Source organism: Mobula hypostoma, chromosome 3, assembly GCF_963921235.1.
Source record: "Mobula hypostoma chromosome 3, sMobHyp1.1, whole genome shotgun sequence".
In the NCBI taxonomy this organism is placed as follows: Eukaryota; Metazoa; Chordata; class Chondrichthyes; order Myliobatiformes; family Myliobatidae; genus Mobula; species Mobula hypostoma.
The window spans coordinates 75283050-75355138 of record NC_086099.1 but is presented as its reverse complement, the minus strand read 5'-3'; positions in this window follow the sequence as shown (position 1 = coordinate 75355138).

Genomic DNA, 72089 nt, shown 5'->3' with positions numbered 1-72089 from the left:
GCTAAAGGAGAAATTATTGAGAGTGAGGACAAATGCTAGACAGAGTAGAGTAGTGCTGGAAAGAAAGAAACAGAGAGCTTTGATGCCTTCCTGGTGGGGAATGGAGGTGTATAAGGACTGGACATCCATTGTGAAAATAAGATGTTTGGGGCTACCAACCTCATAATTCCCTCAACCTGCCCCTCCCGTGTCTACCTCCTACCCAAGATCTGCAAACTTGCCTGCCACAAACCTACTGCTAGATTTGGGAACAGCTTCTTTTCATCTGTGATAGGACTGCTGAACGGATCCTGACCCGGATCTGAGCCGTACCCTCTAAATATCCAGACCTGCCTCTCGCTTTTTTTTTTGCACTACCTTACTTTCCATTTTTCTATTTTCTATTTATGATTTATAATTTAATATTTACTATCAATTTGTAATCCAGAGAGCGGGAAGTGCAGAATAAAATATTGCTGATTGTATGTTCTAGTACCAATTGTATGGCGACAATAAAGTATAAAGTATAAAGTCCAGGTAGACCCATTGTTTCAATTGTTCCTGCCCCACTGAACTCATATCTGCATACTGTGATCTAGTTTTATCCCCCCAGTTCAGTCCTTCCTATCTACATCCATTACAATTCACACACTCTTGGTCTTTTCAATGATTTCGAATTCCCTGGCCAGAAATGTCTCTGCTACCCTGTTAAATCTAACTCTGAGTCTCTTCATGCAGGATTCCTGCCCCAGGTTCTCTGATTAACAGACTGGAGGCCTTCATAAATCTGAAGTTTGAGACAAGGTCGAGGCTGTGGAGGTTCGAGAGAGATCATAGTTAGACGTCTTTGGTTTATAGTGAGGGTACAGGTTAACATCTCAATTATGGGGTGAGTCTGGATTGCTAGTGCAGACTCAGTTGCTGAAGATGTTTTCTCTGGATTACAGTGTGCTGAAGTGTGAGTGGTGGGACTGGTAGACTAGCAATGAATTTTTTGTGGGAATGAGTCTGATTACATGAGTGAGGGCTTCCAATTACAGAGTCAGGATGGTGTGCCGGGGATCTAGTTCCAATTTGACTGGATAGGTCCCTAAAGTCTTTGAAGGAACCACGCTTCATTTTCCAAAACCACAATTAGTATTGCAAAAGCAACCAGTATTCAATGACCCTTGCCAGATTTCCTGAATTTACAGAGACTTGGATAACAAAGTGGTCTGTGGTGAAACAAAATGGCATAAATTTTAAAAACAATTAGTACAAGCCGTAATAATACTTATATGAAGTACAGCTATGACTGCCCTTTTGCTTAATCCATGTCAAATAGGGAATAGGATGATTTAAAGCCACTTTGGTTTCTGTTCTGGAGCTTTTGTATTTCAGTTTCTGATGCAAACTCACAGACACCGCGAGCCACAGCTATAGACACAGCCATATACAAAATGGCTGAATCCGACTGAGATTGAATGGTTGAGGAGACTTGCTGTTATGTCCTCTGCCAATGTACCACAGTTCTCCCATTTTCTCACACTGTGCCATGTTCAGGCATGGTGAGCTGTATAATCCAATAAAACACCTGGGTTTCAGGTAGATTGAGCCTGGATGCTTGGATATTTGGGCTGATTTGCTTCATGCTATCATATCCACTGTCTGTTCACGATCAGTAGAGGCGTGTGCGCAGGATTGCAGGTCCTTTCTTCCCCTCCCCCATATTTCTGTAAGTACCTCTGGGTCAGATCAAGTTGGTGTGGATAATACAAGGTTAGAAGTAGGAAGGCTGGAGTAAGTTCAGTTTGATTTGGCTCTGATTGGATTCAGGATGAACAGAATTCTAATTGCAGGAAATTGCAGGACTTTATCAATGGTAAAATCAGAATCAGGTTTATTATCGCTGTCTAATGTAACGTGAAATTTGTTGTTTTGTGGCAGTAGTATGGTGCAAAGACATAAATTTACTAATAGTTTCAAAATAAGTTATTAGTGCAAAAAAGGAATAAGTGGGTAGTGTTCATGGGCTCAGGGTCTGTTCAGAAAACTGATCTGCAAAAATGTTAACAGTACACAGTATACTTAAACAACGATTGAAGGTATCTTTAAAACAATTTTATATTTCATTAAAAACTCGAACCAAATGTTAACTCTGTGACATATATCATCTTCATAAAACTTTCTGCCTTTTGCTTTAAAGGCACCAATCACTGATTATATTTGTGATAGAAGTTTCTTCCTCTGGACACATAATAAATTAGAACAAGAGAGAATATTGAATTTCCATCTTATTTTAATGCAGTCATTTTTATGAGTTACTTGAGATTATGATGCAATGTGCTCAGTCAGGTATTCAGTTATTAATTTTCTGCATGGTCCATGGAGCAAGGCCTATATGAATACGTTGTACATTACATTCCAATGCTGTGAAACATCCTTATCCTTGTGGCAAGATTTACAATGTTCCCTTAATTGATGTAAATGTTCTAACCTGGTGTACCTTTTCATAAACTGAACTTCTCTGGGATTTACAGTTAAATCCTAATACAATAGGTAAAAAGTACATGTATCAATATCTGACCAGTAGTAATTCGCTTCTTAGTTAAAATTTAAGGTGGGAAGATAGTGCAAGTACATTTTAAGTTACAATGCTTTATTTCAGCCATTTGTTGTAGCCTGCAGAATAGTCATCCTGCTAAGCATATAGAACGTGCTGCGGTTCAACTGTGAGCCTCAGTAGCACAGGAAGTATTACACTGGGCTTGCAATAAATGTAGAAGAGACTGAACATCTTTGTTGTGGTTTTGTATGTATATAGTTAATAAGCTTATCATCGTACAAAAGTATTTCATCCACTGCTATGTATAAGGGGCACAGCTTTTGTAAGTGGTATTGTGGGTCAATAATCTTCCAATTTGTGCTTATGTTCATTAGGTTCTGTCCAAGTTACATTTCGATGATTTATTCATTCTGATGAAACTGAAGACTGAAGTCACCATGAGATATGATAGAATGTCATCTAGCAGATGAAGAGAATAGTATCATTATGAAAGCCACATGAATGAGATTAAATATGTGTCAAGGCATGTGGACTGTCTGCATTTTATGAGTGTAAAACATATGTTATAAAACCCATTGTTGGGAAGCTACATAAAGAACCTCAATTAAGATCAGATGATTCTTTATAAGCTACTTTAGGCTGTAAGTGAGAAGATTCATCGATGCTGTAGATACCTTCAAGACTCAGTGTCTGAAGGAAAGGACCACTGGGATGATCTCTACGCTGCACCGTGTAGGATAGGTTTGGCTTAAGGTTAATGCATCACTGAAAAGAGAAATTATACTAAATATTAAAAAATCAAGAGACAAGCAGGATTTCACCTGGACTAACCAAAGACAGCCTCTGATTACGATGATTACCCTTCTCTCCCTACCCTGGACATACACCTTAACCTCCTGATATGGCAGAGAAGCTCAAATTGATTATTACAGAATGGTGATCTGTCTGCTGTGACAAAGGGGTCTCAGAGTAATTAGTTTAGGCACAGGGTCCAACTTCCAACTGGTCTCAATAGTGAATTCCTGATTTTCTGAAGGGGTTATCCCAATCTCCTGCTAGAAACATCAGATAAAAATAAATTATTCCTTATGTTTTAGTGTCATTGGAGTGTACTGAATGTCTGCAGCAGTGCTGCAGATTTTCAAATAGATAGATACTTTATTGATCCCAAAGGAAATACAGTGTCACCGTAGCATTACAAGTGAGCAGATTTGCAAATATTAGAAGAGAAGTAAGAAAGAATAAAAAAAAGTTACCTCAAACAGACTGAGAGCAGAAGGTCATCACTTTCCTGGCTATAGGTTGGCTCATTATAGAGCATAATGGCCAAGAGTAAGAATTACCTCATACAGCGCTCTTTGGAGCAGTGAAGTTGTCTTAGTCTAGTACTAAAAATGCTCCTCTGTTTAGTCAAGGTGTCATGCAGAGGTGAGAAACGTTGTCCAAAATTCCCAGGATTTTTCATAGAGTCCATTGTTCTACCACAACCTCAAATGTGTCTAGTTTGATCCCTATAACAGACCCAGCCTTTCTAATCAGTTTATTGAGCCAGTGCTGATGCCATTGCCCCAGCACACCACTGCATAGAAGATTGCACTGACAACAACAGACTGGTAGAACATGTGAAGGGGAGGCCTAACTACTCCAAAGGACATCAATCCTCTCAGGAAGTCAAGGCAACTCTGGTTCTTCTTGTTCACAGCCTCTGTGTTGGTGCTTCACTCAAGTCTGTCATCCAGGTGCACCCCCAGGTACTTGTAGGTCCTCATTATCAATCGTATCAGGGAGCAGTGCAGGCTTAGTCTTCCTAAAGTCCATCACCATCTCCTTTGTCGTACTGATGTTGAGCTGCAGATGATTCAGCTTCTGTCATTTGACAAAGTCCTGCACCAGGGCATTGTATTCATGCTCCCATCCTCCCTTTATACACCCCACTATTGCTAATTCATCAGAGAATACCTGCAGATGACTTGACTCAGTGTTGTATCTACAGTCTGAGGCATACAAAGTAAACAGGAAGAGAGCTGATACAGTCCACTGTGGGGCCCCAGTGCTGCTTATAGCCATGTCTGACACACAGCTCTGAAGCCACACAAGATTTGGTCTGCCACTCAGGTAGACTGTGGGAAGTATTGTATTTAAACCCAATACTTTCCTGAACTAAGAAATCCTTGCATGAAAGTTAATATATATGAATTTATATGAACCATATGCATGTCTAACAGCAGTGTTCTGCAAAATCCAATTTTACAGGACCCAATCTTAATAATATTTGATCTTTTTTCTTGTACATTTCTGCTGGGAATTAATTTGTAGATGCTAGTGACTTTGGTCATGTAATACCATTTCCTATTCTCTCTGATTGGGAAAAAGTAGCAAAGCAAGACCAAGGTCACCCTAATGGAAGCAGAGTCAGCTTAATGGAATAGTTATCTTCTGGGAAAAGATTGTTAACACTGTTAAAATGGGACCTGGAGCCACTGGCCTTTCACCTCTGGGGGGTTGGTCTGAATATGAACCAAACTGAGAGAATGAAAGCCTGCTGTCTACAGTTACGTGAGCTGAATTTGAGCAGCTTGATACTGGTTCTTAATTGGAAACAGATCCATCAAATGTGACTATGAAAGTTTCCCAAAGTTTATCTAAAGGGGTCATTTTGAAAGTTTATTTTGCTGATGGGAAACCTTATTCAGTGAGGGTTGCAAATCAGAAATTTGGAACCTTACTCTATGGAGCTTTCTGATGAATATGAATGGAAAAATAAGTGAAGTATGCCACAGAATTTGTAATTATGTGATCTTGACAGAAACACAAAGTTGCAAAGTGGACCTATAAATTCAAACTAAGTTTTATTTCTTGATTAAAGGAATTGGCTTATTAGTGACTGAAACAAAATCATAGGCAGGGTTTGATAGAAGAATAACAGTTCATAAAAATGCTCATCATTATTAGCATGTACCACATCTAACAAATTAGTGACCGGAAAGCGATCCACTGTGAGAAATGAGTTGTGGAAAATTACTTGAATACCTGCCATTAGCATCATAAAAGCAAAATCATATGACAAATCTCTTTATATTATCCAGGAATGTTCATTGTTTGTTCCATTATATGAATTCAGCTCACTGACAACATGCTTACTGGAATTTCAGTCTGCAAGTTCTTTTTTAGGGTAGCTTATTCAGACCCAAAGGAGCAACTGAAACTGTGGAATCTTCTGCTTGCAAGATCCAAATTGTCCGAGGAAAGATTGTTATCTATTTTGCCATTCTGCTTTACTTCTTCTTCATTCAATCCATCTTCTATATCATGAGTCCTCTCTGAATTTGAATCAACAATCATTCACCATTTCTTCCTTTGCGAATCATCCTCATTCCTCCTCAAACTTTAACCCTTCTATCGGCAGCAGATATAAGGCTTACTGCACTCGTTTACCAGTCGGATCACCAGTTCAGATTTTTTTGCTTCAGCACACAGATTAAGCTTGCAGGAAGACTAATGTACAAAACATTAAATGTGTTTCCTGAGCTTGCAGTATTTTCAGCGTTGCTAGTTGCAATCCCCTCCTCAAATTCAGTTCTATTGCCTTCACATTGTTTTCATACCTGTACTTATCATCGCTTCCAAATTTTCTACTTAGCATTTCATCCTGATAAAATATTGTAAATTATTGCAGGTTAACTGTTTGATTTAAGTTAATTGAAAACTAATGGGTGTTAGAGGCCAGTAGTTTCTGGCCCTTTCACACCTGCTGCGCTCCACTGGGAACAAACCCATTGACTGGAAACATTTCCCTGATGAATAGTTTATAGCAGTAATTAAACAGGGTTTGCAAATGTGGTTCATGACTTGCATAGCAGGAACGTGTATGGGGAATTCAGGTTCACATTTCCACAACTTTCCACTAATTACTGTATGGGAAATTGTGGACATCAAGTGTCTGAATATGTTATACACATTACCATCCCGGATGAAAACTAATGAATTGAAACCTTTCATGTCCTCTTCTTATACCCTGGATAACATCATAAAATTTAACTGCAAAGCATCTAGTTTTGATTGTGCAACGCTTAGCACAGGAAGTACTGCTGGCATTATTAAAAGAAAATAATGTGTTTGTTCGTTAATCTTCCTGTCAGCTTAATCCTTACATTAAAGTGAAAATTTCAGATATGTTGATTCCACTGGTAAACCTCCAGTGCTGTATAATTTAGCACGCCATAATTTTGGTATATAATGTTCATGGTCTGCTCTTTATCAAATTATGGGACTGGTTTGCACTGTTGTAACTATGTGTTATAATTATGTGGTTTTGTCAGTTTTAGTCTTGGTTTGTCCTGTGTTTTCTTGTGATATCATTCTGGAATAACGTTGTATCATTTTTTAATGCATGCATTTCTAAATGACAGTAAATGAAAACTGAACTGAACTGAACTGACTTTCCAATGTTTTAAATGCATTGTTGAAATATTGACTCAGATCATGAGCTCAGTAATTGAGAAGCCTCCAAGTCTATCTTAAGACAAAGTATTTCTATAATGCTGATTAAAGAATGTTAAATCACACAAATTACCTATTTTATAGCTTTATCTAAAACTATAATTAAAATATTTCCTTTTTTTTATATAAAATGTTAACTTATGATGATAAAACAATTTATTTTATTTATGTTACAATTACAGGGGTAATAAGAATTGCAAGTTTATTACCAAGGTGCTTCCTTGTTAAGCAGACAGAGAATGTTTATTTTCTCAGTAGATATTTTAGTTCCAGATATAAAGAGGAACAGATGATTTGGAGTGTGTTGTAAAGTAATAGTACAATCTAATGAAATAAACTGTGAGAGTAAATCTCAAATCATTGACTATACGTGGTTAACACATCCCTAAAGTGTGATAACAGGCTACAGAGTGCATTTCCTGATAGATATACCTGTAATAAGTAAATTCATGGCACGTTGCCAGGAGTTCTGCATCTCTTCTGTCAAAGTTATAGCTGAAAACTTAGTGGAAACACAGCTTCCTAAAGTGTGGAGTCTTGAAGTAAAGCTTATGCTTTGGGTAAAAGTGAGAAACCGGGCACGGCTTAATTAACACAGATGAAAATGGGTAATTAAAAAACAACATCCTTGATGAGTGTGACTAAATTTTTCACTTGGAGTAAACTGAATCTTAAATTACTTACAGAATAACAATTCAGCTCGAGGAGTTTCTGCCTTACAGCTCCTGCACTCTGGGCTCAATACTAATCTCTGGTACTGTCTGTGTGGAGTTTGCATGTGCTCCATGTGGGTATCCCTCTGGTGTTTACATTTCATCTGACATCCCAACAACATGTGGACTTGTTGGTTAAGTAGCTACTGTATATTACCCTTAGTACGTAGGTGAGTGGAAAAATCTGAAGGAGTTGATGAGAATGTAGAAATAATAGAAACATAGAAACATAGAAAATAGGTGCAGGAGTAGGCCATTCAGCCCTTCGAGCCTGCACCGCCATTTATTATGATCATGGCTGATCATCCAACTCAGAACCCCGCCCCAGCCTTCCCTCCATACCCCCTGACCCCCGTAGCCACAAGGGCCATATCTAACTCCCTCTTAAATATAGCCAATGAACTGGCCTCAACTGTTTCCTGTGGCAGAGAATTCCACAGATTCACCAGTCTCTGTGTGAAGAAATTTTTCCTAATCTCAGTCCTAAAAGGCTTCCCCTCTACCCTCAAACTGTGGCCCCTCATTCCGGACTTCCCCAACATCGGGAACAATCTTCCTGCATCTAGCCTGTCCAATCCCTTTAGGATCTTATACGTTTCAATCAGATCCCCCCTCAATCTTCTGAATTCCAACGAGTACAAGCCCAGTTCATCCAGTCTTTCTTCATATGAAAGTCCTGCCATCCCAGGAATCAATCTGGTGAACCTTCTTTGTACTCCCTCTATGGCAAAGATGTCTTTCCTCAGATTACGGGACCAAAACTGCACACAATACTCCAGGTGTGGTCTCACCAAGGCCTTGTACAACTGCAGTAGTACCTCCCTGCTCCTGTACTCGAATCCTCTCGCTATAAATGCCAGCATACCATTCGCCTTTTTCACCGCCTGCTGTACCTGCATGCCCACTTTCAATGACTGGTGTATAATGACACCCAGGTCTCGTTGCACCTCCCCTTTTCCTAATCGGCCACCTTTCAGATAATAATCTGTTTTCCTATTTTTGCCACCAAAGTGGATAACCTCACATTTATCCACATTAAATTGCATCTGCCATGAATTTGCCCACTCACCCAACCTATCCAAGTCACCCTGCATCCTCTTAGCATCCTCCTCACAGCTAACACTAACGCCCAGCTTCGTGTCATCCGCAAACTTGGAGATGCTGCATTTAATTCCCTCATCCAAGTCATTAATATATATTGTAAACAACTGGGGTCCCAGCACTGAGCCTTGCGGTACCCACTAGTCACCGCCTGCCATTCTGAAAGAAAAAGAAAATAAAAGAAAAAGTTTGTGAAAATGGGTGAATGATGGCTGGGGCAAATCCAATGGTCTAAAGGGCAGATTTCTGTGCTGTATAAATCTATATATTGTTGTCAAAAATCAAATGTACTGAACCATATTTTACTTTGATTAACTTCTTTACTGAATTAAACATTTTTTTTTGATGGATGTGTTTCTTATGGCTAGAGTTCCAACTAACCAACCAACTCACATTCCTTTGGAATATGGGAGGATACCAGAGAACCCCAAGGGAAAGAATAACATACAATCACAGGGAAAACATGTAAGCTTCACAGAGACAACATCTGAGGTGAGGATTGAACCCAGGTTCCTGGTGCTATAAGGGAGCTACTCTACTAACTGTGCCATTGTGACAACCAAGCATGATGTGATGGATATTCACTGTCCAGGGCTGGTGGGGGGGAGTGGACTTTTTGCCAAGCTCAGCTTTGTAGTATAGCAGCTGACGCATAGAGATCAAAGAATGTTTTCTAAGTAAGTTAAACTTCCAAGCAATATTCTTTGTTGAGCTTCTAGTCATAAAGGTGAGCCAGTCTTCAGTTCTTAATGTAAATTCCAAGCAATGATCAATCTGAAGTTAAAAAGAACAGCTTTGCAGACAAACAGCATTGTCTGTGGATCACAGACTACTGGTCCACAGCACAGGTCTGCCTGCTCATGAGTGGAACGTGTTAGACAATGGGATTGTTTTAATTGTATATCCTTCAAACCAGACGACACTGGCAAGGTATTTAGTTCAAGGAAGTTTGCAGATCAGATTGATACTATCACTTAGCACATCAAATAGCTTATCTTTTAAAGGTTGGAAGACTTGTGTACACCTAAAGTCAGCCTTCACAGCATTAATTTTGAGTGTCTGGGACCTTTGACCCCAGAGGTTTTTAGACCATCTGTGTGAAAAGGTATCTGGAAAAAAATATCACATGCATGTAAAGTCACTAAGTCAAAAAAAAAGTATCAATGTTAGTGAGCTGTCAGGCTTGTTTGGAATTAAGGAACAGCAAGAAGAATGAAAGAAATGACTAGAATCCATTCCTCTGCCTTTGATTCCTGCAATGGATGACTCAGTTTTTTCAGCAACTTGCTGGTTTGTCTCTTCAGCTTATAGGAATTGTACCTGAAATTTAGAATTCCTTTGTGCTTCAGAAAGGGTGAGTAATTTGGAAATATTTTATAAGGTAGAAAACCCCTGTGAGTTTTAAGTGTATATTAAGAATTTTTGCATGGATTTAAGGGTATATCACAAAAAATAAATGAACTCTTGAAGCACTTTGCTAGCTGGAACCATCTCTTCCTTGGCAGGGAGGAGAAACCCACCACTCAAATAGTAGGTATTGGCAGCTAAACCCACCATAGAAACAGGGAAATGAACTAGCCTTTGAAGAAGTAAGCTATGGTATAACCTACCTTCAGTGAGGGTATCCATTGTTGTCTATATTGGATAGGGTTTAAGATCTTCATTTGAGTTCAGAAGTTTGTACATAGCAAACCCATTACCATCACAAAGTATCAACTTAAGTACAACAATGCCCATATATTTCAGCTGTTTGTCCAAGTTCGTCCAAATCTATGAAGAAAGTCAACACAAGCTGGTGGAACTCTCCTCAAATGACATTATTTTTATGGTACAACTACAAATTAAGATGTTTTCACTTTTCTATAATGCTGTAAGTTAATTTGTAATGGGCTAAATAATTAACTTATCATTTAGCTATCCTGCACAGTGGGGCTAACTGACCTCTTCAGGCACCAGCTGGTATGCTTCCTCTTTTCTCTTATTACAGGCATCGATCACTCTCCTTAGCCAAATGCAAAGCAACATTGTTAGCTCAGAGATTCTATTAATTAGTTCAACAGTGCTTAAAATCTCCATGAAACTTCCAATATTCTGAAATAGATTAGCGTGGTAGATGCTGAGATGCTATTTCCTCTGGCTGGAGATGTGAGAGCTAAGAGGTATAATCGAAAGATAAGGCTTTGTCCGTAAATTTTTCAAAAGGTTTAGCCACTTTAAAATTCTTTTTCTCAGAAACTTATGGTAACTCACATGTTGGCAGCTTATGTAAAGAAGCATTAAATACCTTCATTTGGTAACCATCAGGTTCAGCCAGCGGTTTTAGTCTAGGGAAGACAGTCTCTGGGCCCGCCAAATGCACAAAATCTAAGGTGCAAAACCTCTGGTTTGTCTGAATGCTGCGTGATCTGTTCCACTGTTACAGATCAGTACCACGAAATAACATCAGTACACCATATGCAATTAAACGATTTAATTTTATAATTTTTATTTTGACAAAAGGGTTAGTAAAGGCCTGGGATCCAAGGGGACATTGCTTTGTGGATCCAGAAATGGCTTGCCCACAGAAGAGAAAGAGTGGTTGTAGACGGATCATATTCTACATGGAGGCCGGTGACCCCTGGTGTGCCTCAGGGATCTGATCTGGGACCCCTACTCTTGGTGATTTTTAAAAGTGAAGTGGAGGGATGTGTAAGCAAATTTGCTGATGACACAAAGGTTGGGGGTGTTGTAGATAGTGTGGAGGGCTGTCAGAGGTTACAGCGGGACACTGATAGGATGCAAAACTGGGCTGAGAAGTGTAAGATGGAGTTCAACCCAGATAAGTGTGAGGGGGTTCATTTTGGTAGGTCAAATACAATGGCAGAATATAGCATTAATGGTGAAACTCTTGGCAGTGTGGAGGATCAGAGAGATCTTGGGGTCCGAGTCCAAAGGACACTCAAAGCTGCCACGCAGGTTGACTCTGTGGTTAAGAAGGCATACGGTGCATTGGCCCTCATTGATCATGGGATTAAGCTTAAGAGCCGAGAGGTAATGTTGCAGCTATATAGGACCCTGGTCAGACCCCACTTGGAGTACTGTGCTCAATTCTGGTCGCGTCACTACAGGAAGGACATGGAAACCATAGAAAGGGTGCAGAGGAGACTTACAAGGATGTTGCCTGGATTGGGGAGCATGCCTTATGAGAATAGGTTGAGTGAACTCGGCCTTTTCTCCTTGGAGCAACGAAGGATGAGAGGTGACCTGATAGAGGCGTATAAGATAATGAAAGGCATTGATCGTGTAGATAGTCAGAGGCTTTTCCTCAGGGCTGAAATGGCTAGCACGAGAGGGCATAGTTTTAAGGTGCTTAGAAGTAAGTACAGAGGAGATGTTGGGGTAAGTTTTTTACGCAGGGAGTGGTAAGTGCGTAGAATGGGCTGCCGGCGGCAGTGGTGGAGGCTGATATGGTAGGGTCTTTTAAGAGACTCTGGATGGCTACATGGAGCTTAGAAAAATAGAGAGCTATGGGTAAAGCCTAGGTAGTTCTAAGGTAGGGACATGTTCGGCACAGCTTTGTGGGCCAAACGGCCTCTATTGTGCTGTAGGTTTTCTATGTTCTATGTTCTAAAGAAAAACAAAAAGAAAAGGGCCCATTTTAATGAAACAGTCTAATGAGCACTAGTTGGAGCTCACATTTTCCCTTCCGCTGGTCCTCCATCGATTTCCCCGGGCTTCATCGACTCCCAGCCCCACTCCAAATCCACTCCGTCCTGGTCTCTACGACCTCTCCTTTCTGACAGCATCTCTCTCCATCTTCCACTGAACAAAAGACCCAGATCACCTCGGTCTCAAGCACACAACAAGAAGAAACACTCTCTTCATTGGACGGCCAAATTCCAGAGCCCCGTTATCTCTAGACATAACCCAAACACTACTGCTATGGAAAAACCATTGCATGAGCAGTGAAACCTTTCCCAGGGTGTTTTAAGGTAAACGTATGAGTTATGTAATATGTTTGATATATTCATCTTTAATCTACATTAAGCAGATACTTCAACTGATTTAGGGTGTTTTTCTGTTCCTAGATTAACCAGAGGGGTTAAGTACAGGACAGATTTTAATAATGAGTTTAAATGGTTGGAAAATCATGAAAAATATTGCCCTCTGAAGTCTGAGACCTACAGATTTCAAATCATTGTGGGATTTAGCTAACAGAGATTGGGTGGAATATAGTTTTGATATGTAGGAAAAGTCATGGACTGGTTGATCATTGGATTGGGATTTATGGAGTATGTCAAATACTCTGGCTTCTGCTTTATGTGACCTTATAAAATGTAAAAAATTAAAAAGATTTTTTTATTTTATTTCTTTTCCTATAGGGACTTTTCCTTAGTGTGTGCAGCTCATTGTTGTTTCTCATAAACAGTCTATAGTACCATTATGTGACAAGATGTTGCCATGTATTATGGATGTTCCTCAGGACTAGAGCGATAACAATAGCTTGCATCATATACCTCTCCATCATAGATATGCAGGATATGCCCAAAGGAGCTGAATGTCAGGTGAAATAAGTTATCAGGCCACAGATCTGTATAAAAACAAAGCAGCTTTGACTTTCTAATACAAAAGCCATGATTTTTTATGGTTGAGTTTGTTTATATGGAACTGTTCACTAAGTTGTGTATAATGTTAGGAAGGCTATTTGAACTATAACTTTATGTGTGAAGAGAAAGTAGCACTTGAAAATAGTGGAATTTACTTACTCAAGAATTGAATATTTACGTTTATTTGATTGTTTACTAATTTTATGAAATCCTTCCAACTTACCATTGCATACTGATTAATATTTTGTTTTTAATGAATGTGAATACTTTTAAAAAATGGTGGTTATTTTGACAAATAAGTAATTATGCTAAAATGCTTGTACATAATTTTTAGCTGTGATGTCCTTTCTCACACCAAATCCCTATGTGCTGGTTGCAAGGGTCTTAATTTTATACAATTGCTGCAAGAATAATTCAGCCTTATTTAGTGCCTTCAATATACACTATTGCACTGTCTCAACAATGTTTGAATCTGGAATCAAACATTAAATAATAATTGGGAGAAGACTGGAAGTCAAGTGACAAATGAAAACTGTTGGAATGAAATGACAGGTGGAATTGAACAGAAATAGGTTGACATGCCTGGTGTCTCTGACACCAAGGTGAAACAATTGGAGATGGGATACACAGGTTAACTGAAGAAGAAGAACTAAGGATGCAGAGCGACAGAAAAGATAAAGAGAACTACAAAGGTGCAGTGATTTTATTTTAGTAGCTATATTGATGAAGCTGGAACCAAACTGCAGTAAACTCTATTTTATTGCACTTCATGCATGTGCACAAATATAAGACCATAAGACCATAAGATATATGAGCAGAAATAGGCCATTCAGCCCATTGAGTCTGCTCCGCCATTCAATCATGGGGTGATCTAATTCTTCCAATCATCCCCACTCCCCTGCTTTCACCCCATACCCTTTGATGCACTGGCTAGTCAAGAACCTATCTACCTCTGCCTTAAATACACCCAATGACTTGGCCTCCACAGCCACTCATGGCAACAAATTCCACAGATTTACCACCCTCTGACTAAAGTAATTTCTCCGCATCTCAATTTTAAAAGGACGTCCTACAATCCTGAAGTCGTGCCCTATTGTCGTAGAATTCCCTACTATGGGAAATAACTTTGCCATGTCTAATCTGTTCAGGCCTTTTAACATTCTGAATGTTTCTTTGAGATCCCATAGTCCAAATCATTGATATACATCGTAAAAAGCAGTGGTTCCAAAACCGACCCCTGTGGAACGCCACTGGTAGCAAGCAGCCAGCCAGAAGAGAATCCCTTTATTCTCTCTCTCTCTGTTTTCTGCCAACCAGCCAATGCTCCATCCACGCTAGTAACTTCCCTGTAATTCCACGGCTCCTTATCTTGCTAAGCAGCCTCATGTGCAACACCTTGTCAAAGGCCATCTGAAAATCCAAGTACACCATGTCTACTGCATTTCCTTTGTCTCCTCTACTTGTAATTTCCTCAAAAAATTGCAGTAGTTTGTCAGGCAGGATTTTCCTTTCAGGAAACCATGCTGGCTTTGGCCTATTTTGACATGTGCCTTCAGGTACTTCATATTCTCATCCCTAACAATCAATTGTAACAACTTCCCAACCACTAATGTCAGGCTAAAAGGTCTATAGTTTCCTTTTTGCTGCCTCCCACCCATCTTAAATAGTGGAGTAACATATACAATTTTCCAGTCATCTGGTACAATGCCAGAATCTGTCAATTCTTGAAAGATCATTGTCAATGCCTCTGCAATCTCTTCAGCCACTTACTTCAGAACCCAAGGGTGCATTCCATCAGGTCCAGGAGATTTATCCGCCCTGAGACCAATAAGCTTCCTGAGCACCTTCTCAGTTGTAATTTTCACTGCACAATCTTCACTTCCCTGACACTCCTGAATGTCCAGTGTACTTCAGACATCTTCCATTGTGAAGACTGATGCAAAATACACATTCAGTTCCTTTGCCATCTCTGCATCTCTCATTACAAAATCTCCAGTGTCATTTTGTGTTGGTCCTATATCTACCCTCGATTCTCTTTTACCCTTTATATACTTAAAAAAGCTTTTAGTATTTTCTTTGATATTAGTCACCAGCTTCCTCTCATAATTCATCTTTTCCTTCCAAATGAACTTCTTAGTTTCCTTCCACAAGATTTTAAATGCTCCCCAATCCTCTATCCTCCCACCAGCTCTGGCTTCCTTGTATGTCCTCCATTTTGCTTTTACTTTGGCTCTGACTTCACTTCTCAGCCATGGTAGTGTCCATCTTCCATAATTAATGTATGGCTGTGGACGTTATATTTCAATACTCATTCATACAGTATACAGATGTATGTACATTTTATTACATTTTAACTTTATTGTGTCTTTCTAAATTAAATAGAAAAACAAAAGCATGTGTTCTATTTGCTTAACTTTCTTGATTACATCATTGTTTCCTTAGTTAATGGCATTTATCAGGAGGTGGTGGCTAGTCTTCTTTACCATGGGAGCATTAACCATGTTAAACCAAACTTTTCTAGGTGTGCCAGTTTTTAATCAATTCCACGGATGTAAGTCTGTAACTTATTGAATAGCTGACGGTATCTGTCAAGATGTAGTAGAGCCCTGACTTAATGGAGTTTTACAGGATAGTTAAACCCCATTCATTTCATCTTAGATTCTTGGCTGTGAGTTTAAGAAATGTAAGTGATAGTTTTTGGTTATTTGACTTTGTTTTAATGTTTTAATTATTTTTAAGTGTTCAGTGGTATTTCAAAACTGTTTTCCTTCATAGTGCTTTTGTGTATCAGTTTTGCTCAGTTGTTTTATAATAATAGGCATCTGTTAGTCTCATGAGACCATGGATTTGTGCCTTGGAAGGTTTCCAGGGCGCAGGCCTGGGCAACGTTGTATGGAAGATGAGCAGTTGCCCATGCTGCAAGTCTCTCCTCTCCACGCCACTGAAGTTGTCCAAGGAAAGGGCATTAGGACCCATACAGCTTGGCACTGGTGTCGTTGCAGAGCAATGTGTGGTTAAGTGCCTTGCTCAAGAACACACACGCTGCCTCAGCCAAGGCTCGAACTAGCGACCTTCAAATCACTAGACGAACGCCTTAACCACTTGGCCATGTGCCAACTGTTTTATAAATAACTATTAGTAAGGAGACATTTAGATACTATTGGGCTGGCTGAGTACTTCACAAGAGGGGATTTTTTCTTTCCTTCCCTTAGCCTTTCTTGTTTACTGGAACTCACTGTGAATCTCTTTGGTCCCCAGTACAGAGGATCAAAGAGATCCATGTCCACCCAAGGTGCATGCAGACATACAGGAACTGCCAATGGCATATCTGAATGGTAAACTGGGTACAGGAAGATTGAGTCTATTAATTAGAGAACGGAGCTACCATCAAGACGTAGTTGACTGATTATAATCACTATGATCATCAGTGCCTTTTGAAGCAACTCCACCAGAGTAGATCATGCCAAAAAGTAACCAGTAAACACTTATTACTTAATAAAGTGCAAGACAATTCCTCCATGTGCTATTACAGAAAATAGTAATAAAAGACTGAATTAATTTGCAAATGAACAAGGCTGTGTCAAGAACACGAGAAAAAAATCATCTTTTTTTTCTGAGTAGATTATTTAGAAAGCTGCCATTCCAATTGCTCCCTGGTAAAGGAGGATCAACGTCAGAATAACATTGAATGAGCTTATCACAATGAGGGCAGTGTTGGTCCAGCATTAAGGATGAAGGTAAATTGTTCCAGATTTCAGCATCTGTGGACCCTTGTGCTTCCACATTCAGAATCAGAATCAGGTTTATCATTACTGTACTAACAGATGCTGTGAAATGTATTGTTTCAGCGCAATGCAAGTCATAAGAATACCACGTACAAAAATAGATTAATTGTGTAAAAGGCAAATAATGAGGAAGTTCTCATTGGTTCATAGACTATCAAGCAATCTGATAACAGAAGGGAAGAAGCTGTTTCTAAAATGTCGCATAACTTCAAGATCCGTTCCTCCACGCCCATCTCTTTCTCTGGTTATCCATCCCATAGGATGATGATGGTTCCTTTCAGTTAGTTAGTGGGTTTGACCCCGCTCCTCAGATAGGAACAGCATGTGCATGAGTGGATTTTAGGTGAGTAGGAGGTTGCACAGGTCCAGACCCACCCTCTCGACATCCCCTCCCAGATCCAGCGGCATGGTGGGGTCCAAGATAGCTGGGGGAAGTTCCGTTGTAGTGGATGGCCAGACCAAGCTTCGATGCAAGGGATGCCCTTTCTGCGTTTCATGGCACCTGTTTGCTAGATGGCTGTTGACCCTACAAGAGGGATCATCCGCCCTTTGACAGGTCTTGTTTCTCGTCCTGCAGGGTGCCTAGCCACCCTTCTCACCAGGCAGGTTTAGTCGCTGACCGCCCAACCATGCGACAGGCAGCACTGGGTTACCTGGTACCAGTAGCACTCAGCTGAGTGACTTGACCTAATAATAATGATGTGAAGGGGGCTTGACCCCGAATGGTGAAAGATTTTATTGATGCATGCCACCTTCTTGAGGTATGATTTCTCGAGAGGTCCTCAGTGGCAGGGAGTGCAATGTCAGTGATGGAACTAGTTGAGTCTACAGCCTTATGCATCCTCTTGTGATCCTGTGCATTGTTGCCACCATATCGTGCTGTAATGCAATGAGCCAGTCTGCATTCACCAATGCATCCTCAAAATTTTACAACAGTCTTCAGTGACAAACTAAATCTTCTCAAACTCCTAATGAACTAAAACCATTGTTCTGCTTTCTTCAGGACTGCATCAATGTATTGATCTATAAAAACAATTTTCCTTTCGTGCACAAAATCAGGTAATATTCCAATGATAACTGAAAAAAACCTATTGATTATATTCATTTAAAATTTGACAGAACATTTCCAACATATTTTTTAGGAATGAATATAACATTTCTTCGATGAAATCATCTCTCACTCAGTTGCATGAAGCTCCATGAATGCTCTCACCTTTAGCAGTTTGTAATTGCTTGCACCTGGTGTGACAAGGAAATGCTTTCTGACAGGGAGCAAAAGTGGGGAAGATTGTGGTGACAGCTATGGACATTTTATTGAAGAGCAATGAACCAAAAATTGAAAAGGGAATCTGTGTTATGTTTGAAAACTGGGCTTGTGAAAGACACAGAACATAGGACATTGATAGTCACTCATGGGAACAGGCCTTTCAGCCACCAAGTCTGTGCCAACCATGTTGCTAAATGTAGTCTGTATCTTTCTATTCCTGGTCTGTTGACGTGAGTATGAGTGTGTATGATAGTGTGCCATTCAGATGTAAGTACATCACAGAGTTTTCTGGTTTAACGTGGCATTGGTGAAACGTAGTGACTACTTGCTGGCAGCAAACAGAATTACTAACTTTTCTACTAACTACTTTCGGAAATCATACTTTTTCTGGAAAGAACATCTCTGCAATCAATAGCCTATAACTTCCCTTTCAGTGTTAAGGTTTTGCACTGCCTGTATGATCTGGTATTTTCCTGATGCAAGCTGAAGACTTGAAGGTGCAGTACAGTTGCGGCATGGCCTGATGGGCCGAATCAAGGCTGCAGGGCCTGATGGGCCGAATCAAGGCTGCAGGGCCTGGCATCAAGAATGAGGAGAGAGCCAATATGTGGCCATGGCTGGAGAGGACTTGGAGCTGATCTGAATTGGCAGAGTCAAGGTGGCAGGTCCTGGGCCTGAGCTTGAGGAACAAGCCAATGTTTGACTGATTTAAGTGCCAAACCAGATTGGAAAGGTCAGATATGGGCTGAGTTGAGGTGGCAGTGCCTGGAACCAAAAGCATATTGAAGCATCAGGACCTGGGTCTGAGAGTGAGAAGCGAGCTGAGGTTAGTCGATTTAAGCACCGGGACAAATTGGAAAAGTGGAGTACAGGCTGAATCAAGGCAGTTGGGCCCCGGTCAGAGAGTGAAGAGGTTTGGCCTATCTACGTGCCTAGCCAAATTGAAAAGGTCAGGATGTCTGGGCTGGAGGTGGGGGCAGGCCTTTGTTCAGTTCACTGGTCTGCAAGGTTTATTCATCTCTGCGCTAAACTGAGTGTGGCCTGCAACTAACGGGCTCCTGATTGTTTGTGGTGATGACTGGCTTCGTAGCTGTGAACACACTTGTGTGAACCTTAGTTTTGAATGCTTTTTGTTAACTTCTTACTGTTTGTACAATTTGTTGGGCATTTTTTGGCATATTGAGTGTTTAGTGGTCTTTTCTGAATGGGTTCTATTCGGTGTCTTTGTTTTGTGGCTGCCTCTAAGGAGACGAATCTCAAGGCCGTATATAGTATACATACCTTGATTATAAATGCACTTTGAACTTTGCTGGTGAGTGTGTAATTAACATGTGATTACATAATTCAGGTATGGTACTGTGTCCTTAAGAGAGCATGTGTGTAAGTGAATGAGTCCATGTAAGTGAGATTGTGTAAACTGCATATGTGAGTGTGTAAGTATGTTAGTGTTAGTACAGTCAAGTGTAAGAAAGGCTAGTATGCACATGACGTGTGAGTACATAATTCTGATGAACAAGTGTGTGTTTATGTGTGTGCGTATATGAACATGTGTATCAATGAGTGTGTGTGAATGATTGAGAGAGACTGAATGTGATAGAGCGATTATGCTAGTGACTGACTGATTGATCATGGGTGAATGATCATGAATGCAGGCAGGTTGCTGATTATGAGGAGCCCCTGGATGTGAGAGGAGACGACTGAGTTCCAGGGCAGAAGGTCAGGTGGCTATGGACCAGAAAACATAGGCAGTAAAGGAGCTAGCAGCAGGAAGTTTCTTCACACTCCCACTGCACCAAGCTGATATTTCCTGTTTTCACCCTCCAATCATCATAACTTTCCTGGGATTCTCCAATCCCTGACTACCGATGCCACCCATCTTATTAGGCAGCTTCTCCTAGTTTGCTGGCTCTGTCAGCCAGTCTTCAATTGCTGCTGAAGTACGGTCTTACATTTCTTACTTGCACAATAAACCTGCAACATTCATGGTGTACATAATTTCTGATGCACTGAAGGCTTTAACACTGAAGAAACATAAGCTAAGTGCCAGCAACATGGCTGAATCGTCTGAGGTCAACAAGGACAACATGGACTACATGGTCTTGGTTTGTAGTGATAGTACATCCTCTGTATCTGGTTGAAATTCTGACCTTTTACATTGTTGAATAGGCCTCTGAGTGAGATTGGAGGTGGTCAGCAAACACTCCTATTAAGTGTGAAGTACACAATGGAATCTACATGTTTTGATTATGGTTGGACACTAGTATTGATACTTTAATTCTTATGAAAAGGGTTCTGAAACAGTAATCATTTTGCCTTCCACTAATGCAACCTGGCCAGTTGAGTGTTTGGCTCATTTTCTGTTTTAACCAGAGTTAGGGTTGTCATGGTGGGAGATATTAATTTCCCAAATATCGATTGGCAAGTCCATAGAGCCAGGGGCTTAGATGGAGTTAGTTAGGTGTGTTTCTTGACACAATATGTAAATAAGCCTACAAGAGGAGAGGCTCTACTTGATCTGGTATTGGGAAAGGAACCTGGTCAGGTGTCAGATCTCTCAGTGGGAGAGCATTTTGGAGATAATGATCACAATTCTGTCCCCTTTGCCATAGCATTTGGAGAGGGATAAGTTAGGAAAACGTTTAATTGGAGTAAGGGGGAATATGAGGCTATCAGGCAGGAACTTGGAACAATAAATTAGGAACAGATGTTCTCAGGGAAATGTACAGCAGAAAACATTCAGGAGATACTTGCGTGGAGTTCTTGCATAGGTATATTCTAATGAGACAGGGAAAGGATGGTAGGGTACAGGAACCGTGGAGTACAAAGGATGTTGTAAATATAGTCAGGAAGAAAAGAAGAGCTCACAAAAGGTTCAAAAACAAGGTAATGACAGAGATCTCGAAGATTATAAGGCGAGCAGGAAGGAGCTTAAGAAAGAAATTAGGAGAGCCAGAAGGGGCCATGAGAAGGCCTTAGAGGACGGGATTAAGGAAAACCCCAAGACATTCTACTGGTATGTGAAGAGCAAGAGAATAAGACGTGAGAGAATAGGATTAATCACGTGTGACAGTGGAATTGTGTTTATAGAACTGGAGGAGATAGCAGAGGTACTTAATGAATACTTTGCTTCAGTATTCACTACGGAAAAGGATCTTGGCGATTGTAGGGATGACTTACAGCAGATTGAAAAGCTTGAGAATGTAGACATTAAGAAAGAGGATGTGCTGGAGCTTTTGGAAAGCATCAAGTTGGGTAAGTCACTGGGACCAGACAACATGTATCCCAGGCTACTGTGGGAGCGAAGGGAGAAGATTGCTGAGCCTCTGGCAATGACACTTGCATCATCAATGGGGACAGGAGAGCTTCCGGAGTATTGGAGGGTTGTGGATGTTGTTCCATTATTCAAGAAAGGGAGTAGAGATAGCCCAGGAAATTGTAGACGTGTGAGTCTTACCTCAGTGGTTGGTAAGTTGATGGAGAAAATCCTGAGAGTCAGAATTGATAAACATTTGGAGAGGCATAATATGATTAGGAATAGTCAGCATGGCTTTGTGAAAGGCAGGCCATGCCTTACGAATGTGATTGAATTTTTTGAGGATGTGACGAAGCACATTGATGAAGGTAGAGCAGTAGATGTAGTGTATATGGATTTCAGCAAGGCATTTGACAAGGTACCCCATGCAGGGCTTATTGACAAAGTAAGGAGGCATGGGATCCAAGGGGACATTGCTTTGTGGATCCAGAACTGGCTTGCCCACAGAAGGCAAAGTGTGGTTGTAGATGGGTCATATTCTGCAAGGAGGTCGGTGACTAATGGTGTGCCTCAGGGATCTGTTCTGGGACCCCTACTCTTTGTGATTTTTATAAATGACCTGGATGAGAAAGTGGAGGGATGAGTTAGTAAATTTGCTGACACAAAGGTTGCGGCTGTAGTGGATTGTGTGGAAGGCTGTCAGAGGTTATAGCGGGACATTGATAGGATGCAAAACTGGGCTGAGAAGTGGCAGATGTTCAACCCAGATGTGAGGTGGTTCATTTTGCTTGGTCAAATATGATGACAGAATATAGTATTAATGGTAAGACACATTAATTAATTAATTAATTAATTAATTAATGGCCATGTGGAGGATCAGAGAGATCTTGGGGTCTGAGTCCACAGGACACTCAAGACTGCTGCGCAGGTTAAGAAAGCATATGGTGCATTGGCAATCGTGGGATTGAGTTTAGGAGCCAAGAGGTAATGTTGTAGCTATATAGGACCCTGGTCAGACCCCATTTAGAGTACCATGCTCAGTTCTGGTCACCTCACTATAGGAAGGATGTGGAAACCATAGAAAGGGTGCAGAGGAGATTTACAAGGATGTTACCTGTGTTGGGATTAATGCCTTATGAGAATAGATTGAGTGAACTCGGCCTTTTCTCCTCGGAGTGATGGAGGATGAGAGGTGACCTGATAGAGGTGTATAAGATGATGAGAGGCATTGATCGTATGGATAGTCAGAGGCTTTTTCCCAGGGCTGAAATGGCTAGCATGAGAGGGAACAGTTTTAAAGTGCTTGGAAGTAGGTACAGAGCAGATGTCAGGGGTAAGTTTTTTACGCAGAGAGCAGTAAGTGCATGGAATGAGCTGCCAGCAATGGTGGTGGTGGAGGCAGAAATGATAGGGTCTTTTAAGAGACTCCTGGACAGGTACTTAGAGCTCAGAAAAATAGAGGGCTATGGTAACCCCAGGTAATTTCTAAGGTAAGGACATGTTCGGCACAGCTTTGTGCTGTAGGTTTCCTATGTTTCTATGTTTCTATTTCAAGCAGCTGTAATATTTTTTGTTGTTATTCTCATTGTTCTCCTCCTCTTTGTGCTATATCCTCCAAACCAGGGCTTAATTCTGAATAAAAGACATGTTGTATATATGTAATTCTGAAAGGTATTTTATACAGTTCCAGATATCATGATTCTATTCAATAACCTTTTGGTGTCTAAGTTTATCAGCCTTAACATATTCAATCTCTGAATCTGCTCTTTGAAGAGAAAAATCAAATTGGGCAAGTTTCTTTTAAAGTCGAAATCCAACCCTAATTAAAGAGCAATTGTCATCTGAATGAACAATGTTTGAAACTGCTGAAAAAAGCAAGGATTAATTCACCTTTGACATCCTGGATGCCAGAATTTCAACCGGATTTGAAATGTCAGAAGGAATTCTACATTCCGGCAACTACACAACGATGATGTGATACACAGACCATGGTCTAGAAGGACGGCTGTTGTGATTATTGCTGAAGTTGCAGAATAGATTTGCTGATTTCAGTATTTTAAATCTGGCATCTTAATTCCACTAAGATTTAACTTCTTTGACAATAGGAACTGCTGAAAACTGAGAAAGCTACTTTCTGTAGACTGACTTGCTTTGCAGATGAATCTTCTGCTCTTGTTGTTTAGAGTATTTGAGTGTTTTCAATTATTTGTTAACCAGGTAGTAAAATACCTCAAACTGGAGGCAAACTTTTGTGTTTATGTTTAGAAATTATTTTGACCATGTTTGCTTTAACTTTGCTGGCACTACATGAATGTAGGTTTACCTTTCACTTGATTCTGTTGCATGTTAATTTTCAGTTTCTTTATTTGACTATTAATGCTGAGGTTTGTAAAACTTTTGAGAAATTGAGTTTTGACATTTTGAAGTCTGCTACTGTCAGCAGTTCATGAAATGCGTTTGTGTTATAGGACAATTGTATGATAACAGCAGGAAAAGGAAAGACAGATGTTTCCTCTTGCTATCTGCTCTCCGTATTAGAATTCTAATTAAGTGCATATATTGCAAATACATATTTGTTCTCTAATATTTAAAACAGCATCTACATAGAATCAACAAATTTTGGAAATGAAGTAAAATAAATGTACATCTCCTTCACACCATCCTTAAAAAGACAATCTTCCAGCTTAATTCTTGGTGTCTAATTCGAACTTTGCCACCTAGACATAGTGACAGCTGATTTTTTTTCACAGTGACCCCATTTGTGGAATGTCTGCATTTTGCAGAAATGCTCAAAAGAATTGCAGGAACACCAGGTACACTATACATAATGCGCTTTCAGCTGTGGGGGGGAGTGTTATATAAGGTTTTGTCTGTGTGGGGTGATGTGTGTGTATGCAGAGTGAGTCACAAACACATAAGGAATGAATGTGGGTGTGTAAGATAAGTATTTCTATGCTTGTGGCTGGAGAGAGAGCGAGGGCTATGTGCGTGTCAGTGCTTACTTGATACTGTGTGCATGATTTTCTGTGGGTATGTGTGCACGCATGCATCCATGCCCATGTTGTGAGTGGATTTGTCTGGAAGGAACAGTCTCTTTCAAATATAGAAAGTGGAGGAGAAAAGAAGATGTATCTGGTGTAAACATCTTGTTGGTTGTGTTGAGAGTGATCCCTGGATGTAAGGATTGGTAGTGTTGTAAGAGAGGACAAGGGTGATGTTATTCTGGTTCTGGGTGTGAGGAGAATAGTGTGAGTAGAAGTGTGAGAAATAGAACATGCATGATCCCGGCACTTGTCAACTCTGTGTAAGTAAGGCCAACGTTTTGTGAGAAGTAACATAATGTGCTGTGCACAACTACATATCAACTACTTAAATGCAGGCATGTGGGAGATGGCTTTAACTGGTGTATTCACTTTGCAACGAGTGAGAGACAACAATACACCTGAGTAGACAACAGCGCATGCACAGACAACACATCAATACATAGTGTTAAGAGAGGGAGAGGGGTCATTGATGTAAAAGAAATAGATCCATACATTACACACTCCCTACTTAGATTAATGCACACATTAAAACTGTATATATTCAGTACATTCAATTTCTATTTCATAAACTCATATCCCAAATAAACATGCTTTCACAATAACAGTCCATAACAACTTCAGTTCTAAAGATTCAGTCTTTTGGGTGGCACTCTGTTTCTTTCAGGATAGTACCTCTGGACTTGTGGAGTGGCATCAGGTTTGGGAGGTGTCTTGTCTAAACACAATGTTTTCAGTTTCCAGTGTCACATTGCTGTCAGTGACATAGCGTCACAGAGAGTTATGTCCAGTGACTGTAATGCGTCCATATTCTTGGATGCAATCAACTCAGGTGTAGTCTTCGATTGAGCATCCAGTATCTTGTCCACATGTCATTTCTATGTCTGGTCTCCAACAACCATTGTGTACATCAGTGCTCCAGTTCTTGTAGCTATTTTACATGGTGTCCACTTGTCTTTTCAGTAATCATATGCCACAACTTTCTGTCCAATCACAAAACACCTTGCTGCTTCACTAGGCAACTAGCTGAACTGTTTATTCTGCTCTTCCTTTTGTTAGTCTATGCGAGATCTTTGATTCTTGTTCATCCACAGCATTGCAGTGTTTGATTTGTCATTGGATAAACAGGGTTCTGATACACAAAAAGGAAGTTGTCCACCCTGTGCTGTAGAGAAATGTTCTTCACGCCCATCGCTGTAATAGACTTCTTGAAGGTTTGAATAAACCTTTCAGCTAACCCATTCCTTGCTGGGTGATGAGGAGCTCACTTGAAATGTCTGATGCCATTTTTCTGCATGAACAGTCGGAATTCTTCTGCCGTGTATTATGGCCAGTTGTGACTCACCACTTTTTCTGGTAAACCATTTCTGGTGAAGATAGTCCTCAGAGAGGAGACAGTCTTTGCTGAGTTGGTTGACTTCATTGGTATAACCTCTGGCCACTTCAAAGGAGCATCCATAGCAATCAGAAATATGGAGTTGATGAATGGCCTAGCAAATCCAATATGTACTCTTTGCCATGGTGATGATGGCCAGACCCAGGGGTGTAATTTATTGACATCCCGAACAGCTTTTGGCCAAGTCTTCAATAAGTTTATCCATTTCCAGCCACCACATGTAACTCTGGGCTAGATTCTTCATCCCGCCTGTACCCAGATGTCCTAACACTTTGGTGGGCAGTTTAGAGGGAACCACAACACAAGATCCACATATCAGCGTTCTTTAACATACCGACAATTGGTTTTGTCTCAGTGAGAACTTTGAAGACTTTGGGTTACCATGAGCTGGCCATCCTTGCATGGTGATTTCGTAGACTCCTGACAAAGTCCTTGTTTCCCTTTGAATTTCATAAATTGATACCAGCAATTGGTCCACCAATGCAGTGTGAAACACTTCTGCTGTGTCACAGTATGAAGAATTTTCATCTTCGGTTGCCAATAGTGGAAGACAAGCCCTCAGCATTGCAGTGTTGTTTGATACCATTGAACTCTTTGTCATAACAGTAGGCTCCTAGGAGCAGTGTCCCATAGTGCCTAACCGTGTAGCAGTCATCACGGGAATCCCCTTCCTGGGACTGAAAATGGACACATGGGGCTGGCGATCTATCATTAACATAAACCTTTGTCCACAGAACTGGTCATGGAACTTCTTTATTCCCCATACTAGTCTAGGGTCCTCTCGGTCGAGCTGTGTATAGTTGCATTCTGTGCTTGTCAGTGGTCTTGCAGCATTCAGATCTATCTTTCATAATGTGTGACAAAACGGCTCCAATGCCATAAGGGGAAACATTGCATGCCAGTCTGACAGGCAGGGATGGGTCATAATGGTGAGCAGTTCATCGGATGTTATTAGTCTCTTTGTTTCCTTGAATGCTTTTTCACACCGTTCTGACCATTCCCACTTTGCTCCAGCCTGTAACAGTGAATTTAATGGGTGCAGCACTGTAGCAATGTTTGGGAGAAAGTGGTGGAGTAGTTTACAAGGCCCAAGTATGACCTGAGTTGTGACACCTTTTCCAGTTCGGATGCCTTTAGTACTGCTTCAATCTCCTCTAGTAAGTCATTCTTGTTAAAGACATGTCCATGGTATGGGATTTCATTCTTGAAAAACTCGAATTTCTCCCTCTTTGCTTGCAGACCATATACACTGAACCTGGTCAGCACTTTACCAATGTTCTGGAGGTGATCTTCATCATTCTTGCCAATCACAGTGATGTCATCAAGGCAACTTTGTGTTCCTGGGATAACTTGGAGTTCGTGGTCCATTTCTCTTTGTCAAATTGCTGGAGTTGTTGTGCCACCAAAGACGAGACGATTATACTGGAACAGTCTATTGTGAGTGTTGATTGTGAGGACCTTCCTGCTTGGCTCCTCAATCTCTATTTACAGATCGGCTTGTGACAAGTTAATCTTTGAAAACCTCTCCACGCCTGCCAAAGATGCAAAAATATCTCCTATTTGTGGCAGGGGATACAGCACAGTATGCAGCACCAGGCTGATGATCAACCTGAAATTCCCACGCATGCAAACAACTCCAGTCATCCCTTTCTTGATCGCTGGGACAAAGTGTGTGGTCCAATCACTCCACTTCGAGAGAATTCGAGAGAATTCTAGATGCCTCCAAGCTCTGCAGTTCAACATCCACTTTAGGACGTAATGTTTAAGGCACTGGGCATGCTTTCTGGAATTTTCGTGTTGCTGCTTCATGCATTTCAATTCTGACATTTATGTCTTTGAATTTACCAATCCCATTCTCAAATACCTTCTCATCAGCATTAAGCAGTTGTGCCTGTCTCTGGTTAGTGCTACCATTTAGGATGCCTGTTGATGTCTCACTGAGACATTTAATTGAAGACAGTCAGTTGAATTTTTCTTATCCATTCATATCTGAAAATTGCTGGACCTCCGCTTTTCAATACTGAAAACTCTCACTGTTGTGTTTGGCCTCCATATGTCACATTCACTTTCATTTTGCCTTTGAAAGAGTCTTTTTCACCAGAGTAACTGTTTAACATCACTGAGGTCATCTCTAATGGAATTCCGGAAAACAATCTGTTGTTGTCATTGCCTGAAATTATGGACAATGCTGTCCTTGTACCAAGCTCCATTTTCAGTTTTACACCAGACTCATCTATTGTGATCCAGATGATTTTGAGATGTGCTTCAGTTATACTATGCAGTTCTAGGCATGACAGTTCACCTTTGTCAGACTCTATGTTGTCTGATGTTTTTTATATTTGGTAACTTTATGCATTTACTTAGTTTTGTGTTTGAGACTTTTCACTCGGTTGTGCTTTTTGTCTACCTTGCACATTCTCTCTACTTGACCATGTCAGTGACACTTCCTGAAGACTTTTTTTTTGAACCAACAGTTATTTACATCATGGGAGGATTTGCCATATCAATAACATCTTTAGCTTTTTGCCCTATTCAGGAATACTTTGTGCATTTCACATTCTACCCTCCTTTTCTCTAGTTATACTGCATCCTTTGCTCTCTAACGATATTGCAATGATCAATACCCATTCTAAGGCTCGGTCTCTTTTGATAGTAGCCTCTTTTGAATGGTTTGACTATGCATGTCACATAAAGTCTGTCCCCTTATGCATCAGAACGTCCATCGCTAAAGTTGCAGTACTGGGGAAGTTTGCGCAGTTCTGCAATGTATTCAGAAAGGCATTCATCTTTTGACTGGTGAACGCAGCAGGCCAGGCAGCATCTCTAGGAAGAGGTACAGTCGACATTTCAGGCCAAGACCCTTCGTCAGGACTAACTAAAGGAAAAGTTAGTAAGAGATTTGAAAGTGGGAGGGGGAGGGGGAGATCCAAAATGATAGGAGAAGACAGGAGGGGGAGGGATGGAGCCAAGAGCTGGACAGGTGATTGGCAAAAGGGATATGAGAGGATCATGGGACAGGAGGCTCAGGGAGAAGGAAAAGGGGGAGGGGGGAAAACCCAGAGGATGGGCAAGGGGTATAGTCAGAGGGACAGAGGGAGAAAAAGAAGAGTGAGAGAAAGAATGTGTGTATAAAAATAAATAACGGATGAGGTACGCGGGGGAGGTGGAGCATTAGCGGAAGTTAGAGAAGTCAATGTTCATGCCATCAGGTTGGAGGCTACCCAGACAGAATATAACATGTTGTTCCTCCAACCTGAGTGTGGCTTCATCTTTACAGTAGAGATCTTTACAGTACAGTAATGCCCCACCTCCCCCTCATACCCCATCCGTTATTTATTTTTTATAGTGAGATCAGCGCCGGACTCCGGAGCGAAGGTTCCCGAGTTCGAATCCAGGTCGGTCCACCCCCAAGCACGACTTCCATCCGTGCCGGATTGAGTGTTGAGCTAGCCACTCAGCCTCATAAAAAATACAAGGGTCGAGTCAGGAACGTTCATAACGTGACCCGGATAATCCTGACACCACATGCCAGACAAACATGGCTGAATGTCTGGTACACCATGCTTAAAAAAAAACACAGACTCAACCTGTAAATCAAGCTTCTGGGAGTCTTGCATGAAGACTCCTAAATCCCTCTGCAATTGTGATGTTTGAACCTTCTCCCCTTTAGATAATAGTCTGCACTATTGTTCCTTTTACCAAAATGCATTATCATACATTTCCCAACACTGTATTCCATATGTCACTATTTTGCCCATTCTTCCAATTTGTCTAAGTCCAGCTGTGATCGCATTGCTTCCTCAGTAATACTTACCCTTCCACCTATCTTCGTATCAGCCACAAACGTTGCCACAAGTCCATCAATTCCATTATCCAAATAATTGACAAACAATGTGAAAAGTAACGGTTCCCATACTGACACACGAGGATCACCACTAGTCATGAGCAAGAAACCAGAAAAGGCCCCTTTTATTCCCACTCACTGCCTCCTACCATTCTTCTATCCATGGCAGTATCTTTCCTGTAACATCATAGGACTTTATCTTGTTAAACAGCCTCATATGTGGCACTTCATCAAATGCTTTCTGAAAATCTAAGTATTGTAAGTGATATACACTACCTCTCCTTTGTCCACCCTACTTGTTACTTCCTCGAAGTACTCCAACAGATTTGTCAGGCAAGATTTCCCTTTACAGAACCATGCTGAACTTGACTTATTTTATCTTTAGTCTCCAAGGTCCCAGAAGCCTCATCCTTAATAATAGACACTAACACATTCCCAACCACTGAAGTTGGGCTAACTGGATATAATTTCCTTTCTTTTGTCTTCCTCCCTTCTTAAAGAATGGAGTGATATTTTCAGTCTTCCAGTCCTCCGGGACCATGCCAGAACTAAGTGATTCTTGAAAGATCATGACCAATGCATCCATTATTTCTTCAGCAATCTCTCTCAGGACCCTGGCATGTAGTCCATCTGGTCCACCTTTAGACCTTTCAGTTTGCCTAACACTTTTTCCTTTGTAATAACAATGGCACTCACTTCTGCCCCTGACACTCACAGACGTCTGGCACACTACTAGTGTCTTCCACAGTGAAAGCTGATGGAAAGTACCCAATAAGTTCATCTGTCAATTCTTTGTCACCCATTATTTTCTCACCAGCATCATTTTCCAGTGGTCCAATATCATCACTCACCTACCTTTTACTCTTAATATAATTGAAAAAAAAACTTCTGGTATGCTGCTTTATATTATTGTCTAGTTTGTCCTCATATTTCATCTTTTCCCTTCTTATAGCTTTTTAAATTGCCTTTTGTTGGTTTTTAAAAGCTTCCCAATCATCCAACTTCTCACTCACTTTTGCTACTTATATGCCCTTTTCTTGGCTTTAACGTAGTTGTTAACTTCCCTTGTGAGCCATGGTTGCCTACTCTTCCCATTTGAGAACAGCTTCCTCTGTGGGACATACCTATCCTGTGCCTTGTGAACTATTACCAGAAACTTCTGCCATCATCCCCGCCAGTATCCTCCTCCAATCCACCTGGGCAAGCTCCTCTCTCTTGCTTTTGTAATTCCTTTATTCCATTGTGACACTGATACATGTGACTTATGCTTCTCCCTCTCAAATTGCAGTATGAATTCAATTATATTTTGATCACTGTCTCCTAAGGGTTCCTTTACATTAAGCTCCCGAATAACATATGGGTTATTACACAACATCAAATCTAAGATAGTCTTTCCCCGAGTAGGCTCAAGCAGAGGCTGCTCTAAAAAGCCATCTCTCATAGGCATTCACCAGACACCCTCTCTTAAGATCAGATACAAACCTAACTTTCGCAATTGCTTTACATATTGAAGTTCCCCATTACAATTGTGTCATTACCCTTATTACATGCCTTTTCCAGCTCCCTTTGGAATCCCAACCCTATATCTTGGCTGCTATTTGGAGGCCTATATATGATTCCTGTAATGGTTGCTTTACCCTTGCAGTTTCTTAACTCCACCCACAAAGATTCAACATTCTCTGACTCTTTGTCACCTCTTTCTAAAGATGTAATTCCATTTTTTACCAACAGAGCCACACCACCAACTATGCCTCCCTGCCTGTCCTCTTGAGACATAAACTTTGCTGTTAAGCTCCCAACTATGGTCTTCTTTCAGCCATGAATCAGTGATGTCCACAACGTCATACCAACCAATCTCTAATTCTGCCGCGAGTTCGTCCAACTAATTCCAAATGCTACGTGCATTTAAATACATCATCTTCAATCCTGCATTCTTTGCCCTTTTGAATTTTGTCGCTGTGGTGTAATTTAACTCTTTGCTCTGTTTGCATTTGTGCCCCATCATTGGCTTGTCCTTCCTTACATTCATATTACATCCATCATCTACTTGTAAACCTGTGACTCATCCTCAGATCTATCATACTAGGTCCAAACCCTGCCATAATAGTTTAAGCCACTCCCAACAGCTCAAGTTAACCTGCACTCAAGAACATTTGTCCCCCTCAGATTCAAGTGCAACCCATCCCTTTTGTACAGGCACAAACACGAGGAAATCTGCAGATGCTGGAAATTCAAGCAACACACAAAAAAAATGCTGGTGAATGCAGCAGGCCAGGCAGTATCTCTAGGAAGAGGTACAGTCGACGTTTCGGTCCGAGACATTTTGTCAGGACTAACTGAAAGAAGAGCTAGTAAGAGATTTGAAAGTGGGAGGGGGAGGGGGAGATCCGAAATGATAGAAGAAGACAGGAGGGGGAAGGATGAGACTAAGAGCTGGAAAGTTGAAGGGATACGAGTCTGGAGAAGGGAGAGGATCATGGGTTGGGAGACCGAGGGAGAAAGAAAGGGGGAAGAAAGCCGAGAGAATGGGCAAGGAGTATAGTGAGAGGGACAGACGGACAGAGGGAGAAAGCAGAGAGAGAGAGAGAGATAGATAGATAGTAAATAAATAAATAAATAATGGATGGGGTACGAAGGGGAGGTGGGGCATTAACGGAAGCTAGAGAAGTCAATGTTCATGCCATCAGGTTGGAGGCTACCCAGACGGTGTTGTTCCTCCAACCTGAGTGTGGCTTCATCTTGACAGTAGAAGAGGCTGTGGATAGACATGCCAGAATGGGAATGGGACATTGAATTAAAATGTGTGACCACCGGGAGATCCTGCTTTCTCTGGCGGACAGAGAGTAGGTGTTCAGTGAAATGGTCTCCTAGCCTGCGTCGGGTCTAACCAATATATAGAAGGCCACATCGGGAGCACCGGACGCAGTATATAACCCCAGCCGACTCACAGGTGAAGTGTCGCCTCACCTGGAAGGACTGTCTGGGGCCCTGAATGGTGGTGAGGGAGGAAGTGTAAGGGCACGTGTAGCACTTCTTCCAGTTACAAGGATAAGTGCCGGGAGGGAGATTGGTGGGAAGGGATGGGGGGGCCAAATGGACAAGGAAGTCGTGTAGGGAGCAATCCCTGCGGAAAGCGGGGGGGGGGGGCAGGGAAAGATGTGCTTAGTGGTGGGATCCTGTTGAAGGTGGCGGAAGTTACGGAGAATTATATGTTGGACCCAGAGGCTGGGGGGGTGATAGATGAGGACAAGGGGAATCCTATCCCTAGTGGGGTGGCGGGAAGATGGGGTGAGAGCAGATGTGAGTGAAATGGGAGAGACGTGTTTGAGAGCAGAGTTGATGGTGGAGGAAGGGAAGCCCTTTTCTTTAAAAAAGGAGGACATCTCCTTCATCCTGGAATGAAAAACCTCATCCTGAGAGAAGATGCAGCGGAGACGGGGGAATTGCGAGAAGGGGATGGCTTTTTTGCAAGAGACAGGGTGAGAAGAGGAATAGTCCAGGTAGCTGTGAGAGTCGTAGGCTTATAGTAGACATCAGTAGATAAGCTGTCTCCAGAGACAGAGACGGAAAGATCTAGAAAGGGGAGGGAGGTGTCAGAAATGTACCAGGTGAACTTGAGGGCAGAGTGAAAGTTGGAGGCAAAGTTAATAAAGTCAACGAGCTCAGCATGCATGCAGGAAGCAGCGCCAATGCAGTCATTGATGTAGTGAAGGAAAAGTGGGAGACAGATACCAGTATAGACTTGGAACATGGATTGTTCCACAAAGCCAACAAAAAGGCAGGCATAGCTGGGACCCATACGGGTGCCCATGGCTACACCTTTAGTTTGGAGGAAGTGGCAGGAGCCAAAGGAGAAATTATTAATAGTAAGGACTAATTCCGCTAGACGGAGCAGAGTGGTGGTAGAGGGGAACTGGTTAGGTCTGGAATCCAAAAAGAAGCTGAGAGCTTTGAGACCTTCCAGGTGGGGGATAGAGGTATATAGGGATTGAACATCCATTTGGTGAAAATAAAGCGGTGGGGGCCAGGGAACTTAAAATCATCGAAAAAATTCAGAGCGTGAGAAGTGTCACGAACATAGGTGGGAAGGGATTGAACAAGGCGGGATAAAACAGTGTCGAGGTATGCAGAAATGAGTTCAGTGGGGCAGGGGCAAGCTGAGACAATGGGTTTACCTCGGTGGTACCAATATGTACCACGACTTCTGGCTGCTCACCTTCCCTTGTCAGGGTATTGTGGATGCATTCAGAAACGTTGTGGACCCTGGAGGCAAACTACCATCAGTGTTTCCTTTTTCCATCCACAGAATTGCCTATCAGTCCTTCTAACTATACAACCACCTATTACTGGTGCCATCCCCTTCAGTTCACTACCCTTCCAAGCCACAGGGCCAGAGGCATGGCCACTGTTGACTCCCCCAGGTAGCACCCCCCCCCCATAGTACTCAAAATGGAGTTATTATTTTGGAGGGGGAAAGCCACAGGGGTGCTCTCCGCTAACTGTTGTTCTTTCTTGCCTCTCCTGACAGTCACATATTTATCTGTCTCCTTGTAGCCCTGGGGTGACTACCTTCCTGTAGCTCCTGTCTATCACTGCTTCACTTTCCCTAACAAGCTGAAGGTCACCGAGCTGCAGCTCCAGTTCCCTAACCCAGTCTCTAAGGAGCTGCATCTCGACGCACCTGGTGCAGATGAGGCCACTGGGGAGGCTGGAAGTCTCCTGGAAATCCCACATCTGATACCAGAACAGATACTGGCTCTGTAGACATACCCATTGTCTCAAAAGTTAATTAAAAAAAAATAAGAAATAAGAAATGAGGAATGAACTTACCCACTTTCCTTGCCTCTGCCTGTTCTTGACGAAGCCTTGTTGAGCGAAAACCTTACTACTCTGACTCAGACAACCACTCCCACAATGACTGCTCCACTAGGCAGTACCTCTCCTTTATGGAGACTGGGGTTTTAAAGCTCTTTGCTGGACCTAATGTGCCATCACTTCATTTTACGCAGAACCATAGTTGGAAGGGATAATCACGACCAATTTAACTGAAAGGTTTCACCATTTATAGTTGTATTTCAGATCCATCTACTGTAATTGTGTTATTTTTATTTGAATAGTAATAGTTTTTCAGAGAGGTAGACATATGTAGTAGCAAAATCCTGAAGCATTCTAGAAGAAAAACACCTTTATGACAGTTCTACTGTTCTTCAATCATATTTGACGGAGCTAAAGCAAAAGTAATTTAATTCTGTAGATCTCAAAATATTTTAAAAACTGATATTTTCAGCTTTTTAAATAAATCATTCTTAAATGCACTTTAACCAAAACTATGCATATGGAAAAGACTGGAATACAAAATAGCTCCTGCATTTTGGACTTTTTACTATATTGTTCCTCATTGTTTACTGTATCTGAGTAATTTATTTTTTCCCCACATTTTCTATATAGTTTTCTTATCTCATTTCATGTTACAGTCCCTCTCTTTTGTTCCTATCATCCTTCTTTGTCACTTCTTCCTACCTTTAACTTCCCTTCTACTTGTCTTGTAATTTGCCCTTTGCCCTTTCCCCTTTCCAACCATACTTCCTCTTATGCTGAGCCTCTTGTATTTCTTTCCTTACCATCTGACCCTTCTGTATTATTTTCCACTCTGTGTCTTTCCTGCTTTCTCTTTTATATAATGGCTCATCCTTTCTTTTTTTTCTTTTATTTGATTTTCTGTCCCTTTTCTCATTCAAATTCTCCCTCTCTCTATATATATTTTGTTCTGAAGTCAATTTCTACTCATCTATAGTTTCTAAACATCATTTTTGACCAAGATATTGGGAAAATTAGTCTTTCTGTGCAGCAAATGTCAATGATACATATTGTTTCTCTTTTCCTTATCTCACATCCTTCCCTGCCATTGATCCTATAGAGAGGGGCGATCATTGGTACTATGGATAAACAAAATATTTTTATTCACAAACTATATGAGACCAAAGTGTATAATTTCATACTGAAGTCACATGCCACAGTTTTGTTAGATTTTGCACAATTTTTCTCCCATTTAAGAGTGCAGGTCACTGATTACGCCTGTTATAAAAAGTGCTGATCTGGTGTTCCATCTTTAAATAAGTTTATGTCAATTGCAAATTCTTTAAATGATTAATTGAATATTCAGTACTGGGGATCATTATTCTCAAACATCTATAATATCATCTATTATATGTCATCCTTCTCATCCTCTCAATATATTTGGAAAGCAGACCAGTTTTTAATGAATTCATTACAATTCATTACTTGCAGGTACAGCAGGCGGTGAAAAAGGCGAATGGTATGCTGGCATTCACAGCAAGAGGATTCGAGTACAGGAGCAGGGAGGTACTACTGCAGTTGTACAAGGCCTTGGTGAGACCACACCTGGAGTATTGTGAGCAGTTTTGATCCCCTAATCTGAGGAAAGACATTCTTGCCATAGAGGGAGTACAAAGAAGGTTCACCAGATTGATTCCTGGGATGGCAGGACTTTCATATGATGAAAGACTGGATCGACTAGGCTTATACTCTCTGGAATTTAGAAGATTGAGGGGGAATCTTGTTGAAACATATAAAATTCTAAAGGGATTGGACAGGCTAGATGCAGGAAGATTATTCCCGATGTTGGGGAAATCCAGAACAAGGGGTCACAGTTTGAGGATAAAGGGGAAGCCATTTTAGGACCGAGATGAGGAAAAACTTCTTCACACAGAGTGGTGAATCTCTGGAATTCTCTGCCACAGGAAACAGTTGAGGCCAGTTCATTGGCTATATTTAAGAGGGAGTTAGATATGGCCCTTGTGGCTAAAGGGATCAGGGGGTATGGAGAGAAGGCAGGTACAGGGTTCTGAGTTGGATGATCAGCTATGATCATACTGAATGGCGGTGTAGGTTAGAAGGGCCGAATGGCCTACTCCCGCACCTATTTTCTATGTTTCTATGTTTCTAAGCCAATAGTGTGAAAGTTATTGTTGAGAAGGATCTGTGTGGAATTTGGATGGGGGTGGTCTGGGGGGGGGATAGTAAAAGGGAACGTATCAATGAGTTCACCATTTTTAATGTGATAATTTGCCTTGCCCAGATTAAATATATTCCAGTGTATTGAAAGAAGCACTAGAGAAAATTATAAAGGATTTGTCAAGCATTTTCTAACATTGTAACTTCGCTTGTAAAAAGAGGAAGGAGATGATATCACGTACTTTGAAAAAGAAACAAGTCTTATGGTTAGAACATGTAATGATATCATCACATATGTCATGTAAAATACATGTGGAATGCGCTCTCTGAGTTCTTTACTGACACAATTTGTACACTTGTTCAAAGCTTCTGTGTTCTGTTATTATAGTGAGTAGAAAATACTGGAACCTCTCTATCCAGAATCCACCTGATGGCACATTATTGACCAGCATTGATGTAGTGGAAAAAGGGCAAGGTAACAGAATTGGCAGCAGGGATCAAATTACTTCAAAAAAAAACTGGAAAAGAGCAATATGTGTAATGAAGTGTGTGGGTCCAAGGGGTAATGGCAAGAAATGACAGAAGATGGGCACTGGAAATACAAGCTACTGTCCACAAGGTCATTAACTGCATGCTGCGTTGATCAGATTCAATTGAAAGATAGAGAACTGCAAGCAGTTGCTTTGGTCTCTCATAGTCATTCCTAAAGCACAATTAAAGCAAGGAAAACAGTTTCATTCCATAAGGTGTGTTAACACAGAGAAGCTTGAGCACTGCAACATTATTTTGACAAAAGACAAAAAGGAAATGGCAGCTGAGGCACATGAAGGTTTCAAAAGCAGCTTAGAGTATATAACAAGATAAGTGAGTTTTCACATTCTATGGGGAAAGAGGGAGATACTTTTTTTCTGGAGCTAGACCCAGATGAAATTGTACAGACAATAAATATAGTAGTGAGGGAACAGAGGAAAGAGATATTTCTCATAGAAAATGGTTCAAAATGGTTGTACATTCACCAATAGTACCACTGAAGACAGCTACAAATACCTTGTTTGCAGAGGTACTTCAGATATTGAAGTACTTCAGCCCACAGCCATTCCATATAATCAGCAGAGGACCAAGATCTGGGGGAAACCATGAATGATTATATCACTGCTCTCAAAGAAGTACCAATGTATGGTAACTTCCAAGAACTTCTGCATCATGAGGCCAGAGACTAGATATTGAACGTCTGAGAGATGAACTGCCAATTGGTTTATTACTGTCACATGGAATGAGGTACAGTGAAACACTATGATGTGCATGTCATCGATACGGTCATTTATTTACAGATGTACATTACAAAAACACAAGGGAAAATATAACAGGATGCATAATAAAGTTATAGGTACAAAGAAAGTGCAGTGCAGACAGACTTACAGTACTAGGGGACCATTCAATAATCTTATAAAAGTGGGATAGCCTGGTAATTCATGCTTTCAGGCTTTCATATCTTTAACACTGGGAGTGGGTTTTTGATTATTTTGGCTGTTTTACTGAGGCAGTGAAAAGTAAAGAAAGAGTTCGTGGAGGGAGGATGGTTTTTGTGATGTGCTGAGCTGTATCTATTGTGCATTGATATCTATAGTGTATTGATAAAACTTGATGAGGGTCAAAGTGAGCATGCCAAATTTCTTTAGCTTCCTGTGACGAAGGCCCGTCACTAACTGCGGACGGCACATGGCGCACTCGGTAACACACTCATTCCCAGCAGTAATAGTGACTGGGTCTGAAACAGCTGCTGCATGGAGCATGGAGCTGTTTCATATAGAGGCAGCAGCAACCTGCCCAGGTGTGCTGATGGTGGAGGATACCATCTTTAATTGGATAATTGAGTTAATTAGCTTTTGGTTGGTCTAGGGGGAGGGGCTTAGCAGTTATAAGCCTCAGGTTACCAAGGCATTGGAGTTAGTTTTCTTTTGTGTTTAGTCTAAGGGTGGCTATATATATATATAAAAATATTTTTTTACTATATATATATATATATATATATATATATATATATAAAATACTTTTTTTTCCAGTTTTTGTCTTGTTTTGAGGTAAATCAAAGCACCGCAGTCTATTTTTGTGACTCAAGCCATCTGGTTATTTTTCTTAAACAATTGACCCACAGTTTTTTGTGACACTTCCATAGGATATAAAGGTGCTGGTGTACCTTCTTGGCCATGGCATCTATGTGGTTGGACCAGGCCCAGGTTGGTGATGTTTACTCCTAGAATCTTGAAACTTGCAACCCTATTGACTTCATCACCATTATAGTAAACAACTCCTTTGGTTAGATCATAGTCTGAGCATTATAATCTTTTGCAGCAATGAGATGGTTACACAAAGGCAGATGAAAGGAAATTAACAAGGATGTTGACAGAACTGAAAATTTATTGTCAATCACTGGATGGAATTAACTTTATCGACACAGAGTGGGGTATCAAATTGTGATAGGCTGAATTAACTAAATAAAAGAGACTGATTTTTCTCAACAGATTAGCCAAAAGTGAAGGGACATCAACGTAGTTGGAGAAGTAGAGGGAGATGAGGAAGTGTTTTCCATCAAAAGCATGGTAGATGTCTGGAACCCATTGTCTGAAATTGTGATAGAGGTAGAAACATTCATTACATTTAAAAAATCTTCATTTATGTATTTGAAGAGCTGTGATCAGTAGGGTTATGGAGCCAATGCTGGAGGGTAGGATTAGCCTGGGTAGATTTTGTTATGTTTTACAACTCCAGAAATTAATGAAAAGAAAAACACAGGAGCCAGGGTGATAGTCTACTTGCTTTTTCTTCAGTGGTGCTTGGTGGCATAAATGACGTGTGCCATTCATGCACTTCTTACATATAACCCATAAAGAATAATGTGGAAAAAAAAGAAAAATGTTAAATGAAATGATGTATTTACAATATTACTCAAATATTACTGAAATATTGAATGCACTACACTCCTCCCTGCTTAACTACCAACTTCAACTCAATATAGAATGCATCTCATCGCAAGTATATAGTGTATTGCTCTCTAGTCAGCATACATAAACTGTATACTATGTAATACAACCAAAATATTGACAACCACAGCAGTGTTTCTGAGAGATGAGTATGGACGGTGAACATACGGCTGAATGAAAAAAATGACATGCCTTTCCATCCCATAATATTTAATTGCTTGTGCTAATGTGTTAATAATCTACCTACCTTTCTGAATTACATTAAACTTATTCACAATCATATCGGTAATGAGGAAGTGTGCAATGACATTTTGTTTGAAATGATGCAACTGTGAGAATTTTTAAATGCGCTGTCGTGCTCTATGACTCTACTTACTGATCTGCCAGGAAGCAAGGCAAGAATAAAAAGCAAGTGGTCAAAGTATTCTGCAGTCCATGTCTATACATCTAACGAGTGGCACACAATAAGACTGGAAATCCTTCTGTTGCTGTCTTTAATGAAAGCTGGTCTCTACATCATTAGTGCTTGCTTTCAAAATTGTTGATAAGCCTTCAGGAAATACAGAATTCCAAGACTTTCTTCATAATACCACTGCCTTAAAAGGCACTTCTGAGATGTTGCTTGAAAAATAAAGATCTGTTATGAATTTCAGGAATCTAAAGAACATCACCTATTCCTGAAAATAAGGAAAGGACAAAATGTAAAAACTGTATCATTTAAAATTTGCTAGGTTATTAAACACTGATTCTCTTAGGCTCCATATTGTGGGGAGCTCTAAAATTTGTGAGATCTAAATCTAAAGGCTTTAGTAGGAGTATGTGAGATTTGCACATTTTAACTTACTCACATAATAGCTGTCTCTCGAAGAGCTTTAGATATAAGAAGAGGCTGGAGGCTAAGGTGCATCCAGATGCATATAAAATCATGAGAAGCATAGATCTGGTGAATTGTCACAAACTTTTTCCCACAGTAGTAGAGTCTAAATTTAGAAAGCATACAATTCCTCTAAGAGGCTTTTTCCCAGGGCTGAAGTTACTAACATGAGAGGGCATAGTTTTAAGGTGCTTGGAAGTAGGTACAGGGGAAAGGGGGAATGTTATGAGGAGATGCCAGAGATAAGTTTTTCCACACAGCGAGTGGTGGGTGCGTGGCATGCATTGTCAGTGACAGTGGTAGAGGCAGGTACAATAGGGTCTTTTAAGAGACTCTTAGATAGGTACATGGAGCTTAGAAAAATTGAGAGCTATGTGGTAGGGAAATTCTAGTCAGGTTCTAGAGCAGGTTATGTGGTCAGCACAACATTGTGGGCCGAAGGGCCTGTAATGTGCTGTAGAGTTCTATGTTCTATGTTCTATGAGTGGGGAAAGATTTAAAAGGGGTCTGAGGGATAAGGTTTTCACACAGACGATGGTGGCTATATGAAAGAAGCTGCCAGAGGAAGTGGGTAGAGACAATAATTAAAAAGTATTTGGACAGCTACATGGATAGGAGGGTTTAAGGGAATATGGGCCAAATGCAGGCAACTCAGGCTTGCTCAGGTACACAGCTTGGAGAGAAGTGGCTGAAAGGTCCATTTCTATGCTGTATATCTCTATAAATGTTAATGAATCTGTGTATGTTGGGTAATTTGATTTTTTTTTAAATTTGCTAGAAATCATTTCATGTTATCAAATGTGCACTACCTTATTTCTTCAGTCCTGTTCAACATTTAAATATTAGATTTCATGAAAGAACAAATAAGCAGCTATATCTTGTTAACAAGAATTAGAAAACAATTTCTCTATTCCAGAACATGGGAGAAAAGATCAACATTCATGGCCACTCTTTTATCATATAAGTCTTTACAAATTTGGAGTAACTAGGTTGGGCCATAAACCAATGCTGGAGTTGGAATGTGCCCTCACTTCATGACTGTTCACTGTAATGTACTGTTGCTGCCTGCTCACTAGCATGATTTCATTGCATTAATCTTACAGTTAATTGCATGCTTCCGAAGAGACATGTAAAACTCAAGCCTTTCTTGCACTACTCAAGCTATATCTGTGTTCCGTAAGATTGTTAGAGAAAGTGTTTGACCTGTTCTGGATGCTATCAGTAGAATTCAGCTGGGCACATCAATGCCTCCATCAAAATGGCACCTGTGATAGTTATGTAATGACAGTGCATTTCCTTCTTTAAAACAAAGCATTATTTCCTGTTTAAATCTGTCTTACAGTTTTGAGTGTGATAGTGAAGGAAGCAGCTATATGTTTTGCATGCCACAGTAAATGTGCCTAATTCATCACTCAAATCAATGGATTAGTGGTCACTGTTTACCGGCAGCAGTGAAAATGAACAAACTGGAATTTTGATTGCTGTTGTTTTGAACTATTTTTGTGTGTTCAGTTTCATCCAGAATATTGATGTTGCTGTTTAATCCAGTGTGGAGAATCCCTTGTATGGTGTGTTTGTAACCGAGTCAGTTCTTTAATTAACCCTCCAACTGGCAACAGAGAATTCTAACGTTAATACAGAGCCTATATATTTTTTTTAATAAACAGTAACACAAAACATGTTACATCAATCCTTGCCACTTGTGTCCAAACCTTACAACATTTGATGTCTATTTAGTTATGTTCTGCAAAGAAAAGTGGCTTCTCAGGTTTGAATGGACAATGACAGGATTTGGAATCATGGATGACATAAGATAAAAATATTCTTGTAACCCTAAGGTGGTGTAAAATGACAGGAAAGTTATGACACATTGTTATTCATTTCTGCCAACCACAAAGAGGCAAAGGCTACACTGATCACACATTTCACCACACAAAAAGGTATCATATGAGAAGATTGCATTCTCTGACACAGGACAATTAATCAATGTTGTACATATTCGGCACAACACACTGCAAAATATGAATTTTTTGATCTTGAGTGAGAGCTAAAATGCAAGTTACTGAAGGGTGCACATCAAAGCAACTTTAGTAGAAAGTCCTTGAAAAAGATAGCAAGTTACTTGAGTTAACAAAGTCAGTGTCACTTTAGGAGAATAGAAGAATCAAAGCAAGGAAGGAGTACAAGGTACTGTACTGGTTGTGATCAGAGGAAAAAAAATAAACTGTAATACAGAATCTTTTACAAGTATCTGTCTAAAGAAGACAATTTCATCTTCACTGAGATAAGCAGAACCCAAACAGCGCTCTTGGTGTGCCTTGTGCCTACTCCATTGTTTAATAAAATCACAGCTGATCTTTTACTTGAATGCCGTTTTCTTGTGCTAACCCATTATTCCCTGATTTCCTTATTATCAAAAAAAGTATTGATCTTACTCTTAAGTACATTCACTGATTGATCATCTACATTCCTTTTGAGAGTGAATGCCAAAGATTTACTCAACTCTAGGTGAAGAAATTTCCTTATCTTTCAATGCCTTGAATGGTTACCCCTTATTTGGAGACGATAAACCCTGCTGCAAGCTGGGGATAACCATCAATACATGCCCTAAAACTGCATTAGATCTTTCTATGAAATATTATGAATATATTCCTTTTTTTAAAACCTAAAATATAATAGTCATGCAGAGTTAATCTGGCGATCTTATAATGGCTGTCTATCACATGTATATCTGACCCTAGGTAGGAGAGAGAGAGGAGATGTACATGACTGTTATGCCCTGGTTAAGATTTCTACAGCTATGCAGTGAGGTAGTTTATGTTAGAAGATTTCTGTAAAAGCAGTGTGCCATGCAGGAAATTGTGTTTTGGCTTTGGCCAAGATAAGGATCCATCTTGTCCAACTTAGCAAAGTGAGTAGGTTAATTAGGTTTGTGGGAAGTGACAGAAGGCTCAAGAGATCTGTGGCAAAGAATTTTCTAAAGGACAGCAGTCTGGTCTGGGGTCTTTTGACAGGAGCTATGGAGTGGAGCACAAGGTAAGATGCCGCAGAATGCCATTGGAAGGAGCGTTCCCATTGCAAGAAATTCTTTGTGCAGATGAATGGCTCCAAGGAGGAAGGGCCAATACTCCTGAGAGAGAGCCAGTTCATTTGAGATGGTCGTTGTCAGAATGTGGCAGGTGCTTTCACACAGACCATGGGTCCAGTGTGTGTGTAGAGAAATACAGCCCAACTACTCCAGTATGACCTTCAACGTTATGTGCACATTAGACTGGTTTAAGTATAATGGGTCCTTTTATTTTTCTTTTCTTTTTCTGCAACTGTTTGTTAAAGTTGAAAATTTGGCAAATATATTTTCTTTATAATTTTATGCTGGTATACGATCTGTCATTCCTGGGCTACCAATCACCATGTCTGGGCTGTACTTACATAGCATTCGCTCAAATCAAGGTTTCTTCAATTGGAACATCACAATGTTCCTGTTTGGTTGAACCCCAAATCATACCGACCTGAGCCATATATTGTTTATGAAATGTAACCTTCTCACCACTGAGTCAGATGGCTGTTAGGAGACTCAGCGAACGAGCCAGGTCCGTATATGAACCCTGTTGAGAGAGTAACATTATGTTCTAGAGGCTGATTCAATACAGCCCTTGGTAGTTGGGGTTTGATATATTCGTGTCTGTACTCAAAGACTCCTTCATTAAAGGCCAACATATTTTTTACTTTTCTAATTGATTTCTGCATAGACATAATACCAAATGTATCATAATTCCTTAAAGTGTCAGTGTGACTGCAGAGGCATGCTGAAATTCTACTGATTATCCCCCTGTGTTCACAAAAATGCATATGAACACTACGTTGTTGCTTTTGACTTTTTGATGTGTGCAACATACAGTACCACTCAATATCTTACATTCTAACAGTGGATGTACTTCTAAAAGTACTTCAATAGAAATAAATTTATTTAGAATGTCAGAAAGGATTGTATTCAACTGCAGACCTTTTTTAAGAAGAGCCGTACAGTTTGCTAGCAAATTGTAAATTCTACAGTTGGAAAGCATCCTGAGCCAAATGGAAGAAAATAGATGCAGGGGTGGAAGGTCCGTTATGCTACAGAGTGAACTTCTTCATGTTTGGCATCTGAACTAACTGAGAGCTTTCTGATTACAGTAAAGAAACAGTCTGAATACCTTGACTGCTTCTCTGTTGTAACTGTTATTCTTGAATTGAAGTATGCCATCTAGCTTTGACAGAGTGAAAGAGAATGAAAGAATGAAGAAGATGTCTAAGATGGCAATGGATATCAATGAAGCTTCAATAGTATTGAAAGTTCACAAATTCCTTTATTCTGTTGATGGACCAGACCAACAAAAATGAGAAAAACTACTGTAGCTTTGTATTTCTCCTGAGCCCATCAATACCTTCCCCCATACACAATCAGCCCATCGTTTTGGTGGATTTTAAACAGGCTAGTCTGAAAAAAATCACTGAACAATTACCATCAACAGATCACTTGCAATAGCAGAAGGAACAACACACTAGACCATTGTTACACCACCATCAGGAATGCCTATCGTGCTGTTCTATGCCCTCACTTCAGGAAGTCTGATCACCTGGCTGTACTTCTACTCCCTGTGTATAGACAGAGACTGAAGACAGCAGGACCAGCAGTGAGGACCAAGAAGGTTTGGACGAGGGAAGCACAGGAGTGCTTACAGGACTGCTTTGAATCGGTAGTCTGGACTGTTTTCAGGGATTCATCTTTGATTCTGGATGAGTATGTCGCAGTTGTTACCAACTTCATTAAAAACTGTGTGGATGTGTGTGTGCCTGCAAAACCTTGCTGTACGTTCCCAAACCAAAATCTGTGGATGAACCAGGAGGTACTTCATCTGCTGAAGGCTAGATCTGCAGCATTCAAGGCTGGTGACCCAGATCTGTGCCAGAAAACCAGGTATGGCTTGCAGAGGGCTATTTCAAGGGTGAAGAGACAATTTTGAATGAAGTCAGATGCGACATCAGACACACGACAACTCTGGCAGGGTTTGCAAGACATTACCACCTACAAAGTGAAATTCAGTAGCATTAATGGCAGCGATGTTTCACTACCAGATGAACTCAACACCTTCTATGCCCACTTTGAAAGGGAGAATACAACTACAGCTGCAAAGATCCCTACTGCATCTGGTGACACTGTGATATCTGTCTCAGAGGCTGATGTTAGGCAGTTTTTAAAGAGGATATACCCTCACAAGGTGGAAGGTCCTGACAGAGTACTTGTTAAGGCTCTGAAAACTTGTGCCAACTAACTGGCGGAAGTATTCCAGGACACTTTCAACCTCTCACTGCTATGGGCAGAAGTTCCCACTTGCTTCAAAAGGGCAACAATTATAGCAGTGCCTAAGAGTATCACCCAGTAGCACCCATATCTACAGTGATGAAATGCTTTAAGAGGTTGGTCATGACTAGACCGAACTCTTGCCTCAGCAAGCCCCTGGACCCACTGCAATTTGCCTGGCGCCACAATAGGTCAACAGCAGACGCAATCTCAGTGGCTCTTCACATGGCTTTAGACCACTTGGACAACACAAACATCTATGTCAGGATGCTGTTCATTGACTATAGCTCAACATTTATCTTCATTATTCCCACAATTGTGATTGATAAGTTATAGAACATGGGCCTCTGTACCTCCCTCTGCAATTGGATCTTCGATTTCCTAACTGAAAGACCACAATCTGTGAAGATTAATGATGACATCTCCTCCTTGCTGACAATCAACGCTGGTGCACCTCAGGGGAGTGTGCATTGCCCACTGCTCTACTCTCTCTATACCCATAACTGTGTAGCTAGGCATAGCTCAAATACCATCTATAAATTGCTGATGATACAACTATTGTTGGCAGAATCTCAGATAGAGACAAAAGGACATTTAAGTGTAAGATATGCAAACTAGTGGAGTGGTGCCGTAGCAACAACCTTGCACTCAATGTCAGCAAGATGAAAGAGCTGATTGTGGACTTCAGGAAGAGGAAGATGAAGGAACACATACCAATCCTCATAGAGAAATCCTAAGTGGAGAGAGTGAGCAGTTTCAAATTCCTAGGTGTCAAGATCTCTGAGGATGTAACCTGGTCCCAACATATTAACGCAACTATAAAGAAGGCAAGACAGCAACTATACTTCATTAAGAGTTTGAAGAGATTTGGTATATCAACAAAACACTCAAAAATTTCTTTAGATGTACCGTGGAGAGCATTCGGACAGGTTGCGTCACTGTCTGGTATAGGAGGGCTACTGCACAGCACTGAAAGTAGCTGCAGAGGGTCGTAAATTTATTCGGCTCCATCTTGCGTATTAGCCTACAAAGTACTCAGGACATCTTCAAGGAGCAGTGTCTCAGAAAGGCAACGTCCATTTTTAAGGACCTCCAACACCCAGGGCATGCCCTTTTCTTACAGTTACCATCAAGTAGGAGGTAAAAATCCTGAAAGCACACTCTCAGTGATTCATAAACAGCTTCTTCCCCTCTGCCATCCAATTCCTAAATAGATATTGAACCCTTAAATACTACGTGACTTTTTCAATATATATTATTTCTGCTTTTGCATGATTTTAATCTATACAATATATGCACACTGTAATTGGTGTACTTATTTATTTCTTCTTCTTCTTCTTCTTCTATATTATGTATTGGATTCAACTGCTCCTGCTAAGTTAACAAATTTCTTGGCACATGCCAGTGATAATAACCCTGATTCTGATTCTGAAAATACCTTTCGTTCTTCAGAGGATTGAATGATAGTCGAAAATCATCACTGTCATGAGGGAAGGGGCAAGAAAATGAAATAAGTACAAGCATATATAATTCAAAATTTATAAATGTAAAGTGAAATAACTTGGTAAGATAATCAATAGCAAGAATTAAACACAAAATGGCTCAGTGTTACAGAAAGCAGAGGGGATAGATTAATTCATAGAACATTAAAGGCAGTACTTCAGGCGAATGGGGTGCAAAGAATACCTACTAGAATTCCACATACATCATTGCAATTCATACTTTGTTACTTTGTACTTCATAAGGTTTTCATTATTTACAAAGAGCTTAAAGATACTTTAAAGAGCAAATACATCTTTAAATCTTCTTTCCTTTCATTATTTTTATCTGGGCTTTATTTCTAGAAACATAGAATATAAAAGTTAAAAAAAACAATAATTAACAGATATTAAACTTTAAGTTATTCTTACCGAGATTACCATGTGTGGCATTGGACCACCTATGATGCAATGAATATTGAGTCTTTTTAAAGAATACCATGCACAATCACAAGGAAACTATCTGGTGTGAGGAAACACAAAAGTCAATTCCAAGGTCTCTACCCTATTGCATTATCCATCTGTCTCCAGTATCTCATGCCAAAAATATGCTCAGGCATAGGTGTGAATAATGTAGCTTCTCATTTTATTGTGATGATTTTGCACATGATGAAGCTTGAAAGACAGTACCTGTAGCTAGACTGAAGGAGCTGTAGTAGAGCTGTATACTTCCTTGAAAGACTGGTGAAATGATTAGCACTAAGTTGGCTTCCAGATGGACAAAATTTTCGATGACAGCTCCATCTAACTTGAAGGAGAGGAAAAGTATTCAGCTCCAAATAGCTTAGAGCAAGCTGAAAGAAGTTAAGCAATGGTTTTCAATTTCTTTTCCACTCCCAGTCAGTGGTATATTGGGAAGAAGTATGAGTACAACCAGATTCAGATTAGTTTATTGATATATATGCCAATGTACAAGGAAGATCATAGAGTTTACATGATACTTATTAATACAACAATACATGCAAAAGGAAGCACAAACACAATGGTGCAAACTTATGAAATACAAGGTCCAAAATAAACTTATTATCAAAGTACATATATGTCATTATGTACAGCCTTGAGATTTATTTACTTGTAAGCATACTCAATAAATCCATAATAGAATAATAACCACAGTAGAATTGATGAAAGACTGCACCAACTTGGGTGTTCAACCAGTATGCAAAAGACAAAGAACTGTGCAATATCTCGTTGGTCTGGCAAAGACTGAATAAGAGGTTGTTGTTGTGGCACCATTCTGCCTGATTTTCAGTCTCCATTCTACATACTGATTTGTCACCACCTTTGATGCAGCTTCTGAATATGGCATTGGAGCTGTGCTTAGCCACACAGTCATAAGTGTAAAGCGAGTAGAGCAGGGGTGCTAAGCACACAGCCTTGCAGTGTACCTGTGCTGATGGTGATTGTGAAGGAGATGTTGTTGCCAATCCAAACTGACTGGGGTCTGTAAGTGAGGATATTGAGGATCCAATTGCACAAAGAGTTTTTGAGGCCAGGGTCTTGAAGCTTATTGATTAGTTTTGAGGAGATGGAGTGTTTGAATGCCAAGCTGTAATCAATAAAGAGCATCCCGATGTTTGCATCTTTGCTGTCTAGATGTTCCATGGATTAAGTGATGAGCCTATGAGATGGCGTCTGCTGTGGACTTGTTGCACTGGTAAGCAAATTGGAATGAATCTAAATGACTTCTCAGGGGTTGATATGTTACATCACCAACTTCTCAAAACACTTCATCACCATGGATACATGTGCTACCAGATGACAGCTAATGAGGCAGATTACCACCTTCTACTTAGGCACTAGTACAAGTTGTCTACTTGACTGCCAAAGCAAGAGGTTAAAGATCTTAGTGAACATTCCAGACAGTTAAGCAGCACAAGTCTTTAGTACTTGGCCAGGTAGCCCATCTAGGCTGGATGCTTTTTGTGAGTTCACTCTCCTTACGTCACAATGAGGGGGGTGGCATTGGGAATGGACCCAAGTGCAAGACACAGACACTGAAGTACAAGGAACAGGACTTGACTAGAGTAGGGATCTGACAGGATACAGACAAAGAGCAGGGACAGGAACGCAGACTTGGGCTAGGACATGGACAAGACAGGAAACCCGGACAAGGAACTATGCACTAGGAGCACTTGGACTCCGTGCCAGAGACTGGACAAGGACCCAGACCCTGGGTCTTGCCTCAGGCTTGGTCCCCAGATCCAGGCAAAGACATGACATGACTACATGTCAGGATGTGGCTGGGGTCTAGAGGCTTGGGGCTGCAGGCTGGGGTCTTGGTCTTGAGGCTTGAGGCTGGGGTCTTGGTCTTGAGGCTTGAGCTTGGAGACAGGCCGGGGTCCTGAGGCTTGAGCTTGGAGACAGGCCGGGGTCCTGAGGCTTGGAATGTGGAGGCTGATAACTTGGAGGCTGGAGCTCAGAGACAGACTGAGAACTGTACATCAACACAGAGCCAGGACTTATCCTACGAAAAGCTGGGACTCATCTTTAACATGGGACTGGACAGTACATAGACATAGAGCTGGGACTTATCCTTAGACAAGCTGGGACTCAACTTTATCTCCACACCAAGGTGGGACAGGTCCATCCGTCGGGTAACGGCAGAACGGCCGGACTTACCCAACAGAGGCAAAGGCAAGACAAGACAAGACAGGAAACCGCGCCCTCCCCCCCCCCGCAGGGCAACAGCAGAATGGCCTGACTTACCCCACGGAGGCAAGGACAAGAAGAGACAAACACCAAAGAATGACAGACAGTTCCATCTCTGCATGGGGGTTGCTCCGAGTCCCAGTTCAGCCAGCAATCTCAGCTGGCTACGGAAACAGCCGGATCCCTACCTAGCTTGGAGTGGCTGGCAGCCACTCAGCTGGCCTGGAAAACAGCCAAATCCATACTGCAATGACAGCTCCAACTACCAACAGCAAGGCTCCATGAAGCGATGGTTCTCCAACGCGACCGAAAGATGACAAGTGGCCGCTCTAGCCTTCCACCAGAAGGTTGCTTCCAGGGAATCTTGACAAGACAAACCAGCCTCACACTCGACCCCAAGGCCACTTATATTCTAAGCCCCAAGATGGGAGTCAGGTGCCTATGATTAATTCAACCAAACAAGGGACAGCTGGATGACCGGGAGTCCTGAGTCCACGGACCGGCCCTTGAACTAGAATACGGACTTCACGGACCGCACCATGACACCTTAAGGCTGCTTGCACATTGGTCTCAGAGACTTAAATCACAGGATCATCAGAGTCTATGGGAGTTTGTGAAGGCTCTTCCGTGTTTTCACTGGCAGGCATTAAGCTCATCTGGAAGCAAAGCACTGTTGAAGCTTGGGTTGCTTGATATTACTCTATAAGAATAAAATCAGACCCTTCAGCAAATGATGTTGTGCTGAACTAATTAAATTCATAATTAAATGCGAATCTAAACTAATCCTAATGTCCATGTCCTTCCATTCTGTCCACGTTCATGTGCCTATCCAAAGGCTTCTGAATTTTCTATCCAAATTCTCTCTGTTCATGATCGCATTGGGATATAAATTTGATTAGCCTAATTCAATAGCATAGACCTTGAACTCTGAGGATCTTAATAACGTGACTATTTTTTGTTCAGTTAATGGGGTTGCTGGCAAGGGAGTCTAAGAGGCCTAGATTTCTGCAGGTGGGATTATATTCTTTGCTAATAATCAGGCCGATCATCCTTTCATCCCTGCTGATGTCATGCCTGATTTTACTAACTCTCCATTGTAATTTCCCTTACTAACCCTGCCTGGACTAACTTGTTAAATAACCATGTAAATCACTCTCTCTGACACTGTTGTTGAAGCATTATCGCATGCTGATAGCTTTTTGAGATCCTCTAACACTTCCCCTTATCACCTGGCATTGACTCAAAATCTCAACACATCAATCACTTCCATAACTTTCATCTCATTTCCAGTCTGTCATCTTAAGTTCCTCTCACAGCAAAAGCAATGTACCTTTAAATGAAAATTAGAACATTTTGTTTTCTCTGCACCTTCAAGTGTCCTTGGATTGTGATTCTATTGGCTAAAAAAACCATGTAGTGAGCTTGTTTCTCAAATAAGTAATAGTTTCACAGAAATTTAATTTTAAAGTACATTGTTACGAGGAATATAATTTCAAGGCTAAATTTTTTTTGGCAAGGTTGTGTGAGAAGTATGTACACTGGTCAGAACACCAGGGTATATCAGCCTTGTCTTGCCATAGGAACTTCCACGTTCATTTGAGAGAGCAGGTGTTTTAAGAAGGCAGCTCACCAACAAATCAATAGGGAAATAAGGAAATAGCAATAATTAATGGTTTCAATGCTGTTAATTGCTTACCATGAATTAATTAAAATAAATAGTTTCATAGATCCAGCATCCTGAATATTTGATTCTTTGGTGGCGACACTTCACAAATATCCAGTTGGAGTCTGATACTATAGAAATTTGGTGCAATTAAACAGTACATACTTGGATGCATAAGATAAGGAAACTAATTCTTGTTTGTGACGGCGACAGCAGAATTAAAAAAAAAATGTTTTTAGAATCGAGAAGAAGGATCATAGGTTCACATTCTGTGTATTCATCTCTATGATTTTTTTCTATATGCTCATGTATGAATGGGTTAAAGTTTTCTCTGAGTGCTGTGCAGTAAGAAAACAAACCTGGATGATTAACGTTTTTATGACATCTTCCTCTGGTTCTATGGAGATAAGAGCTGTATTCTTCATGCTGTTCAGTTATATTCCCCCAATGTTTATGCATAAGAAGAAAAAAACTAGAAATAAACACTTAGAAACACATTTGAATCTATTTTGAAACTTTAACAATGAGCTCAGAAAATATATTTACTTCAGTTTCTGGCTGTTTTGCCAGGATATGTCAATGACATTTTGAATTATGAAACATGTTGAAAGTTGAAAGAAAATTTATTATCAAAGTACATATTTGTCACCATATGCAACCCTGAGATTCATTTTTTGTGGGCATACACAGTAAATGCAAAGAAACATAATAGAATTAATGGAAGATGATGCATAAGATGGACAGACAACCAATGTAGAGAAGACAACAGACCATGCAAATACAAGAAGAAAAAAAAATAATCATAATCATAATAATTAATAAATAAGCAATAAATATCAAGAGCCCTTGAAAGAGAATCTATAGTTTGTGGAAACAGTTCAGTGTAGGGGTGAGTGAAGTTGAGTGAAGCTGTCCTACTCAAGAGCCTGTGAGATTCAAGAGTCTGATGGTTGAGGGTCAATAACTGTTCCTGAACCTGTTGGTGTGGGTCTTGAGACTCCTGTGTGTCCTTCTGGATGGCAGCAGTGAGAAAACACCATGCCATAGTTGGCATGGGTCCTTGATGATGGATGCTGTTTTCCTGTGACAGCATTTCATGTAGATGTACTCAATGGTGGGGAAGGTTTTACCTGTAATGAACTGGGCCATGTCCATTACATTCTGTAGGCTTTTCCATTCAAGGTTATTAGTGTTTCCATACTAAGCCATGGTGCAACTAGTCAGTGTGCTCTGCACCATACATCTATAGAAGTTTGTCAAAGTTTTAGAGGATATGCCAAATCTAGACAAACTTCTACGAAAGTAGAAGTACTGCCATGCTTTCATTGCAATGGTACTTACATGCTGGACCCAGGACAGATCCTGTAAAATGATAACACTGAGGAATTTAAAGTTGCTGATTTTTGCCACCTCTGAACCCCTGATGAGGACTGGTTCATGAATGTCTGGATTCCTCCTCCTGTAGTCAATAATCAGTAAGATTTTCTATCTTCCTCCTACATGCTGATTGGTCACCATCTTTGATTCAGTCAAGGCCAGTGGTATCATCAACAATCTTAAATGTGGTATTAGGGCTGTGGTTAGCCTCACAGTCGTAAGTATAAAGTGAGTTAAGTAGGGTGTTAAGCACATGCCTTGTGGTGCACCTGTGTTGATGGTGATTGTGGTGGAAATGTTGCTGCCAACCTGAACTAACTGGGGTTTGCAAGTGAGGAAACCAAGGATCCAATTGCACAAGGAGGTATTGTGGTCAAGACCTAGGGTCTATTGATGAGTTTTGAAGGAATTATAGTATTGAAAGCAGAGCTGAAGTTAACAAAGGGCATTCTGATGTATGCATCTTTGTTGTCCAGTTGTTTCAGGGTGAAATGAAGATCAAATGAAATGGCATCTGCTGTGGACCTGTTGCACAGGTAGGCAATTTGGAGTGGATCCCAGTCACTTTTCAGGCAGGAGTTGATATGTGTTATCATTAACCACTCAAAACACTTTGATACAGTGCTACTGGAGGCAGGTTACCATGTTCTTCTTAGGCACTGGTATAATTGATGACTATTTGAAGCAGGTGGGTACCTCAGACTACTAAGCAAGAGTTTAAGGATGTCAGCAAATCTCCACCCAGTTGATCAGCACAGGCCTTGAGTACTCAGCTATGTACCCCATCTGGGATGGATGCTTTCCAGGAGTTTAGCCTCCTGAAGGATGCTCCTACATCAGTCTCAAGGACTGAAATCACAGGGTCATCGGCGGCTGCAGGGGTTTGTGAAGGTATATCCATGTTTTGATGGTCAAAAACAAGTATAAAAGGCATTACGTTCATCTGGGAGCAATGTCTTATTGTCACCTATATCACTTGGTTTCAACTTGTAAGAGGTGATACTGCTCATGAATGGAATAATACGCATTCCTAATCATCGTATATCTGTGGTCGAGTGCGTTGGGATCCCTTGAGCTTTAGGTAACATGTGGATGATAGTTAGGCAGAGGTTTCTTCAAATAAATTTAACTGAAGTCCCTGGCCATGATTAACGTAGGCTCTTTCTTGGTTGCTGATCTTGGCAGTCAACACCTTGAGTGCCTGCTTAACATCGACCTATGGCAGTATATAAACTGCATTCAGTATCATGGAGGAGAACTCTTATGTTACATAGAATGGATGGCACTTAATCATTAGATGTTCTAGGTTAGGGAAGCAGAGTGCAACAAGACTATCACGACACATTTTGGATTACTTGATTGGACCAGTTAAACCTTGAAGTAAACTATGACTTTAAACCTAATGCATTCAGCAAAATTGGTTCTTCTTTCTTATTGCAATTTCATTTGTTTCAAAATACTGTTCAACTTGCCCAGTATATAAAATCCATTTATCTGTTGTGTAATCAACCTGTCTATACTTTCCGATGTAGCCAGTCATTTCTGCTTTTTTAAATAATCATTATCACCCAATAGTCACACTTTATGAACGCATGAACTCTTCTGTTTTCTGTCATTTTTTTAACTCAACTGTCTCTGCATGTTCTTGGCAGTGGTTTCTTTTTTACCCACCGTTCCTCGCTTTTTAACAGCAAAACTGTTAATGTTTCAAGTCAGAGGCTATTCATCAGACCTGAGTATGAGAGATAACAAGTGAATTTTTGGGTTGCAGAGAGTGTGGGAGGAGCAATGGATAAAACAAAGGGAATATCTCGAATGGGGAATGGGCAGAGTTACTTTGTGGAAAACTGTTGATAAAATCATCTGTTAATAGATTACTGAGATCTAGAGGGACTGAAAACAAGGGGGGCATGTAGAAGTATGTGAATGTAAGTTCGTGCTGTGGAATATACCCTTTAGATCAGGGAATATCAATGAAGAGAGGAAAACTGGATGAATATTACAGATTGACAACTAAGAGTAAAACTAGCCATTTCTTATACAAAAAACACCAAAGACAAATTACCTGTAACATGTCCAGAAGGAATATTTCATGCTGTTCCTCATGCTTATGAATGATATTGGTGTAAACTGCAGAAAGATAGGTCAGAATGGAAGTGTGAATGAGAATTAAGATAACTGGCCCCTGGAAACAGAAGGAAGATACTCCACAAAATGTGACCCAATCTGTGCTTGGTTTCACCAAAGCAGATGAAACCTATTGTGAGCACTGAATGCTATTCATAGCTGGAAGAAGCACAAGTTAATTATTGTTTCACATGAAAGAGGCAATACCTGCTCTTCTATTTCATCACTTCTCACTTGGTGCATCTCCTGCTGTTCAATGGAAAAGTGTAGTGTATAGGGGATGATTAACACAGTTGGAAGACAGACCATACTTTTAGTGATGGAAGCTTACTGAAGACTGTGGAAATAGTGAAGGATGATCTGCTGCATATAGAGTCTAGAGTGATGTAAGGCAAAGACCATGAGACCCGTCCAAAAGAGGGGGTGAGTGAAAAGGAGCAGAAAATAGTTCAGCAATATCATTGGTTTTGTCAGCTCTGGAAGAAGAGAAGACATTGTTAAAGGTAAAGGAAGATACCTCTGAAACATCTGTGCAATTGGACTCATCATTGTAGCAGACAGAATGGAAATGGAAGAACTGGAAGAATGGAATGGAGTCCTTACAGGAGGCAAGGTCAGAGGAAATATAGTTGAGGTGGCTGTGGGAGTATGTATTTGATGTTTTATTTCACTGATATACCACTGAGTTGGAGATTGAGGCATCCAGAACAGGAAAGGAAGAGTCAGCGATGGAGCATGTGAAGATATGAGCAGGATGGAAATTCCCAGAAAGAAAGTGAACCTCTGAGTTCTGTATGAGTGCAGGAAGCGGCAAAAATGTACCAATGAAGGAGGGTCTGAGTAGGACTGAAACAAGGATTGCTTCGCATATTCCAGTAAAAATTAGGCTTTCCTGGGTTAAGAAAAGTTCTGTTTGGTATCAAGATTTATAGACCATGAATAGAATAGGGTAGTTCTTACTTCTTGAAACTGCTGCTTCTCCATAGAAATATAAATCAGGGGAGCTTTTTAATGGAGACACTGAACTAATATCACTCCATGTACACCTACACTCGAGATTAAATTACCCCACTCCGATACATTTGTTTTCCCTTTATTTTGAAATGTGCTAGATTACATTATAAATAAATAAATCTTTCTTTAATTATGGAGCCATGTTTCCACAACTGCTGCACTTGGAAAATAATTTGTCTCGCAGTCCAATTTACACTGCTTATTTACTCAGCCTGGTAGATGATATTTTCTTTTGAACTCCAGTAGCAACAATCAACATCACTTTAGCATTCATTTTTCAGCCAATGCTGAAACACATCTCTTATTAACTTAGAGCTGTGATGTGATGCCAGTGTTTTTTCTGCTTGGAAGGAATGTTGCCTTCTACATCATTAAATGGGGTCATGCAACCCTGTGTCTGCTTGCCACTCATGTCATAGTTAAAGTTATGCTGTGCATTGTTCCAGAAATATTCCCTCAGTTACAGAGAGAGGTGTTGAGACCCAAAAAGGACAGATGGATAAACTGCCCTTGTTGGGTCTTAACACCTTTCTCTGTAACTGAGCCTTGACAGAAAGGTCTCAAGCAATCTGTGTTGTCAGAAACATCTCTAGCTCCATCACGCTGAGGACCAGCAATACCCATGGAGGATTGCTCAGCCCATTGCTGACACATGACTGCACTGCTAGATCCAGTTCAAACTAAATCATCAAGTTTGCTGATGACACAACGGTGACTGGCTTCATTGACAATGATGAGACGGTGGAGAGAGAGGAGGAACAGCAAACACAACAACTTGAGTTTCATTGTGAACAAAACCAAGGAGATGATTGTGGAAATTAGGAAGATCCAGGCCGATCACTCCTCACTGGACATAAATAGATCCTCTGTGGACAGAGTTAGGAGTGCCAATTTTCTAGGAGTGCTCATAATGGATGATCTCACCTGGTCCCTCAACATCACCTGTTTGGTCACTGCAATGTCTCCACTTCCTAAGAAGAATGAGGTGAGTGAGGCCCTCCCTTCCCATTTTAACCATTTTTTACAGTAATGTCACTGCAGCTGCCTCACAGTCTGATATGCGAATTGCAAGTCATCTGACCACAAGTCCCTACAAAGAATTGCAAAGCCAGCTGAGGGGATCATTAGGGTCTCTCTTCCACCCAGAGAACTGCATATACAGGGTCCTTAGCATTGTAAATGATTCCTTCCATCAGTCCAGCAAACCCTTTGACCTCTGCCATCAGGCAGGAGGTACTGTAGCATTAAGACAAGAATTGTAAAGATGGGAAACAGCTTCATCTTCCAGGCTGTTTGACTATTGAATACCCTGCCACCACACAAATCTCATTATGTATGAAGTGCCAGTGGCCTTATCTTGCTTACTTTTTAACTTGAGTCATAAGTGCATTTACTTATTTGTGGTAATGCTTCTTTACGTGTTGTATGTGTAAGTTATAGATGGTGTACTGTGCACGTTGGTCTGGAGGAATATTGTTTCATTTGGCAGTATACATGTGTATGGATGAATATCAATAAACTGAACTTGAACTTGATACTTCTGATTTCCCAAATGAGTATGGGAAGCTAACCTTGTGATGGAATGTAAGCCCATCGCTGTTTGTCAGCATGTGGAAGAGGCCATTAAACTGTCCATTACCGACACTCTGGTGACATAATTTCATTTATTTATAGGTAATAGACATGGAGACACCAGGTGGAAATTATTGGTTGTGTCATTTTCTTGGGGTGGAGATTGGCATCATACCTCAACATCTGGATGTCCATGTCAATCATCTGGATAAAAATAAAAAGTGGAATATATTTGGAGCCCTGGAGTCAGGCTCATGCTGCATGACAGACCCTTAAACCCACTGAGTACACACAGAGCATCCACATTATTCCAACACTAATCCAATCTTATTTTATTCTCCCCACATCCCTATCATCTCTCCACCTCAATCTCCATCCTCCTGCCCCAGATTCCACTCTAGTGGCAACTTAGTGTGGTCAATTAACTTATGAAACAGAAAACACAGGGGACCACAGGTGTCGGATTCTGGTGCAACAAACAATCTGTTGGAGGAACTCAGCTGATTGAGCAGCATCACTGGGAGGGGAAAAAATTGTTGGTGTTTTGAGTCCAAACCCTGATTCATATCTTATGAAACAAATGATTAAAAATGTCTTCATTTGATCATTTTCCCAAAATATCTCAAAACTCATGGTGTACTCTGTGCACACAATCACATGGCACATCATGTGTATAAAATTAATCTCTCCATCCTTCTTTACCCAGAGTTCCTGACTGAGCCAGAGATCCCATGTAATGAATGGAAACTCACTTTCAATAAAGGATAATTTAGCACGTACATGATCATTGAAGGAGATCAGTAACATTGGATTGACCGCATAAGCATGTCTATGGGCAAATCAGATTTGCAGATAGAATATATCAAACATTTGGAATATTTTCTCCTCCTGTTAGCACCAACAAGAAAGGAATTCAGAATTTAGAATTTGTTTATCTGTTCTTTCGACTTCATGGGCAGTTGTTCAGTTTTGTGAATTACTTAATTCCAGTCCAGGAGTTTGAGTTATGAGGTAGCTCTTAATGCCAATATGTAAACCGCAGATTCGTCAATGGATGAAATCAGGTGTCACCAAAGGAGTGGTGGATGGATATTTTATAAAATGGTGTATTCCTTCATAGAATAGGACGGGCTCCTACATGCTCCAAATGCATAGTGTTTTAAGTTATTAATACCATCCCTTCATCACTTTGAGTGGTCAAATGCCAAAAATTCCCAGCATTAGTTAAGACTGTTGCATCCTCTCAAGGAACCTTTGAGCATAAATGTACAGGTATCTTTTCCTACATTTACCTGGTAATCTCTGCCCATGATAGAGCTTAAAATAAAACATCTGCTTCAGAAATCTGGAGTGCCCAGAATTACTGACTGTGAGTAACTAGGCCTCAGTGCTGAAGATGTTGAACTAAGAAAGGGCAGGAACATTGGTTCAATTGTCCTCCTAATGTACTTAACGGACTTCTCAGTGACAGCATTAGCAGTATCGTTCCTGCACCTTGAGGTGCTCGCTGTATATATTTCTGGACTAAGAAGGCAAGATTAGGGCAGAAATGCTCAACATTCCCACAATAAGCCCTCTGTGATCATCAGGTAGATCATATCTGTCCAGCAGTAGAGCTACTAGGACTTGATGTTTCAATCCCTATTTTAATTTGGCACTCTCGATGTTGACAGTGGGCTTGGAGTGGTGACAAGGAGGGAGGGTAGGTACGTCTTTGGGGTCATCAGGTGGGCACCCTCCTTCTTTGACATTTCGTTGATAAGCCCACGATGTCTCCAGAGGGCTCAACAGTGCTACTTGGCGTTCCAGATATACCCCCCTCAGTTCCATACCCTCCTGTCTTTATCTTGCAGCCCAGTTGTTGTCTTTCCTTTTAATTCAAATCCAATTGCTGCTTTCTTCTGCTGCATTTGACAAGGACTTGATTGCTTGTTGGAGGGAGTGACCCCTCACCCCCATCTTCTTCAATAGACTGGTCATAGATGTAGCAACGAATCCCCTGCATCCCACTTCTACAGGGAAAATCTTGGTCTTCCAGCCGTTCTGGGCAACTTCTGTTGCCAGTGCAGAGTACTTGGTCTTTTTCCTCTCACAAGCTTCTTCGACACCATCTTCCCATGCTACTGTCAATTCCACAACATATGCCAGCTTGGCTGTTGTGGACCACAGGACCATGTCTGGCCGGAGTGTTGTAGCCGCAATATCTGGGGGAAACACAAGCTTTTTTCCAAGTCCATGTCCATTTTCCAATCCCGAGCAACCTGCAGAATGCTTACATCTTTTGATGTTATATGCTGCTCTGGAGGTTGGCCTGCTGGTACAAATTGTGTGATGTGGATATTTCTTGCCGAAGTTTGTGGGAGAGCATTTGTGGTGATTTGCCTCTGTTCCAAGATTGATGCCAGCTGTCTGAAAACTTGGTTATGTTGCCAAGTATACTGCCCCTGGGTGAGGCTCGTGGTGCATCCTGTTAAACTGTGCCTTAATGATCCAGGTGCTTGACAAAGAGAGCAAGCAGGGTCTTCTACCCACCACTGGTTCAGGTTCTGGGGTGTGGGTAGGAGGTCATAAGTGGCTCTGATGACAAAACTTAGCCGAGATCCCTCCATCTCCCAGATGTCACGCCAACTAAGTTTCCTCTTTTCCAGGCTGTCCCAATTAGTCCAGTAGCCTTGACTGGTCATTGAGACGGCCCTGGCGTGTCGCTCTGCCTCCTCTTGTCTTCTCAACTCCTCCACCACGAGTTGTCTTTTCTGCACTGATGTTGCCTTGTGCCATTGAGGAGCCTTTGGGACGATCCCGAGCCTGGCTCTCCCATGTTGGACTTGGCCAACCACATCCCTGAGGCGAAGAGCTGACTTAGCACTCTGAACGGCTTCAGATGGGGTCCACTTCCTCCCCATTGCTACACGGGGGGGGGGGGGAGGGGGTGCGCTGTTCAAATAACAGTATCTTCAGATTCAGTGAGGGTCATGACCAACCTTGCTTTGGTGCATTTGAATTCTTCCACAAGACTTGCAATTGGTAATTTCAATTTGTCGTTTCCATACAGTCCAACAGGACTTAAGCATCGTGGAAGTCCAAGCCACTGTTGTGAATAATGTTGTTAACCTAAACCAAAGCTGATTATATGCAGTTCCAAACAACTTTCCACTGAATGGCTTAATTCAACTTGATTTTCAACTGTGTCTTCAATACAGGACACTAATGGTGTTCTTGAGATATATCAAATACTGAACATTATTTTATTTGAAAGAATCAAGAACAATGGAACATAATTTTTGAATTGGAACTGAGCCAATCAGAAGCAAAATCCAAAAGCAACGTAACGCGTAGTGGCTTGGGATGCTTAGTCAACTGCAGCTCTCAAGTGGTGGATAAATGGAGCTGAAGTATAGGTCAGCCACGGTCTAATTGAAAAGTAATGTAGGCCACTCAGGGTTAGTTGTTTACCTCTGTTCCACTCTCGCGGTGTTCAGTCTTTTAGTAGCAGATATCCAATATCAGTCAAGTGCACAGGAATTGAATAATTTCTCTTTCCTAATCTTAGGATCCTAAATACATTGATACAAATTAACTGTGTTCTGCATCTGCTTACTAACTCCTTTTGCTCAGCTGTCATACATTCTAACAATGAAAAACTATAAGATATTCAGTGCAGGAGAATATCCAGCACTCCACTAACCACTCCCAGGTCCACAACTGACCCCACAGTTATGTACTACCTGTTGTTTTGGAAAAACATTTGTAAGATTTGGCTTTCAACAACAGATTTAAAAATCAATCTCAGTAATATAGGCAATGGCACAACATTCTATACTGCAACAGCCCTCTGAATGCAGCAATCTCTGTAAAATTCCTGAGGTCACTAAAGATGCTCTTTAAATTCAGCAATCTTTCTGTCCTTTAGAAGCAACTTTGAGTTTATGTTTCCTCACCACTAGTATGTTAGCTGGGTGAACTAAGAGGAGTGGAATGTTTGTGGAGAGAGTTAAAAGAAAGTGATCAGTAATGCTTTTATCTATGTTTGAGCTAATTTAGAGACATTATTATCCAATTCACTGAAGTTACACTAGAAAATATTTGTATAGTTTCTAGTTTCCACAATTTTTTACAGCCTAATACAGAACAGTCAACAATATTGCATAAAACCTCTTACTTACATGAAAATAAATGAAAAACTTTCACCTCTTAATAAGACACAGATTAATGACTATTATATGATGAAGAGTGCTTTGGGCATCCTCCTTTATATTGTATTGATTTATCGTTGTCATTTCAAATTATTTTGCAAGCATCAGCAAACCAGATGTTAGATACTAACCAGATACTTTGAAGTAGATTCTGTATCATTTCAACGTTTTGGCCACAAATAAATCAATCTTCTTTCTAAAAAAGGAATCATATTTCTGAGATGGTACCTATTTTTCATTTCACTTTCTTTAGCAAATCATAGCCAGCCAAAGGCTTTTAGGTAATTTCTAAGGGTTGATTAATCAAACAAATAGAAGTTCTTTGTGTTACTGCATCTAAGTCTGTGTGTGTGTGAAAAAGCTTGAGAAACAGACACAGAATGAGAAAGCGAGAGTGAGGCAGGCAGACAGACAATTAGACTAACAGACAGAGACTGAGACTGTGTTTATGTGCGGGACCAGAGTTACCTATAAAGCAGATTTAATAGGGAGAATATCCTTTCCTCCAAAAAAGGACATTTTTAAACCAGCTGGGTTTTTACACAGCTTGACAGCCTCATGGTGACTCTTATTGATACTGACTTTCAAAATATCCATTTTTATTCTAAGTTCTAATGAAGTTCTTAAGTTGCCAATTTGGGATTTGAACTCTTATTCTCCGATTTATTCATAATTTATTAAAAATATGCATAGAAACGGAACCACAACAATGAATTACCCAGCCTCAAAAGAGCTAATATGAAACTACTTATTTTTTATGAGTATGCAGTTAATGTTAAATCATTATTTAAATTGCTATCCCTCATTTTTGTTGTCTAACTATTTCAGAAAGGTATCAGTTGCAAGTGCATATGGAGCACGAGATCAGACAATGAAAGCAACATTTCCAAATCCAACAAAACCTACATACACATATAGCACAGACCTCAGTTTAGGTAGCACTCACTGGTTTACTGTTTATCTTGCTTAATGACCACCTCTGCTCGTTATGGAGATTTAATACAACATTAAATTAACCTGCCGTTGCTTTAGTATGGATTACAGATTCAGTATAGTCTGAGTCTGCTGTCTAGACCATCTGAAGCAGCTAAGACTGATGCAGAATAATCACTTTCAACTTAACTCATAAAAAAATTGACGCTTTGATTATGTTTTGTCATACTTACTGGGTTAGTTTCCTTCCAGCAGTCAAGGGATATCCGTGAATATAAATAATGAGCTACCATTTTTTCAGTAAAGCTGAAAGGGCCAACATATTTAGTCAAAAACAACTTTGGAATTTAATTGGAACTTTAATCACTTAAACTTTTCCAGGCTGCCTAACCTCTCTATTTTTTTTTTAGTTGCTATTATTTTCATTTCTTCTCAGCTCAAGCTGATAAAACCTGAAGCATGGTAAGCACACTTATTTCTCAATTGCTTGGAACTTTTGGATTATTCTAGTGGTGTTTACTATTATGGCTTTCTGGAAATTTACTGTGTAGCTCTAATTGTTTAATGCTATTATATAGTGCCTTTGGGATAACACCAGTTGTAGATATTACTATTGGGACAATATATACCCTGTTCATATTCCACAATCTTTCAATTTCCTCTTTTAATTCAGCATATTTCTGATGTTTTTCACTTACTGATTTCTCTAAGTTATGTGTGTTTGGAATGGCTATATCTATTAAGTAAGCTGTTCTGGCTTGTTTATCCTGTAATATTATATCCAGACAGTTATAATGGATTGTCCCATCTGTAATAATGGATGAGTCATAATATAATTTGTCCGACTCTAATATAAACAGTGGTTCAGGCTTGTATTTATAGTAAGGTATGTGTCTTTTATGGGTTTATATTTTAACCTGCGACTTTAGTGAAAATTGTTTGCCAATTGATGATGCCTGTGTAAGTTTAAGATTGAGTTAAACTGCTGCAGGATCCTTCTGATTGTTTCTGGTTTCTCTTGGTATTTTCTGCATTTATCATCTTGAATTTATTGATCTTTTATGTGTTAATCACTCTGTTCTGTATTGAAACAAGGAACCCCTCTTTTTCTGAGCAAGAGGTCTCCTTTCGATACTTTCTTGTTTACATTTAGTCTGCTCAGATTGTCGGGATGTCTTCTATGGAGGGTCATGCTCTTCCATTGGTTAACTTTTTCTTCTGCAGTGATAATTCCCAAGTTCGTTTTTCTGGGATGTGCTTTCATTTAATTTTGTGGTGTGTATTTCTTATCGGAATTACATATGCTCTCGTGGAGTGAGAATTCTGGGTTTGTGGATGAAGGTAGATCCTCAGAAGTCTTATCTGACTGTTGTGTAATTTTTTTTCTGTCTGTTAATCCTCTTCCTCCTGCTGGCCTAGGTAGTGTTAATCTAAGTATGTTCAAGTGTACATCGTGTTTTCTAAAAATTTCAGTTCTTATTTTTCTTTGTAAATTTTCCAGATTGGTTTCAGACTAAGATATGATAAAATATATGTTACTATGGGTATAGTGAAAGTGTTTATTGCCTTATTATATTTTTACTGTTGAGCTCTGTTTGGCAGATTTTCATAAGCCTTAAAATAAATTCTGTTGAAAGTTTCCCCTTTATCACATTACGATCTATTTTCTTTGCTTGTTGATATCCTAGATATTTATAGGTTTATATTTATCCATCAATTGTTTTGTATCCTGCTGTTCTGTTTTATTATATTCTACAGGTTCTATTACACATTTCTTTATGTTTAATGTTCTGCATTTATCAAGTCCAAAGTTCATGTTTATATCTTTCTAAAATAGTTCTACTATTCATATTAATTGTTTTAGCTTTACTGATGAAGCAGTGTATAATTTCAAATAGGGGTATAGGGGGTGTGTCAAGGTACAATTCATTTGGTTGTCTCTGATTTGATACCCTATTTTTGTCTGATTCAGTAAATTAAAGTGCAGTTTTAAGCTAGACAAAACCATGTTAGGTGACTCCGTTTATTTTGTTAATGGTGGCTGTTTTTTTTTGATAGGGTGATTATCGTATGCCAATGCTTCATCAGATGTTGTAGGAACTTCACAAATACTGGGTGTAGTTTAACAACTTCTACTAACCATGAGCGTGGGACAGAATCAAAAGCTTTTTGGTAGTCAATATAACAATATGAATGAATTCTGCTTTCCCACCAAGTTTGATTCAGAATTACAAAATCAATTTATCAGCTGTTTTTTACATCCATTCGTACCCTTCTGCCATACTTTTGTAAGTATACTGTGGTTATCCAAGTGAGTGGTGATTAGTTACGAGATGCATGATGTTACAATTTTAAATACAGTTTGTAAACAAGTATTAGGATGATATTTTGATGGGACATTTGTGATTCCTCCTTTAGGTAAGAGGTATGTTTTACCCTCTGTCAAAAATTCAGGCTCTTTTTCAGGATTTTTAAGAGAATTTCTGATACATATTAATAGGTACAGATGAAATCATGAACATATTTAATACAAATAATTATGACGATTATTACTGCTGGTAATTTTCTAGTTGTGGCCATCTTTTATAACTGTTTTTAGCATTTCCATTGGAACTTGAGGTAATTGCATGTCTTCAATGATGTGTTCTTTTTCCTCCCTAAACCAGCATGTTCCTTGACTGTGCATCACCATGTTTGATCAGATATTAGACCAAAAGTTAATTATGTTTGTTGGTAATTCTGTGCTAGGTTTGATGACAGATTAGTGCATTGAACTTAGTTTCAATATCCTGCATAAAACTTTTTCATTCTTCCTGACCAACTAATTCGTTTTCCTTCATTTGGCACATTTCACATATGAATTCAATCTGGTTTTGCATGCACCGAATTTTTATTTTGGTGTGTCTATATATTCTATAATGCTTTTGTTAGGTTGGTCGTATCTTGTATGTACTTTATATTTCCTTAGCTTTTCTCTTAACTTTCCTGCTTGTGTTTTCCATTTCATACACCATCAGGCAGGCTACTTCTGCTCTTAAGGTTGCACTGGACTGCTATTAATGCTGTGCAGCATATTATTACGCGTAGTTCTTCAAGTGTTTCTACTTCTGCTGCACCTAGGTTCAACTCAAGTAGCAGCAGTATTCTCAATGGATACGATTAAATATTCCCGTTTCAGCCTGTTACAGCCGAAAATCACAACTGCTTTCAAGGTCAGTGCAATCAACAAAGATGTCTTAATGCGTTTAAACAACGGACTATCGCTGTTTAAAACCGACGGAAACAACATCGATTGTGGTCGGAAGTGGCCATGGAGGACACCTCAGAGGAAGCGCGGCCATAGATCAAGTTTACAAGTGAGTTTAAGGAACCGGGGTTTTAAACTCCCTTTACTGACTATCTTGCTGGCGAATGTGCAGTCTCTGGTGAATAAAATCGATGATCTCAGAGCCAGGGTGCTGAATCAGAGGGACATTAGGAACACGTGTGTCCTTTGTTTCAAGGAAAACTGGTTAACCCCTTCCGTACCAGATGCAGCGATTGAGATCGACTGGTTTACTAAACACTGTCAGGATATATCTATAGAGTCTTTCAAAAGCAGAGGTGGAGGAGTATGCCTCATGATCAACTCTTCTTGGTGCACAAATATATCAGTGCTGTCCCAATTCTGCTCACCAGACCTGGGATATTTAGCTTTTTACCTACCATGGGAGTTCTCTGGGGTCATTTTGGTAGCAGTTTACATTCCAGCTCAGGCCAATGTCAAGCAGCCTTTAGATGATCTGAGTAATGGGATCAACATGCATGAAGCAGCGCACCCTAACGCCTTCCAACATTGTTTTGGGAGATTTTAACCAGGCCAGTCTGAAAAAATTCACTAAGCAACTACTAGCATCAACAGATCACTTGCAACGCCAGAGGAAACAACACACTGGACCATTGCTACACCACCATCATACCGTGCTATTCCATGCCCTCACTTTGAGAAGTCTGATCGTCTAGCAGTACTTCTACTCCCTAATTCTACACAGAGACTGAAGACTGCAGCACCAGTAGTGAGGACAAAGAAGTTTGGACAAGGGAAGCACAGGAGCGCCTACAGGACTGATTTGAATCAGTGGACTGAACTGTATTCAGGGATTCATCTTTGAATCTGGATGAGTATGCTGCTGTTGTTAACGACTTCATTAAAACCTGTGTGGATGAGTGTGTGCCTACAAAGACTTACTGTACATTCCCAAACCAAAACCCTTGATAAACCAGGAAGTATGTCATCTGCTGAAGGCTAGACCTGTGGCATTCATGTCTGGTAACCCAGGCTTGTACCAGAAAACCAGATATGATTTGCCGAAGGCTATTTCAAGGGTGAAGAGACAATTTCGATCAAGGTTGAAGACGACATCAGATGCACGACAACTCTGACAGAATCTGCAAGACATTACTTCCTACAAAGTGAAACTCAATAGTATGAATGGCAGCAATGCTTCACTACCAGATGAACTCAATGCCTTCTATACACGCTTTGAAAGGGAGAACATAACTACAGCTGTGAAGATCCCTACTGCACCTGATGACCCTGTGATCTCTGACTCAGATGCTGATGTTAGACTGTCTTTAAAGAGAGTGAACCCTCGCAAGGTGGAAGGTCCCGAAGGAGTACCTGGTAAGGCTCTTGAAACCTGTGCCAACCTATTAGCGGGAGTATTCAAAGACATTTTCAATCTCTCACTGCTACGGGCAGAAGTTCCCACTTGCTTCAAAATTGCAAAAATTATACCAGTGTCTAAGAAGAATAATCTCGGCTGCTTTAATGACTATCGCCTGGTAGCACTCACATCCACAGTGATGAAATGCTTTGAGAGGTTGGTCATGACTAGACTGAACTCCTGCCTCAGCAAGGCCCTGGACCCATTTCAATTTGCCTATCATCACAATAGGACAACGGCAGATGCAATCTCAATAGCTCTCCACACGGCTTTAGACCACCTAACAACACAAACACCTACGTCAGGATGCTGTTCATCGACTATAGATCAGCATTTAACACCATCATTCCCACAACGCTGATTGAGAAGTTGCAGAACCCTCTGCAATTGGATCCTCGACTTCCCAACCGGAAGACCACAGTCTAGGGCATGCCCTTTTCTCACTGGTACTATCAGGCAGGAGATACAGAAGCTTGAAGGCACACACTCAGCGATTCAGGAACAGCTTCTTCCCCTCTGCCATCTGATCCTAAATGGACATTGAAGCTTTGGACACTACCTCACTTTTTAAAAAATATACAGTATTTCTGTTTTTTGATATTCAATATACATAATTGATTTACTTGTTTATTTACTCGTTAACTGCTAAGTTAACAAATTTCAGGTCACTAACAATATTTGCAAATTTTGATGATGTATTTTGATTTGGTGTAAGGTCTTCTTGTTGGGTCAGTGCCTATGTATTCTGTTAGTATGTTGTTAAATGTTAGGATAATTTTGTCTGGAAGCTCAACTTTGTCATCTGCATTCTGCTAGGGCTCTACATCTGTGTTGTTTCTATTACTGTCAGGTTGTTGAAGTAATTCTATTTTCATTAGCGCTTCGGCTGGTGCCATAACCGAGGATCTCACGTGGTCTGTACATATCGGCTGTGTTCACCTCAGATGGTTGAAGAAGTTTGGTATGGCCCCCCCAAATTCTGTCTTTAGGGGCACAATTGAGAGCATCCAGACTGGCTGCAAAACTGCCTGGTATGGGAACTGTACTTCCTTCAGTCGCAGGATTCTGTAGAAAGTGGTGCAACAACCCAGCACATCTGTAGATGTGAACTTCCCAGTATTCAGGACATTTACAAAGACGGGTGTGTAAAAGGGGCCCGAAGGATTATTGGGGACCCGAGTCACCTCAACCACAAACTGTTCCAGCTGCTACCATCTGGGAAACAGTACCACAGCATAAAAGTCAGGACCACAGGCTCTGGGACAACTTCTTCCACCAGGCCATCAGACTGATTAATTCATGCTAATGCAACTGTATTTCTATGTTATATTGATGATCCTATTGCACATAATATTTATTATAAATTACTATAATTGCTTTTTGCGCATTTGAATGGAAACAAAACATAAAGATTTTTACTCCTCATGTATTTGAAGGATGTAAGTAATAATTCAATACAATCTTCATTATTTTCTTATAGAGCATTATTGTGGTCTTTAGATTGGTTTCTTGTGCTGCTCAAGTTTTATTTGGTTTAATATGTCTGCATGGATTAGGTTATTTTTGATTATTATTCTGCATTAATCTGTTATTCATTGTGCATTTTCTTGCATGAAGGAATATTGTGCTATAAACTTTTGAAGCTTGTTCCTGTATGCTGTCATGTCAGTGTTAAGTTCTGTTACTCGATAACATACGTGCATTATGAATGTGTTTACTTCTAATGACTATTTGCATATCTGTCCTTCTATTATTATTTAGGTAAAATTAATTTTTCAATAGGTTTCAAAAGCCAAAATACTAAAAATTCAATGTACTTTGGTCTAAGGGTATAGTAACTGATTAATATTCGTTATTGCAAATAGTTAAATATAACTTCAACTTCAGATTCTCATTCCATTTTGCTTTTAAAGTTTTAACTAAGGAATGAAAGAACAAATTGCTTCACAAATATACTGATTTCATCACACTTATTAGAGAGGACACATTAAAACATTCAGCTGATCTTGTAAAAGCCTTTAGCTTTTTTTGCAGTTCTTTGCAATACATTTATCAATAAGTTTAAACTATCAGGTAGATCAGGTGCCAGAAAAAAGTACTGCATAAATTCCATTGTTAACAGTAGTCTCATGCAGAAAGCTTAGCTAGATCTTAGAAATGAATGGACAAATGGGCCAGGAGTTTAAAAAAAACAATATTTATTGAAATTCATATTTTCACTTATATTCAAAATCAGAATCTGAAACAGAATCAGTTTAATATCACTGGTATATGTCATGAAATATGTTAACTTTGCAGCAGCAGAAGAATGGAATACGTAGTAATAGAGAAAAAACCTGTGAATTGCAGTAAGTATATAATACACAATCGTTAAACTAAATAGTGAAAAACATAGAAATTAAAACATTGTGAGGTAGTATTCAAGGATTCAATGTCCATTCAGAAATCAGATGGCAAGGGGGGAAGAAGCTGTTCATGAATCGTTGAGAATGTGCTGTTAGGCTTCTATTCCTCCTTCCTGATGGTAGCAATGAAAAGAGGGCATGTCCGACAACTCTGCAGTTTACTTCAGTCCTATGCAGTAGGCTCGCCACCCTCCCCATGCCAGATGGTGATGCAACTAGTTAGAATGCTCTCCACAGTAGCTCTGTAGAAACTTGGAAGTGTTCTGGGGGTCATACCAAATCTCCTCAGACTCCTAATGAAATATAGCTGCATAGATATGTTGGGTCCAGACTAGGTCCTTAGAGATATTGACACCCAGGGACTTGAAATTGCTCACTTCTCATCCCTATATAAGCACTGGTGTGTGTTTGCTCATCTTACCCTTGATCCTGAATTATGGAGCAATTCTCATCACAGTAAGTGATATTTTTCTTTTAATCTATGTGCTATGACTTTTCTGAAATAGATGATCAGCAAATATTAAGAGACAGCAACCTTTAATAGAGTCATGGGAAATGGGCATTATTGTTCAGGTCTTCATTCAGAGTCCATCCCAAATTAACCTTGTGCATTTAGTGCTGAACTGCCTTGTTGAAATTCTGCACTCAAGAGGTATGAAAAATCTTATCCCAATGCCCTCAGGGAAGGAATCCAGGATTTAAACTCATAGTAATGAAAAAGTGCAAAGAAAATTCCATATCAGACTGCTGTGTGTTCAAACTGGCAGTAGTGTTCCAATGCCCACACTGTCTTTGGACTCGCCGACACTGGAGATCACATGTTTAAGTGACATCAAACAAAATACACTATGTATAATGTCCATGCAGCAGATATCATCCATTGCTGAAGACAGGAGTGAATATTTAATATCTTGGGGGGGGGGGAGGGAAAACAGAATGGTACCGATCAAGCTGTTTTCTTGATCCTAGCTTCCCCAGTCTTGTTAGAATTGTACTTGTCTAAGCAAATGTGGACTATTTCATTACAGTCTTTACTTGTGCTTTGCAGAAGAACAGGCTCAGTCAGGGGAGTCAGGAAGTGAGTTATTCATTATGGAAAGCAAACCTTTCAAATAGTCAGGTGGGACAGTAATTATGGCATTAGCACAGTTTGTTGTGATCAATTGTCAACAACTGAATATTGATTGATGGTGGATGATTTGATAATGGTGATATCACTGAATGTCAAAAGGAATTCGGTCTGCCATATTCTTACAAGAGATGATCATTGGAAACAAAGGGATGAAGACAAGAGATGAAGGGTGAGCAGCTTCAAGATCCTGGGCATCACCATCTTAGAAGATTGATTCTGGGCCCAAAAAAATTCATGCCAGCATGAAGAAAGGCATGCCAGCAGCCCTATCTCATTATGACTTTGAGCAGATTTGGTTTGTTACCAAAGATACTAGCAAATATCTACAGATGTGTGCTGACTGGTTGCATCACTGCCTGGTATGGAGGGTCCAATGTGTAGAATTGGAAGAGGCTACCCAGGGTTACAGACTCAGCCAGGATCATCATAGGCACAAGCCGCACCCACCCCCCCAACCCTACTATCGAGGACATTTTTAAAAGGAAGTGCTTCATGAAGGCGACATCCATCATTAAAGGCCCTCGCCTCCCAGGACATGCACTCTTCTTATTACTACCATCAGGGAAGAGATACAATACCCTGAAAACCCAAACTCA